The sequence below is a fragment of the Pinus tabuliformis genome, chromosome 7, assembly GCF_031772625.1.
Source record: "Pinus tabuliformis cultivar Carrire ecotype Pingquan chromosome 7, CPIR1, whole genome shotgun sequence".
NCBI lineage: Eukaryota > Viridiplantae > Streptophyta > Pinopsida > Pinales > Pinaceae > Pinus > Pinus tabuliformis.
The window spans coordinates 1,709,358,945-1,709,431,033 of NC_142293.1; the positions used below are offsets into that span (position 1 = coordinate 1,709,358,945).

General features: G+C 39.9%; 1 protein-coding gene across 1 annotated transcript; it reads right to left on the reverse strand.

The window, feature by feature from the left end:
• Positions 1-7,564: 7,564 nt before the first annotated feature.
• Positions 7,565-58,924, reverse strand: PPAN (PETER PAN-like protein). The gene is made up of 9 exons (XM_089460369.1): positions 58,655-58,924; positions 58,397-58,567; positions 21,983-22,213; positions 21,650-21,742; positions 21,306-21,493; positions 9,862-10,055; positions 9,082-9,190; positions 8,442-8,581; positions 7,565-8,329 (listed from the first exon to the last, which is right to left on the reverse strand). Exons 1-9 carry the CDS (start codon positions 58,670-58,672, stop codon positions 7,980-7,982), a joined length of 1,494 nt encoding a protein of 497 aa, XP_089316495.1. The 5' UTR covers positions 58,673-58,924; the 3' UTR covers positions 7,565-7,979.
• Between the last annotated feature and the right edge of the window lie 13,165 nt (positions 58,925-72,089).

The window sequence follows — 72,089 nt, forward strand, 5'->3', positions numbered from 1 at the left end:
AAGTACTTGAAAAATAAAGTATTGATACAGAGGACTTTAAATTTGCATGGGACAGGGCTCATTGTCATTTGCAAATGAAATTGGAGGCAAAGAGAAGGAGACAATTTTATGAGAGAAAGTTGATTGATGTGTGGTCCCAATATGGAGATAATTATGAAGAATCAAATGTATTGCTAATAGATATAGAAAATCATACTTCTCAATTCATCAGATATCGATCAAACCACATCTTGATAAAATCATATACAAGAAAAGAGCAAGATACATGGCATATGCAAGTTTTATTCCACTTTTTTAAGACACCTCATCGTGTCAAACAAAAACATGAGTACATTCGAATGTTCAATAGAACATGTACTTCATTGTAGTTCATGAAGATAATTTCTTTTATAAATTTGTTGAAAACTACATTCCAATTTTTCAATACATTTTGGACATAGTTTTTGTTGAATCAATTTGTATGATTTTATATTTTTTGAAATATATGGGAATTGCCAATTATATTAATATGTATATTTCTTATTATTTATAAATGTTTTTTCAATGACTTTGTTGTATCGATAGTTTTTCTAAGATGTGTGTGCACGCTCATGTGTTCTTAAATGAACTGTTTGTCATTTAAATTATCTTACGTGAACCATCGAGGCATGTTATTTTTAATGACTTATGTTTATTTATTTGTATCAATAATCATATATAAATGTGCATAGTAGAGAGACTTGTGAGACTTGGCTTGCATCTATTTCAGTCATGTATTATCATTAATAAGCCATGTACTGTCACATTGTTTATCATTGGTCATGGGTCTTCGTGAGTCCTTGGTCTAGTTTGTGTAACCTCTTGCATGCAGCAAGGAGGCATGGGCTCAAGAAGACATGTGAAGCAACAACAAATCCTTTTGGAAAACAGCATGAAGTTATTTGCAGCCTTTGTACATGTTCAGGGGGAGCATGTTCGGCGAGAGGATGGCCGCAGATTGAGCAACAGATTTCTTGGTTCTTAATGATTAACTTGCAGGTGTAGTAGCTTATCAAATTTGATTAGAAAACAATTGGTATCAATAGAGTTCAATCAGTGCCAGCATGGTGTATTCAGTGAGGCTTGGTCACCCTTTTCCATTGATGTCAAAGGGGAAGAGTGAATTAGCCACTAACTGAGGGTGAGACTAGCCAGCGAGAGAAGATTGCAGATCAATGAAGAAGATCATATTGGTGTTTGTGGTTGTAAGTTGACATCAATGCCAAAGGGGGAGATTGTTGCCAACGATGTCAATAGGATGAGTCAACCAACTGTGCATTGATGTCAATAGGCTTGCAAGCTTGTGTTGATGATCAAAAGGTTGAAGGAGGTGTTGTAGCATGATGGTTGTAGAGGGTGATGCAGGTGGAAGTAGTTTTGGATGGAGGAGATATAAGTTTTTCAAGTTTTACAAGATTGTTGCAAGCTTACTTCTTGATGCCTGCGACACTTGCAAAATTTCCGCAATCTTCTTATTGTGTGCTCATATATGCAAATGCAAGAAGACATAAAAATTCAATCTGGAAGATTCAGGACGGAAATGGGGGTTTCTTCCATACTAAGCAGGATATCTCGTTGGCGGCCACTAGATTTTTTCATGAGCAATACAAAAGGCGGGCTTCTGAGATTGATGATGTCTTCTGGATGATCGAACATGTCCCTGTTATGTTTGATGATGCTGCTAACACGGATTTCTTTAAACCTATCACGGAAATTGAACTTCATGATGCCATCAAGAAATTCAAGAAGGACAAAAGTCCTGGGCCGGATGGCTGGTCCATTGAATTTTTTTCTCATTTCTATGATTTATTCAAAGATGAACTGCTCGGGATGGTACATGCTTCTCGAATGTCGAGGAATATCAATAGTGCTCTTACAGCCACTTTTATAGCGCTCATTCCTAAAAAGGATTTGCCTGAATCTTTTACGGATTTCAGGCCCATTGCCCTGTGCAACATCCTCTTCAAAATTATATCTAAAATTATCGCGGAAAGAATGAAAATGGTCCTCAACTCATTCATAACTAGAGATCAGCATGCGTTTTTAAAGGATAGGAATATCCTCGATGCAGTCGCATCCACTCAGGAATGCTTGTTCTCAGTCTTAATGAAAAACACAGACGCTGCTATTCTAAAGATAGACTTGGAAAAAGCTTTTGACTGTGTAGATTGGGGGTTCCTCCGCATCCTCCTCGCAAAAATTGGTTTGAGAACTCAGGGAATCAACTCGGTGATGGCATCTGTTGAGAATGTCAATTATTCTGTCATCATTAATGGATCCCCAACCTCTTTCTTTCAGGCGGAGAGAGGGCTTCGTCAGGGCTGCCCGCTCTCTCCAATTCTCTTTATTTTGGTCATGAACGCTCTCAGCACTCAGATAAACAAAGCCGTTCATGACAAACACTGCGCTCCTGTCAAGATATGCAAGAATAATTTTCTGTCTCATAACTTGTTTGTCGACGATATCCTTATATTCGCTATGCTTTGCAAATCAAGCTGGTTGTGCCTCAATGAAATCTTTCATAAGTTTCAATCGGCAACAGGTCTTACCATTAACAGAGCAAAATCAACGCTATATCATAATGACACCAATGAGGACCTTGTTCAATGGATAGCGGTTCTTTTTGGTATTAATCTGGCTCCACTCAAAGACGGCTTTAAGTATTTGGGTTTTTACCTCAAGCCGAAGGGGAACCGCAAACAGGATTGGGCATGGTTGATCGATCGATTTTATAAAAAAGTTTCAAGGTGGGAGATGCGATTTCTTACTTTGGGTGGCAGATTTATCTTAGTTCAGTCCGTCTTGTCTCAACTTGCGGTGTTCTGGGCACATCTTTATTATCTACCTTCCTCCATTATCAAAAAAATGGTTTCTATATCTGCAAATTTTTTATGGAGCTGCAGATCACATCTCTCAAAGATTCACCTGGTAAAGATGGACTATATAGCAAGACCAAAGAGGTCTGGCGGATGGGGATTGTTACACATGAGAACTTTTGGCACAGCACTTCTCTGTAATTCTCTTAAAAGAGGTATTTTCGGTGTCCGCAAATGGAGTTTTATCATAAATCAAAAATATTTGAAAGGCAGGCCTGTCGTTTACTGGTTCAGGAAAAAGTCATTGGGATCATCAAGGGGATCCGCAATATGGCTTGGCTTCAGAAAGATACAGGGGCTTTTTTTCGAGTTCCTAAGATGGCGTATCAACTCTGGCTCCAGCATTCTTATCGGTCTGGACCCTACCATCCATGGGTTGGAAGATTCTCTCTCACCGGATCTCGTTTCATTCTTTCACTCTCGAGGCCTTTTCACTTGGAACAAATTGATTGAATCATGGACATCATCGACGCCCACCTGGAAATTTGCAGCGAATCTCACCCTGCCTCCCTCTCTGTGTCATCTATGGGATTCCGCGGTCAAGAGTTTTGAAGCAAAAGGCATAAAACAGTCAGGGAACAGCAATGTATTGGTATGGGCGCAGGCGCACTCCTCTCGGCCTGTCTCTGTAAGAGACCTGTACACTGCCGCTTTGTCATCTTCTCCGCCGCCTCTTATGCCCATCTTTCCCACAAAGCTATGGAAAACTTCATGCCCGCTCAAGACTGTTCTTTTTTCCTGGTTGGTCTTCTCCAATAAGAACCTCACATGGGAGGTCCTGCAAAGCAAAGGGTGGACGGGTCCTGGACGATGTGTTATGTGCTGCAATGCGCCAGAATCAAATTTCCATATCTTCTTTCAATGTCCGGCATCGGCTCATATCTGGTATGAACTCTCTTTAAATTATGGCTTTCCTCATCAAGTCTTCTCCTCTGTACAGGATGCATACAGGTGGTGGAACGAACAATGTCCAGCTTGGAGATCGCTCTTCATCCTCACCTGCTGGTTTCTTTGGAAGTGGAGAAATTCCCGCATCTTCCAGGAGTCAATGGCCCCCATCGATTCGGTGTTAATGCACATTTCTGCTCTGGCTGCTTCGGATTAAAATCTCTTCTTCTCTTTGGTTTTGTATTTCGACCTATATGGTCTTCCTCTCATGGAAGCATTTCTTTCTTCATCTCTCCTCCTTTTTTGGACAGCTATGGTGAACTTTCTTGAACATACTTTGGATTTTTGGTATGGTTCTCCGGAATTTTTCTGGAACAGCTTTTCCTTTTTTGCGGCTTTGTACAGCCCATCATTTATCTTTGGAACTGCAGGCTTGAATCTGGCTTCTCAATTGTATCAGCTCATTATCAGCTCATTATATTTCCTGAATATAATATACATCTTGATTTTCTCTCTGAAAAAACAATTTTTCCCAGCCTTCCCCTTATATGCCCGCAGCGCTGCCTATAGGGTGCGAAAGTAAATACCACGGGCTTAATCTAGTGAATTTTCCCAAGGGATTAATGTGATTGAATTGGTATTGGTGGTTGAAAAGAATGAAACACCTTTAATGAATTGATGTGGTCAATTGTCTAAGCTCTTAATACGTTGTTTGATTTGGTCTCGTGGTCCTATTGATCCAATCACATTTGGTTGTTTAATCTGGCCATGAAGTTAAACTATGAGTAGTTCATATGGTCTGAATTACCCATTGTGATTCGATCACCAAGGAATGATTTGTGTTTAATGCATGGATATGAGTGCTCTAATTGGGTTTGATTTGGCTCTAATTAGATTAATTTGCCAATCAATGGTTTGGTTAAGGGTTGGTTGGTGCCTAGAGCAACATGCTATATACATGGTGATGTGATATTGGATGCATTGCATAAACTTTGAGAGATTTGGGCCAAAAAGAATATACTTGTGCACATAGCTTGAGATGGAGTGCCACTGTGTTTATGGAGTGTGCACCTATAGGTGCCCTGTAGCAGTGTGTGAATTTACTAGTTCATGGAGTGATGATATGTCAATGAAGTGCACAAAGATTGCAGATGCTAATGCTAGTTGTGGATAAGGCATGTAGTTTAGTGGTAAAACATTGTCGCTGAGCATTAGTGCATATGAACAAAGGATTGCTAAGCTAGCATTGTTTTTGTTACACATTGTGATCAAACAGAGTATTGTTGACTGTGTTTTTGTAGAGGTATATTTCCAGTGTATTGATGCATTGATGTTTGTGGCTGAGTGTTATATGGATGAGTGAGTTTGTCAGTGAGCGAGTTGTATAGATGGGGTCATGTCATGACAGAATTTGTATAGCTGAGAATGTATGTTGTTGCCAATGAGATGTGTTGAGTGTTTGTGAGTCATAGGTTGTTGAGTTGTTTTTTTGTCAGAATACATGTTGATTTGTGTATGAGTTTGCTATCATTATGGTCTGACATTGAGGTGTTGAGCTCGATATTGTATGCTACTAAGGCTTGATAGCTTGATGATATGTATGATGAGTAGAGCGAGTATGTTGCTAGTGTTTGAGTTTGTCATGAGCAAAGTTATTGTTTTCTAGGGTTTGGTAGTGTGTTGTCGATTGTATGAGCAAATTTGATTGGTGATCAAAGAGTTATGTTGCAAAGGCTTGAGATAGTTGAGATTGTGTTGTCGATAAAAAGAGAGTCTTCATGAGTCCACTCTGAAAATTGTGAAAGTGGCCTGCAATTGATTGAGCGGAGCAGTGGGCCCAATTTGAAAATGCATGAAATGTGGTGCACAAGAGCTTGAAGGTTGGGGCATTTAGTGGGCAAGTGGTGGCTTGCTAATTTAGGGAATGATGGCTTCCTTTTAGTCATAGCTTGAAAACTTGGGAGTGGTGGTTTCCCTTTGATGGTGGCCAGAGAAACCATTGGAGGTAGAGGCCTCCGGCAGGTAATACTCTGCATAGTTGAGAAAGTGGTAGTGGCTTGGAACGAGTGGTTCCTCGCATGCATCACAAGTTGGGGTTCGTATACTGATGGTGGCCAATGAATGGTGATGTAAATAAGATTTTGCATAATAAGAAGAAGAGAAGCAAAGCATACAGTGGTTTTTCTCTTGGCAGGGTTTCCACCTAAAATCTAGTAACCCTATGTGTTTGATGATGTCTTATGTGCTTTGATATCTTATGTGTTGCTCTTATGTTTTTTTGTGCATACATTATATGTTGATTTGTTTATATTGTACTACAAATCATTGTATGATTCAATTATTGGTTTGTAAAAAAGGAAAAAAGTGATACAGATGATCCATTCTACATAATATCGATGCAACCACCTCCCTCCCCCTCTTTAGTATTGTCAAGCTCCCAATAGACCAAGCACATCCTTTCATATGACTCCTCACAACGAATAGTTTTGCAAGTATGAAAGGTATGATGGCAGTGATGTTTTCCTAGGAATTGACTCAATAGCCAAAATCATAAGACAAGGAAATGTCAAGTTGAAGCTCATGGGTGGAAGGATTATAACACTCCCCCGTGTCCTTCACATCCTAGGATTGTCCCGAAATTTGATTCCAGTAAGCGAGAAGAGTGATGCAAGTGCAAAAACAGTGTTTGAAAAGGATACCTACAATGGTTTGAGTAATGGTATTGTTGGGGGAATTTCAGATTCTAACTCTATAAAAGCTATTGGGATGTTTCTTGATAGTGGACCAGAAGAAGGAAAAAATCCTACAATCTTTGTCGAAAAGACGATGCTATGGTATCAAATATTATAAAATATCAAAGAGAAGGGTCTTCAAGTACTACACAGTAAAAATTTTGATTTTTGTGAATATTGTCTATATGGAAAGAAGAATATTTACGTTGGGCTCTGTGTGGTTAGAGGGAATATTACAGTTGGTGCATAGTGATGTGCTTGGACCTATGCTAGTTCCATCACTAGGTAAACCATGTACTTTGTCTCAATTATAGATGACTTCTCAAGTAATAAATGGATTTATTTCCTCAAGAATAAATTTTGAATTATTTGACAAATTCAAAAAGTTTTACGGCTCTTGTGAAAATACATACAGAGAAGAAAATTGTGTTGAAGACAAATAATGGTGGAAAATTATGTGGGAATGAATTCAAGACTTGACCTCATAGACTCTCTAAAAAGGAAGCGACTATGCTATCCAAAGAGTGCATCTACTTTTCGTGCTCCCAATATTGGCCTTCCACCACTTTTACCACGTTATGGCAATATTTCTGTAGTGCACAAAGAGAAGCATGGCCATTATTTTCCATCCATTTGTAAGCCGGTTCCTTCTAGTCTAGCCCATCCAGCATGAACTTGATATGGAGGCTTAAGACAGTTCCTACTACTGCAACCATTACAAACTTGAAATGGAGTTCGGTTATTTATAAATTATAAATTGATTTGGTATTTCAAAACTGACATCAAGATAGTTTATCCCCAATTAGTATTGTCATAAATAATCACCGCAAGAAAAACAAATTACAGGAGCAAAATCACAAACAAAATATTATCTTCTTCACTGCATCTGATAAATTTAAAATGCAAAATTTATTGCTCAAACTACAGCAAGCAGCAAAAGGCTTAAGACAACCCGGTGTTTGCAAGTGCTTAGAAGAAATTAAATACATTTTTTGCTTAAAAACTCATTACAGCCAATATAAACCTTAAGACGCAATCTTCAAGCTCAGGTGCCAAAACTAGCCTGCAGGCAACTTGGATTCTCAAAGAATGAATATTACATTAACATATCAGACCGTGGAACTGCTGCTCCATGCTATAAAATACACTTCAGTGCATGCTAACCATAACGTACATGAAGCATGAAAAAACTGAGTGTTGCTTTCAAAATCTTGATAGCGCCAAAATCAAATTTGACAACGTCAATCTTAATTATGGCTAACAATGGCATAAGTCCAAGAATGCATCAAAATATACTGCAAGCTTGATTTAATAGGGATTATAACACCCCTAGTACACTACCTTGTGACTTTAAAGTAAACTTTGGAGACGGCCAACAATGCACCTCCTAGTATTGTTTGACTACATAATCAAAAAAAATATTACATACTACTCTAACTTGGTTCACATCTGAAAGTGAACTGTTCTACTTGCTTGTTTTTCTCCTCTTATTAAAATGTTTAGCTCCTCCAGCACCCTTCCTCTTCTGAGATAAGATCTTATCTGCCATACTTTCACCATAATGCTCTTTAGAGACCCCCTGCTTTCTTTTTCTGAAATTTCCTTGTTTGTCACCATCTGTTTTAGTTGTGCTCTTTCCAAACTCATTTTGTTTATGTTTGTTACTGGGAATTTTCATTGTCAGCGAGGACTTCTTACCAAATGACTTACTCTCTACTTCCACCTGCGGACCCTGACCTTTTCCATCCTTTGTTGTCTTATTTTTAAAACCCATAGAATTTCTATCTTTGCTTCTATAAACACCAGCCATAAATTCTGCACAAAGGGAATATCAAAATATCATCAATGAAATACAAGTAAATTTTGCAGGTACTCAATACTAAATAGCATTAAACAAGTTCTAGAATTTGGAAATTAGAGAATAAACCTGAATCAGGTTCTTCACCCACTTCCTGTCGATACCAGTCTGCATCGTCTATATCATCATTATCATTTTGTTCCATGCCCTCAACTTCAGTGGGTGGATTCATCAAATTTGGCTTTCGCTTTAATGCTTGCTTGGCAAGTCTGCAATTTCACAACATTGTCTACTTAATCCAAAGAAATGAAAATTAATGTGACCAACAACATTCTTCCACAAAAAAAGCTAGCGGATGTGTTGACTGAAAGGCACATAAATTTCACCACCATTTCAGCCAAATGTTGTATATCTGCATAATTGTGGCCCTCTCACTAGGAATGCATTCTTTTACCTTCCAAAGTAGAAACTCAAAATACCTAGTGTTCTGAGTCCTGGCAACTTATAACTACTAATTTCAGGTGCCTAGAAGCCAACCAAATGCCTTTGACAGCTCCAAAAATATGCTTGCACCAGAAGGGCAAATACAAGATATCCAGACATCCTGATATAGACAGATGCCAAAAGAATACTACACCACACACTTGATAACTTTTATACGTAGACAGATGCCAGTAAGACTACTACACCAAACATTGAAAACTTTTATAGCATGAAATCCCCATGTTTGACCACTACAAGCCCATCTTCTGAAGGTTATGGTACTTACTCCTTCCGATGAACATTTGCTTCCTGCTCAGCTCTCCTCTGTTTCCGTAATGCCTCTCTCTGTTCTATGTTTTCTCTTAACATTTTGACCTCTTCAGGTGTTTTTTTAACTGCATCCAAGAAAAACAAGCAAGTTATTCACGATATTGACAATATGAAGCAGATGTACAGAAATGCTATTGAACTGCTCTTCACTATGTTTATAATAAAACAAGATCCCTATTTGTGATGCTGTCCAACATATAAAAGCTAATGATTAAACATGTACATAGTTATTTTCAATCACCATTCAACAGAATTCTTGCAAATTAAATAAAAAAGGTTTGGTCATCTAACATTACGCACAAACTAGAAGGGGGTCCTAGCACCTAGATGCTTATCCTGCAATAAATTTTCTTTGTAACAATCTTGTGTTAGAAATTTCTAAAATTTACAGAGGATTAATAATAGAAAATGTGTACTGTGGTCACTGACTGCACCCAAGCATACACTAAATAGGACAAATATTGACAAAAGCTGAGAGAAATAACTTGAGCCTAAAGATAAATTCAAAAAGCTATTTTCTCCATAGAACGAAACAAGTTCTTAAAAATAACCAGAATTTCTCATGGCTATGGATTGAACCATTGCCAGTTTATAGCCTAACCTGGTTTTACAGATAAAGGTCATTTCTTCTGGAAAACGAGAACAAGCATCCTTATTATTCATTCTAGTCTTTATTCATTCAACATCATATGGAATCACTAGATAAGAAAAAATGAAAGGGAAGCAAGCAACAAACCAAATTCATGGAAGATGATAGCTCCAGAACTTAGGCCTTCTTCAACTTTCACAAGTTGCAAAGTCATCCGTGGTCCTATTTCATGAAGCTTCACAGAACTTTGAGTAGATGCTCTATTTACTCGACCACAGTCATTCACAAGTTTCACTGTTGCTGCTTCATCTTCCATCTCACTTTCTGATCCATAATTTGGCCTGTCAACAATAGATATTCAGTCAAAATAATTTCACAAATGGAAGCACTGACCGTACTCAAACTTGTAACTCCTACTTTCTACATATTTTATTGATCATCACTATTAAAAAAAAACTTCAAACAAGTGTATAAAGGCACTTGATAGCTAAAAACTAACAAGAGGGGCTTATAGCTAAAAGATAACAAGAGTAAAAATGAGTGATTTTTTCATTTAAGATTGGAATAGACAGAATACGCTATGCAAGAGCGAAATTTTTCCTCCAAACACTGAAATAAAATGATTTTTCCCACACAAGGTTGCTAACTGCACTTTTCCAAGTGAAAAGATTGTTCCAGCGTGTGCTGTTAGAGGGCAAACTTATTGTGGGTTTAAGTTTTGATTCAATTGAAAAAATGAAATCGTATACATATTTGTAATGTTAGCAAAGTCTTTGCCAAGTCCGTCCACATTTTTCCCTCGTTCTTCCCCAAATCCAAAATTTTGATCATCCAAGTTACTCCCACTTCTCAGCTTTGAAGCATCACTTCACATCACCCTTCTGCCGTAGAAGGGCAGTGTCCACATGTATATGATACTCTGTTACCAGGTCTGCCTTGGAGGTAACCTGGATCTGCAGATTGAATCCAAATCTGGCAGAATATGCCTTGGAAGCAACCTGGATCCACCAATCATATCCAGATCTGGCAGGATCCACCCAGAACTGCATCCCAAATTCGGAAACAGGCAGGATCCTCCTGGGAAACATATCCTGCAAGACTTTAAGTGCCCAGAACACGTGTATCCCACAAAATTACAAATACATCTGTTCGAAAAAAGATTCAACAACATTTGTGTTTGCTTGACAAAATAATAAAAAAGTTAATAGTTAATACACATTTATGCTTCCTTTCTGAAACAATAAAAAGTTGATGCACTAAACCCTTCTTCACAGTTTCATCACAGGCATGTCATTGTTCTGTCCATAAACATAACAAATATCATTCTCCTCTCAACTAGTTTGTGGAATCTTATAGATGTTATTGCGTGTGCAGATAATTTTTCCTGTTATATAATCTCATTCTCCACTTAGCAGGTTTACAGACTGATTCTCAAGCATAGTTTTAACACTCAGAACCAGTCTTTGGACCAGCCACCTATCAAAAGAGGTTTCAACTCGGCCTTGGATCGACTCACAGATCAAACCAGATTCAATGAAACAGTTTTAAAAAAAAATACATAAAAATATTATTTTTTCATTAAAAAAATATCATTAAGATTCTAAACCATTAGAGACAAAATATGCAAAAGTTTACTCATCCATGTACCATGTAAGGGTGAATATCTCAAAATGGCACCAAGTGTAATACATATCCACAACAAAAAACATAATCAATGAGGCTCTAAATGGCCTCTAGAGTCCAAAAACCATGCTACAATCTACTGAGCCACTGACCTACTATAAATCACTGATCAACATAATCAGTCATCAAACTCATCGCACCCCTACCAGAAATGGGATCATTAGCAGGGCACAATTTCAAGTCTTAAGGCACATCAGGGATAGAATTTTTCCTTTTTTAATAAAAATCAGCCTATAAACCCATCCCAAGTTCACGTGTGTAGGGTCCAGGGTCCATGCAGGCTGACCTGCTCGGCCAGTTCAAGATGAGACCAGCCGATTTGGGCCAGTTTGATACCTGGCCCTGTCCAACCAGCCAGTTTGACCAGTTCTGGTTTTCCAATATGGTACCAAACTGTTACAAATCAGTCCATCGGTCCAGGTTGCTGGCCAGTTTGATACTTGACCCTGTCCAACCGGCTGGTTTGACCAGCTCCAGTTCAGATCTGTTAAAATTGGCAACTAGGGCCAAATCCCACTTTGGACAGCTCCTTTGAGGAAGATAATTGTGGCATTGAATTCCTCTTTTCAAGAGGACCAAAATTGACCTAAAGAACACTAAATTTGGATAAGGAAAATTATTTATTTATTTAAAAGAAATTCTACAAATCATGACTTTATTGAGGTGAGAAAATTGAAAATTTGAAATTCAAATTTGCCTCCAAGTGTCAAGGTCGGCTTCACCTCCATGAGAAAAAATTGTTATAAAATTGATATCAATAGGCTTGGACTTGTCGGAACACAGGATTTTCTGCAAGTTGAATCCCACTCTTATTGTCATAGTAAATTCTTGTAGTATCCAATACTTGCTCAAAGAGTTCTCCAAAGAGCTTCCTTAGCCATACTGCCTCACAACTAGCCATGCTAGCAACAATGTATTCTGCTTCATTCGTGCTAAGGGCAACAGACTTTTGTTTTTTGTTCATCCAAGATATCATGGCAGATCCTAAGTTGAGGCAGCACCCTGATGTGCTCTTTCTGTCACTAGAGTTACCAACCCAATCAGCGTCAGAATATCCATGTAGCCTTACATCTTCGGCAATATATCTCAATCCAAGATTGATGGTCCCATGCAGGTACCTCAACACATGCTTTGCAGCAACCCAGTGTGCATGAGAAGACTTAATCATGTATTGACTACAAGGCATATATCTGGTCTATTGTTCACTAAAAACATCAGTGCCTCAATCAGTTGACAGTACTTAGAAGGATTAGCCAAATCAAGGCCTGCAACTTTACCACAAAGCTTCTTGAAATTCATTTCCATTGGAGTATTTATGGTCTTACACTCAGTCATGCCAAACCTTTCTAGTAGTTTGACAACATATTTTCCTTGAGAAAGGAAAATCTCACTAGATTTTTGCCATACCTCCAGGCTCGGAAAGTAGTGCATCAAACCAAAATCTTTCATTTCAAATTCAAAAGCTAATTCCCTCTTACACTGGAGAATAAGAAGCCAAATATCGGTCATAAATAAATCATCGACATACAATACCAAAATCAAAGGCATACCATGCACTGTCTTGAAGTAAATATTTGGATCAGCATTACTTTTAGTAAAACCAAGCTTCATCAAGAAGCTATCAATGCGGGCATACCAAACTCTTGGAGCTTGCTTCAAACAATAGAGGGTTTTCTTCAGTCTACATACATGAGTTTTCCAGTCATGTACTTCAAAGCTTTGTGGTTGCTCCACAGATACTTCCACCTTGAGGAAGCCATGCAGAAAAGCAATCTTCACAACCATTTGGTGAAGAGACCATCCTTGGCTAGCTGCTAGAGCTACAATAGATCAAATGGTGGTGTTGCAGGCAACAAGTGCAAAAATTTCATCATAGTTTATTCCCTCTTTCTGAGAGAAACCTCTAGCCACAAATCTATCTTTATAATTTTTAATACTGCCATCAGCACCATGTTTAATTTTATACAACTATTTAGAAGAAACAACCGATTTACCTTAAGGTCTTGGAACCACTTCCCATACATCAATATGAATAATAAATTCATATTCTTCAGCCATTGCGTCTTTCCACACTTGGGCCTTTACAACTTCTTCAAAAGTGCACAGTTCATCTTGAATAATGTTGCTCATTGTTGGAGAAAAGTGTGACTAGGTTCGATATCTGTAAATGTAATTTTGATCTTTGTACTTGTCAAAAAAAAGAGATATTATTTTTATAAAATTATATGAATGAGTTTCTTGCTCATTCCATAGGCCTAGGAAAATCAAAGAGTCAAGATTATGTTAGAGAGCTATTTATGAGCATTTACGTAATGTACATAGGTCAACCTAGTGTCAAGAAGCCCTCCAAGACAAGCACCATTCTTCAAAAAAGAAATCTGCAAGATAAACGATGTACAAACATAGTAATGTCGGCTTGCAAATTAAATATAAGTCATGTCGGCTTGCATCAACGGACACACCTCTTCACACTATCATGTCAGCTAATTATGGAGGACGAACCACTATAAATACCTAGCTAGGGTATCCGCAAAACAACAGTGCAAAAACTCGGACTTGTCTGAGATTTTTGGACATACCTCTGCAATTTTCGGGTGTAACAGTGAGTACAGGATCTCGGATATCAATGAATATTTCGGTGGACAATGTAACCTTCTCAATGGTATCAGTCTCGGCATAAATATGACAATAAAGCTCTCGATGCAAGGAGAACACAGTCACAAGGTATTAGTACAAGAAGAAGACACAGTCATGATCTCGGAGATGGAGATGATCTCAGGATCTCACAGTAGTATACACAGCCTCAACATAATTATGTTGAAATGATTTCATAGTGATGATATCATTGTCTTGGCATACTGAATGGAGTCACAGTCTTGACATATTGATAAGAAGGATCACAGTGATCCCACTGTGATACATTTTGTCTCTACATATTTGTGACAAGAAGAAGCTCGATGATCACACAGTGATGCACTCTCGGCATATTGAACACAATCATGATCTCGGTCTCAGTAAAGGAGCAGCAAGGATATAAGTGAAGAGGCAACAATGATGTAGTTGTAATAACCTTTGTGTTGCAACAATGATTACCTCGGTGAAGCAGCAGTGATGATGAAGAACTCAATAGTAACAAATAAGAGGATTGGTGTTTTGGTCTTGGAGTGGCATAATAGGTCAAGGGTCAAGGTCTTGGTGTTCGTCAATTGGAATCTCTAGAATTTTGTGCAGGTTTTCCTCTCCAAGAGGGAGAGGTTTTGGCCCTCGAAAAAAGCCAAACATTTTGTGTTCTTGTCTCTTTGTTTTGGTAGCAGTTTGATGAAGTAAACACACACACTAATAATAAGAAGACGATCAAGCTAAGAAAAATTGTAAAAGCACTTCACAAATTGTTATCAAGCCTAGAAGAATCCTACTAATACTAATTGCCCTAGATTCTTCAACGCTCATGGCTACAACATATCCTTGGAACCAGCGAGGTTTCTTGCTTTCTTTGAAAGTTCCTCTGGGGGCAACATGTTTATCAACATCTTGAAAGCCATAAAGGTTTTTTTTTTCAGCAAGAGGATCTAAAGGATCCATGGGCTCCATGGATTCATCATCAGGATCAATTTCAGGCCCTGGATTTTCGTGTTTCTCAAATTCATCATCTTGACTATCATCATTAGCAGGAGGAAGAGGAGTATCTCTTGCTTTTCCAAGAGCTACATCTTCATCAAATGTTACATCCCTACTAAACTCTATATTTCTTTGACCATGTACGTATATTTTGTAAGCTTTAGAATTCTCACAATAACCAACAAACGTACCTTTCTTACCTAAAGCTTCCAGCTTGTTCCTTTTCTCTTTCGGGACATGGAAGTAGACAAGATAGCCAAAGGTCCTCAAGTGCCCAACTTCGGGTTTTTCGCCAGTGAAGACTTCTTCAAGAGTCTTGTTGTTTAGGGCATGGGGAGGAGATCTATTTTGGACATAGACAATTGCATTAGCAGTTTCTCCCCATAGAAACTTTAGCAATTTCTGATCATGCAACATAGCTTTGACCGCTTCCATGATAGTTTTATTCTTTCTCTCGACCACACCATTTTGTTCTGGGTTATATGGTACAAGTGCTCTCTTTTCTGGTTCCAGCTTCTTTGCAGAAGTCAATGAAATCCTTGGAAGTGAACTCTCCTCCATTGTCAGAGCTAAAGATTTTGATCTGCTTTCCAGTTGTTTTCTACTAGAGATTTGTAATCTTTGAACATGTTAAAAGCTTGACTTTTATTTTCTGAAAATAAATCCATGTTTTGTGAGAAAATCATCCACCAAGGTAATATAATACAAGTAACCACCAAGAGAAGTTATAGGCATTGGTCCACATAAATCAAAATGTACAAGATGCAATACCTGACTGGTTATGTTTTTGCTTTAAGGGAATGTTCCCTTCAGTTGCTTTCGACTTGCACACCCTTGGCAAACGCCATCATGATCAAATCTGATTTCTAGCATTCTAGAAACCATTTTTCTCACATGAGGTAATGCTTTGTATTGCAAGTGAGCGAACCTTTGGTGCCAAAGTTCACTTTGATGATTGATGTCATGGATTAGTGCATGAATAGGTTTTATTGATTTTGTATAGACCTTCACATCTAGATCCCATAATGAGAGCATCTCTCATGTTGGATCTCGATGGCCAAGTGAGAACTTTACCATTTATGAAAGCAACTTTCATTCCTCTATCTTCTAAAGTTGATATGGACAGATTTTTCTTTAAACCAGGTACATATAAAACTTCTTGAAGAGTCAAAGTTTTACCTTGATCCAGATGGAAAGAAATAGAACCAAATCCCTTTATGGGATATGTACAGTTATCTCCAAGAATGATCTTCAAATCTGTCTCCCTCTCAACCAGATTAGAGTACTTCTTTGTAACCAGTGAAGTGCCTTGAAGCACCACTATCAACCAACCAGTTATCACAAGAATCTACAGGAAATGAACTCGAAAGAGTAAAAACAAGAAAGTACTCTGATTGAGTATCAGTTGCATTCTTATCATACCTTTGGTTCCTTAAGAAATGGTAGTTTCCTCTACGAGCAGAAGGAGTTTTTCTTCTTCTTCTGTAATCAAATTTGTTGGAACGATTGTTGAAGTTGGATTTTCATGGTCTTTTGTTTTTTGAGCAGTCACGAGCATAGTGGCCATGCTTGCAATAGTTGTAGCAGTGGACTTTTGATAAGTCTCTGTTCCATCAAGAGTTGTTGGGAGCAAGCTTTCTCGAATAGTGAATTTCTCTTCCTTTCTTCTTCTTGCCTTGTATAGCACAGGCAGTAGGTTCTCTCTCCTCGTGCTTGGGAATTCTTCCTCTAGAAATCATTTTGGCTTCTTATTGACCACACTTTCCCGAAAGCTCATCAAATATGGGAAACTTATCATTGTTGTTGATGGTAGTAATAAAAGTCTCCCAAGAAGAAGGAAGACCTCCAAGCGCAATCAACACCATTTCTTTGTCAAGAATAGCGTCGCCAGAAGTTGACCACTAATCTTTGATTTTTGATATCCTCATGAAGTATGCTTGAATGGTCTCTCCTCTGTTCATTTTAATATCCTTGAGTTGATTCTTTAAGGCAATAATTAAATTCAAGTTGTTCACTTAATACATTCCAATCAGTTTGTCATACATTTCTTTGGATTTCTTCAGGTTGACAACAAATGTGATGAGGTGGCCTCCAAGAGAATCGAGGATAATATTTTTAGCCTTGACTTTTCTTTTCTTGAATCTGACTTTCATAGCATCATTGGAGTTTTCAGCTGGTTCTGCTATCTCTCCCTCAACAGGCTCAAGAACAGCGTATTCCTCGAGAAATATAGAATCTGGTCTTCCAAGGGAAGAAATTTGAAGCATCAACCAACTTCTTTTCATTCTTAAAGTAAGAGGAAGACACCTTAATCTGCTCAAAATTTCAACAGCAAATAGAGGGGCATAGCAAGAAATATATTACCAAAAAATGGACTGCAAAAAAGAGTGGAAAACACTTGATATTTCAACAGATAAATGAGCTGCAAGTAGAGTGGACAGCAAGCAGAAAATAAGTTGCAACTGGAGTGGACAGCAAGCAGAAAATGAGTTGTAAATGGACAGCAAGCAAAAAATGAGTTGTAAATGGAGTGGACATCACAAAAAATAGGATGCAGAGAGAAGAAACAACAAAACATTTTCCAGCAACAAATGTGTTGGAGCAAGCACTAGTCTTCTTGATCCCGTCTTCACCAAAGCTTTGATACCATGTTGAAAATCAGATGTACTATGTTGTTACAATCACTTAAATCCAAAACTTCTTTATGTTGCAATATAAGTTAAGTAATTGTAGATAGAAAATAAACCATATGCACAATAGAAGACAGCCAAGAACTCAATGACCAGGGGAAAACCCAACCAGATTATTCTTCTATTATAAATCAATTGTTCAACAGAGATACAAAGTACAATGAAAGAATGAAGAAGTTCACCCAAATCTGAAGAAGATCTCTGATAGTAGTCATTGATGCAAACACTGAATCACTTTGGCTCTCAAAGATCTGTTATTGCTCTTCAAGACTCTCTTTCTCTCTCTCTCTAGACTCTCCAAATCTCTCAAGTTTGCATTCTCCTTTCACAAGCACAACTAAACGTGTCAAGTGAGGATGAGAAGCACAAATATATAGGAAGAGCAAATAGGTTGAATTCATGAGAGCGTAACTCCTATGCCCTGAGGAGTTACACATGTCAAAATAAGTGTAAGTTATGCCATAAAGGAGAGGAGTGTAACTTATGTGTTTAAGAGAGAAGTGTAACTTATGCATTAAAAAAGTGTAAGATGAATCTTTTTATGACGAGTCATTAAACTGTGTAAGATTGTAAGAGGTGCATAAGAGCATTAAGGAGAGAGATGAATGAATCCATTAAGAGAGAGAGAGTAACATATGCATTAATTGAGGGGAGTTACATATGACCTGATTGAATCACGATTGAGAGACTTGAATTTCTTTTTAATAATACTATAATAATATCATAAAGAGAATAATAGTAATAATAATAATAAATAATATTGATGATTAAATAAAAAATTAGACAATTGAGATTGATTAATGTTAAATTATGGTATGTTCTATGCTTAGAGCAGTTTACTTCTTTTCTTCTTATTAGCCACTGTTTAGCAATCACATAAACATAAAGTAAAGTGCAGATAGAACATTAAAAGATCGACAAAAAACAAGCCAAGACAAGAGACACCAGATGTGGCGGCTAGCCAGGGACAAACCCCAATGCGGGGAAACCCTTTGATCAAATCTTCTTTTATCTTCAATAATTCAGCAGAGAGAGAGAGATAGTACAATATCACTAATCAGTGATTTACAACAGCAGTAATGAAACCCTTGAACAGCAATAGCAAAAGGGATCAATCAGCTCCCAAAATGTCCTCAAGACAACCTAGGAGAACTCAGTCTCCAACAGAAGTAGTGGCAGCCCAAAACAGTCAAAGTAAGATGGTCAAAACAGCAGTGAATGCTACAGCATACTGCAACCAGCCCTAACCAGTCAACGTTGTCATAAATGTGCCCTCAAACAGTCAACGCAGACTTGTTCAGCTCTTCGGCTAGCCTAGGAGAGGCTGCCCACACAAGGCTGCAGTCAATGGAGGCAATATGCTGGTCAACGCAGGCCTAAACCACTTGCTACACCTTCCTACATCCTTGCTGCCCTAACTGCGTCCTCCTTCAATGCTGCCCTAGCTGCGTCCTCTTTCCCACGTGAGATCTGCATCCTCCTTCCTTTGTATACCCAAGAGACAAGGAAGAGATGAGAGGATGAGATGAGTTGAGATAATGACTCAACCTCTCCTCTATTTATATGCAACGCTGGGCAAGAGTGCCACACACTTAACTGCTGGCCGACCTTGACAATTTGTCAAGTAATTACAAATAAATTCATATCTCCATAAATACTTGTAGGAATCGGATGATCTTTAGATCAATCCTACACCTCTCGACAAGAGGAATCTAGGAAAAATATCAGCTGCCATAAATGAGGTGACCCACATGGAGATTGGCCCTAGTTGCCAATTTTAACAATTAAGGACAAGTTAAGTGATTTTCCATCATATATACTACTTTTGGAAAGTCATGGTTGCAAAGATAGACACGACCTTTTATTTTTTGAAAGTCAATCTAGAAAGGTCAGAAATGTAATATTATTCAAGGAAATTCATCCCATAGCTGCCAATTTTCAACATTGCCTTCATCAAGAAGACGTAGTACTTTAAGGATTTGAGTTCAAGCCTAGCATTCAAACACTCTAAAATAATTGATGGGGTTAGGGATGTTGTACTACAGAGTGCCTAAAACTGGAAAGATAGAATAACAAGGGAATCTTGTGTATCAGATTAGCTGTTGAGATTTATGCTCTCGACCATTGGATGTCTGTGTCAATTTTTTGGGAATGGAATCATGTTTCAGGGCTTCAGATGCTTGCACACGAGTTTGAATACCCTGAACTACATGGTATCACTAGAATCATTAGACCCCCCAGTTATAAGTCCTTCCATCCTTTCTAGTCCTTGTTGGATATGCTGTTTAAAAAAGAAAGGAGGATGATCAGAAATTTTCACGTCTAAATGGCATTTATTGAGGAATATTGGAACACAAGTCAAGCTCGTTTCTCCAGAGTCTAAATACAATGTGCTCAGATTTTTGAACATAATGAAGATGTATCTCTTTTCTAAATGCCAAATGGTATGTGCATCAAAAGGCTACTCAAGAGAATTATATTTATTTGACTTCTATCTATAATGCTGCCATTTTATCCAAGGGTATTTGTGCAGAAAGAAGAACAATGGAAACATATCACTGAATATGTAAGTATTATCTTTGGGACTGGCCCTTCAACGCCTTCCATAATTTGAGCTATCTTGAAAGAATTTTGTAGCTCTGTAAGGGCATATCAAAAAGCTTAAATGGAGATCCGAAGTGAGGATGATAAACTCGGCTTCAGGGTTGAATAAGGATGATAAACTCGGCTTCAGGGTTGTTTTAAATTCAGAATTTTGTCTGGTTTATAATTCTGTTGGCAGAAGGCTCTCCTGTCTCGTTCTGCACATAGCATTTATCTAAGGGGAGATTTTTCTCATTCCTCCTATCTACCTGCTTATCATATTCTTCCTAATTCCCTCTTTCCTTCCTGCCCTTGTGGAGCAGAATAGACGGTTGAAACAACAAAGTTCAAATATTCATGCCAAATTGTTTCAAATTTCACAACAAAGCTTCAGCTAACAGAGAGTTTAAAACTTTAAAATATCCTAACACTTATTTAGATGCCAAAATTGACCAGACTGGATATCTTGCTTGAAAATGGTGCCAAAGAAGCTGAACAGACAACAGATTGTGAACGAAATGAAGACACCTAACAAATTAGAATAGTTGTTGAAAATGTTTTTTTCCAAGGAATGTGGAGTTTTCAGCATTTGCATAAAACTGGAAACAAAACAGATACTGCATAAGAGTTTCCGCAAGAGCTTTTTGACCTGTATGATTGAGAGAGTCAATGGGTTTTATGATTTATCACATGCATAGAAGAGGGTTATATAAAAATTGGGGGGAAATCAGATTTTGAGGACATTCAACAAGCCCTGTGACAAAGCACATAACTGTATCTTTTCATAAGATTTTAGATTCAAATTATAGATAAACATTTCGTACAATTTTAAATTCAAATGTGTTCTTTTGCCTTCTTTGTTTTGCATCTTCCTAAATAAAACTACACTGCATACATAGATAGGCTCACGTTTCAAAATACAAATCCCTAGTGACAAGTACAACACTACCCTGAGCTCTATCTTGTTATTCTCTCTCTTCTACAAAGGTAAAAGTGCAGGGGAAAGAAAGATCTTACTTGGTAATAAATTCACTCACATCATTAAGACCCCTCAGATCTGGTACTTGGCGATTTTGCACAAACTTTCTAATTCTACGTGAAACACCCAGGGGCTGCAACGTGATAGAATAATGACGAAAGTCAATTTGTTTGGTGTCTTTATTATAACTGAGCAACACTACTCTTTGACATGAAGACAGCTTTACCTGTTGAGAAAATAATTAAGTGAAAACGATGTTAGATTGTTGTTCTTCAGTGCCAGATGTAAACAGCATTAACACAACTTATAAGGAGATTTTAGTGCTGCCAAAATGGAAAAGCACAAGAATATAAATTGGGCTGACTATGCCTTGAAAACTCACTGTATTCACATCAATGACTGGAAAAATATTCTGAAACATGACAGTTATGAGTTTTAGATGTTGCTCTTCAGATCCAAAGCCAGCTAATACCATCTGGAGGATTAGGAAAAAAACAACATTCTGTTAGATGCTAAGTTAATATATTAACTAGGAATTTCAATAAGGGCATTCCACAAAAGGCTCAATGTCCTTGAGACTAGCTATAAAGTGAAGAAACAATTCAAGCTAATTTCACAAGTATGCTCAATTAAGGACCTACAGAGAAATCCAGGTTGTATAACCACACAAATAAGGAGGTAAGAAATACAATTACAGATCTCCTGGAGAACTTACCAGTGGTGGGTTTTTAAAAATCCCTACTGTTGACCTCGGTCGAGGCTGAGAACGTGCTATATCAGCCATCAATGAATATTCATGTATTTTGAATGTCAGCGTTGGACCATGAGGGCACCTAGCCACTCTTAAATAAGGTGAATTTTCTGTACTCGATATGATCAATAAGTGTGTCACACCAAGAGGCCCAGCAACATGTACAAAGTCCTTCAGAGTATTCTTCTTCTTTTCCTGCTCTCAATCAAGTAAATATTTGGAATAATAAAAAAAATAAGCATAAACACTTGCAAAAGCACAACCGTGCAACCAATAAACAAACCACACTAGCAAAAGCACAAATGTGCAACCAATAAACAAACCCTTCAAGTGCTTCCCAATTGATACCAGACACATGCACAAGACAAACTACATATGGAGGTTAAAGGGGAAAATATACCTCCTTCGACAGTTGGGCCTCTTTGATACAAAATTGATTTGGGGTGAAAAGTAATCTTATTGTTTTATTCATGTCTCAGAAGCTTGCATGGCTTGAAATTTGATATTTCAAAGCCATTCAGTTGTGTCCACTTTGAGTGGCAATGCAAATCACATGTTTAGATTGAATAAAGATTTTAAGCTCTCTAAATATTACATATTCCAACAATATATATTTAGGTTGAACATACATCCCTGATAATGATTCACAAGAAGTTGTCAGTTAGAAATAACAAGAGATGATCGGTGGGATTCCCAAAATTAGCTTTGATATTTTTATGGAGAAATATCAGGATTTATCTGTCAATATTGAATACTGGATCAGTTTTGGCAGGATAATATCCTATTTTAGTTGTATTAATTATTTTAAAATTTGAACAACCCAATGCAAACTAAAAATTGTTGCACAATTACACCACAACATCATAATTTGACATAGATTGTGCAAATATGCCAGAAATGTGTTGGAAGAGACAGAAGGATTTGGGCAGAGATGTACAATGATAATATTTTTTAATTCTTATCATAGCATTCTTAGGAAGGAAGTAGCTAACAGAGTCCAATGTTCAATATTCAAAGAGGCAATCGCCTATGTTACAACAAAATTCTGCACAAGTCTCACCTGTTGTACAGTGAATCTTATATTTATTCATCTGGCAGTATCATCATAGTCGTAATTTCATGGTTAGACGAATGTTCTTAACATGTATTCATAAAATACTGGCAACATAGAATTTATCTTATATCCTTTAAAGCAATCATAAAATACTGGCAACATAGAATTTATCTTATATCCTTTAAAGCAAAAAAAAAAAAAAAAAAAAAAATCACATCTGCCAAATGGCATGCGGAGTCTAATTTACCAATTATTTTTTATATAGATAAAGGTAAGATAAAATAATTTTGTTAATGTCCAACAAATGACAACAAAGGTAGGTCAATAAAAGTATTACATCTAATGCAATACAAAAAGAGGACGTGCAGAAGCAAGTACAAATGTTCATAACATGTACTGTTAAAATATTGGAAATATAGAATTTAATTTATATTCTTGTAAGCTAAATTTTTCAAGATCTGAAAATGGCATGCAGAGTCTAATTTACCCATTATATTTATGTGGAGAAAATGAGATAAGATAAAATAATTTTGTAATGTCCAATGAATGACAACAAAGGAGGTCAATAAAATTATTACATCCAATGCAGTACAAAAAGATGGGGTGCAGAATTAAGTCCCATAGCTACGCTATCAACAATAAGAAAAAATATAGCATAGCTAAAAGACTAGCACAGAGAAAGAAAGGGACAGAAACAAAATGAGAAAATAACCGCATGATCAAAAAATCATTAAGAATGTGTCAAGAGATGGAAATAAAAGACGAGGCTGAAAGTAATGAGATAAGATAAAATAATTTTGCTAATGTCAAACAAATGACAAAAAAGGTAGGTCAAAAGTATTACATCCAATGCAGTACAAAAGGAGGGAGTGCAGAAGCAAGTCCCATAGCTACGCTATCAGCAATAAGAAAAAAAATAGCATAGCTAAAAGACTAGCTCAGAGAAAGAAAGGGACAGAAACAAAATGAGTACATAAACACATGATCAAAAAATCATTAAGTAATAAGAACATGTCGAGAGATGGAAATAAAAGACGAGGCTGAAAGTGGGGGTTTGAGGAAATTGAAGTCTCCACATCCAAGTCCTCAATCATTGTGAAGGGGTCAATACACTGCATGAGAAGATCATCCGCAAAGTGACCAGGGCTATGGGGGCCTAGCTGTGTAATGATTAATCTGTGGTGGGAAAAATGGAGTGGGCCCTAGATTGAGGAAGCCCATCACTGCTACCAATCAAGACCAAGAGGAAGAATCTCTAGATGGATAATTAGTTGCTCAACACATCCAGGAGAATAGTACATCATGCATAAGAAATCTATCTCTAGCTATGGGTCCTCACAAAATTGCCTTAATTACCGCTCCAATGAAATCTTGCTCGAGTTATGGGGCAGAAGCTCCTCAAAAAAATCATGGAGGTAGAGTGACCAAACAAGGGGGAGGGAGGGACAAGATGAGATTCAAGGTCTCGCTAATCTAATACCTGAAGCTTAAACTCTATCTGTTGCTTCCTCCCTCATGTTGGCTCGTGAATAGGGAAGAAAGTGATCCTCCTAGAAGGCTTTGGAGGAGAAGAACCACAAAGGAACTGTGATCTACAGCCAAGAACAATCAGCAGCTCTGATCAAGATAACAGAAAGGAGATAAGCAGCTCTGGTCAAGATAACAAAAAAAATGCAGAAAGGGAATCATTCAAGTCCTGATAAAGGTAATAATCTTGTAGTAAGTGAGACATATGAGGATAAGGTGATCCTTTGTCTCAATCTCCTGAAGATGGTAAAGCTAACAAAACCTATTTGGTCAAGGAAGGTGATGAAACATCTCAACTCAAAGATTAGGAGAGCCAACCGAAAACTGACCCAGGTGAATCCCACACGTGTTGACCCAGTGTTTGCATGTATATTCAGGTCTAACAATTAAGTTGTCTCTCATTTGCAAGAATTAATTGAATTACAAAGCGATCTTACGAGCAAGACACTCAAGAGACCTAATACAAGTAACCTTAGTGTGCTTTCTATATATGTATTCTCTGATTACCCTATTCAAGCATTGTTTAGATGACAAGAGGTGGCCAAAAGTCTCTAGAGAATCATTTTAAAGGGGTCGAGGTGCAATTTAAAGAGATGGCCACAAACTGGTGTGACTTGGAAGCCTTGAAAACCAGAAATAAACCCGCACAAAAGAGCCTGCAAAAGCAAGGAGCAAAGAGGTAGGTGAGGGTAACATGGCCTCCGCAAAGCAGAGTTACCAAGAGTACAAAGTCTATTGAGGAAAGAGATAAGTCTGAAGATGGCTTAAAGACGTAAAGGATGTGCCCCAAACTTTGCCTAGATGATGGTCTGAGGGATCATCCACATGTACTAAATGACGCATTGTAGGAGAAAGGTCTACACTGACTCTGTCCAAACCCAATTAGCCTGCACAAGACCTAGAGGACCAAAACCATAGAGGACCTAGTGCTTAATAATCGCATCCATGAGACACACCCTATACGTGATGCCTTAGAAGTGAGTATGGGAGCACCAACCCTCAAGAAGGGCATGGGAGCCATAAACCTTGCTAACTCAAGGCTAAAAGGCATGTATCAAGTTGAACCAAGGCCCAGAAAGAAAAACGCCCAAATAAACCATGGTGATCTCAAACCTCAAACTCGTCATTCAGAAGTGGAAGTGATAGAATGAGAGAGCCCACTTTGATATATTGAAGATCGTAACTATTGATTGGAGTGGAAAAGTAGGATTTTGTTTATCTAAGTGCTAAGTCTAGCAAAAGAACCCTGTTGTCACTCAAATTGTACAGGCACCGCGATAACGACTAGGGTCGAGGGCTGTCACCCTAATCCCCAACCTCTATGTTCTAGTTGTCTCCCAATAGCAGACTAATGGGGTAGACCCTATGGAAATGAGATGATGAAAGGCAAGTTGGGAACCAACGAGTCCAGGAGACACAGTTGAGTGGCCTAGCTACCTGGTTGAATTCAGCGAGATTTTAAGGATTAGATTGGAATTATGTTTGAGACCAGTGCCTTATGGAGTCAACACTCTTGCCTGTTATAAGATTGAAACCAAGTGTCGGATGGACAACCACTGCTTTAATGCTTTACTAACCTATATGGAATGCAAATCCTAAGACCTAGGTGTGATGCAAAGATCTTGGTTAGTTTTAATTAAATGCCTAATCTAAGTATGACCTTCCCTTAACTGTTTTGAAGCCAGGCTCCAAGGTAGGTTGTGGGAAGGAGGCCAACAGGAAGCAAGCAAGGCTTGATTAACAATACCTTTTGTTAGGTTCCTATAACCCGATGCCTTTGACACTACAGAGATTGTGGCTCTAACGACTGCAAAGTCACCGTATTAACCACTGAAGAGTTGTTAAGCCCCTCAAGTTAGATGAGAAGGGTGGCCCAAAAGGTCTATCAACCATGCTTATGCTTGGAGGTAAGTTATTAATGCGAATTAGCTTAAGATGCAATGCAAGGATGTTGAGTGAGTCTTAGGCTAAGATTCTCTTAATGATTGAGTACTTTAAGTTATAATAAATTTTTTGTTGAGAAATCTAGGGCATTAGGATTAGGAGATTTCTCTTGTAATGATAACTGCTTGTGAATGCTATTTACTTCTTTAGATTAGGATCTTCTCTTTACTTAAATTATTATAGTGTTCTTTTCCATCAAACAGCGACCAAAGCATAAACAATAAAGAGACAAGAGACTCAGAATGTAAGCGATCATCCAGGGCCAAAACCTCTCCAACTTAAGAGGAAAACCCAAACGAAATTTTCTTTTTATAGAGACTTCAATTGACAAATACCAAGACTATGACCCAGACCCTTGACACAACTACCTTTCCAAGACCAAGTCACAAGCATTCTTGATTCAATTTCTTCTTCCTTGAGTCAAGCTTCTTCCTTCTCCCACTAGCTCGGCTATCCTTCAGATTTCAGTCCCTTGGATAAGACCTACAACTTTTCGCCTCTTCAAAAACCCTAGTCGCAGCACATGAGAGAGACTTTGTTCCTCAATTTTCTTCGCTTTAGATGGAATCTCTTTCATCTTCAACTCGGCTTGAGTACAACTTATTTTTCTCCAAAATCTGCTCTCTCAATATGATTGTGGTATCTCAATCCTTCCTGCAGTAGATAGCACTAGATCCTCACACGCGTGGAGAGTATCAACCCAAAATAGATCAAAAAACTAAACTCGGTGATGATCCTTCTTTCTTCGCTTGGAGATAGGACTCTTCTTTTGATCTTCACACTTCTATTTCTCTCTTTCTTACTTGACCGAATTCTGACCTTAAGTGAGGCCGAGCTACCCTATATATAGTGCTCTGTCCATCAAAAATGAGTCAACTTCTCCTTGTGACAAGGCCGACATGCCTTTCTAGAATTATCTTTAAGCCGACTTCAAGGTGAGCTTGTGATATGGTCTTGGAGGGTTAACAAATTTTCTTTTACAATAAATTACATGCCCAAATGGGTCTTCAAACTTTGACATTGACTCGATAGACTTATGACATGATGACCAACCCTAAAGGCTCACAATGGGAGCCTTAACTATAAAAATAAAATTCCTTGAGCATGAAACCCATGACTCAAGTATTACAAAATAATTTTATTTTTTCTTCTTTACATCAATTACATAAAATAACAATTACAAATGTCATTATGAAGACTTAACCTAGTTACATTTTTCAACACTCCCTCTTAACTAGGGAGCTATTCATAATCCATACAAGGTACTTGGACATTCTCAATCTGAAGAATTCTCATAAGAAGAGTTGGATTGGTAGCCCATCTGTATAGCATCATATTATCCAACATTGTCACATAGCAATGCCTTGACTAACTGCTCTATCTCTCCACAAGATTAGAGCTCAATGCTGGCGAGACCAATGATGTATAGACACCCTTATCATTGTCTCTCTCGGAACATACCCTACCCAAGTTCTTAGAGTGTGTTCCACCAGGACTATTCTTATCCTGGATTCCCAATCGTCAAAGAATATCGGTCCTCTACAACTACTCTTATCTTGGATGCCCTGACTCATCCTCAAAGAGTATTAGATGCCAGATGTTTTACCCAATCCTCCATTATGTCTTCCCCAGTGAAGACAAGAATGATGTATCTATCTCTCCCTCTCAACTTAGGGAGGTCATATCCATTCCACTGAAGGAATGTACCCATTCCTATAAACAGGAATGTACCCAAGCTCCCTCTTAACTAGGGACTAAGGCCAAACTCCATGTGGATCACCTTATTTATGGCTTCTAATACTTTTCCTAGATTCCTCTCATTGAGAGGTGTAGAATTGATCTAAAGATCATCCGATTCTGATAAGTATTTATGGAGATATGAATTTATTTTGATTATAGACAAATTGTCAAGGTCGGCCAGCAAACTTATGTAGGCTCAGAAGCCCAACAGTCATGTCTATTCAACCTCAACGTTTGCATATAAATACAAGGAGCATTCTCCTCATTTGGACAATTCAATTCACTCATCTTCTCTCTCTCTCTCTCCTACGCATAAAAGGAGCCTCTCTCTCTCTCACACGTGTGGCTGAAAGGAAGATGTCCTAGGGCAAGGAAGACGCAGAAAGAAGGATGCTAGGACAACAGGTCATCTCTTTGACCAGCGTTGACCTTCCAGAAGTGCGGATTGGGTGTGGTTGCCTCTCCTAGGCAGGCCGCAATTTTTGGCACGAAAATCAAGGTGATCTGACCTCTGGTTTGACTGGTGTTGACTACCCTAGTTTAGGGCTGCAAGTTGACTTCAGAAATCTGCAAATTGACTGAACTTTTGGGGCTGTTCAAGGGTTGTTTCTTCAGGCTATTCAAGGAGTTGACCAGAAATTGACCAAGTATTTTAGAGGTCAATTTCAACTAGTTTGACCAAGTTTGACTTTGCTGATCTAGGGTTTGTTGCTGCTGATATAAAATTACAGAATTCAGATTTTGTACTATTTCTCTCTGCTGAACTATTGAAGATAAAAGAAGATTTGATCAAAGGGTTTCCCCACATTGGGGTTTGTCCCTGGCTAGCCGCCACATCTTGTGTCTCTTGTCTTGGCTTGTTTTCTATTGATCATTTAATGTTCTATCTGAACTTTACATAATGTATATGTGATTGCTAATATGTGGCTAATAAGAAGAAAAATAAGTAAACTGCTCTAAGCATAGAACATACCATAATTTAACATGGTATTGGAGTTGAGGTGAAGACAAAGCCCAAGCAAGAGCAAGAGCAAGAGCAATCACCGAAGAGAAGGTTGGCAAGGCTATCTTAAAAAGAAATCATGGGGTCCTCAACACACTTCCCTGCTGAAGACAAACTCCATGAGAAGTCTGACTATCACAGATGGAAGATGTCTCTCGATCTAACATTAGAAGAGCCGGAAGTGTTGGACCATGTGAGAGGTGGGATTGTTGAGCTTCCATCAAATGCATCCGCTACTGCTAGGAACAAATGGACCAAGGGAGAAGTCAAAGCAAGGAAGATCATCCGAGACTCTATCAACAAGCGCTTGGTGGCCTATGTTTCCAAGCTAAACACCTCCAAGGAAATCTATGATAGACTGGTGAGTTTATTTAAAGTTAATAATGCAAATCAAGTCTTGTTTCTTAGAAATAAGCTAAAGGAAATTAAGAAGGGAAAAGATGAGAGTATGCAAGCATATTTCTTAAGGATCACCGAGATCAAGAACGATCTCCTATCTATTGGGGAAGTAATTCCTGACAGGGAAATGACACTCATAACTCTTGCAGGACTGCCATATGAATGTTATATATTCAGGACTACTCTTCTCAACAATAACGTAATTCCTGGATTTGAGAAATTAATAGCCAGATGCATTCAAGAAGAAACGAGGATGGAAGAGCAAGGAATGCCCATACTTAAAGGTCATCCCTCTGCCTTTTCTTCTCATACTAAAAGAAGAAACAATTCTGGGGCTAAATTCAAAGGAAAGGTTGGACCAAAGGGTGGAAGAAAAGGACGATGTTACAATTGCAATAAAACGGGTCACTATGCAAGGGAGTGCCCTGATAAAAGGGACTCACACCAGGACGATGATCAAAACCCCTCTCAAGGCAATCAAAGGAATGGCAGGCCAAATGGCAAAGATAAAACAAGTGTCGGAAATCAAGGAAGAGGACAACCATTCAAGAAGGCAAGAAATTCCATATATGAATCTAACACTGTTAACAATAAGCAAGATGAATATTATCTACCAACAGCTCTATGTACTACTACTCCCCGGGACTCGCTGGGAAATTGGCTTATTGATAGTGGTGCCTCAAGGCACTTCACTAGCTACAAAGAAGCTCTCTATAATCTGATAGAGAAGGAGACCAACCTGGAAATTGTTCTTGTTGGACACCTAATCCTCAATGGGTTAGTGTGGAAGCTGAATAGACAAAGTAGTCCAAGAGACCTTGGGATGTGAAACCTAAGAGTCACATAATGTACTATAAATGTATATCTCTTGTTAATAAAAATTGTACTCTCCTGATTATCTTTCATATTGTCTTTGCTGTCCATGTGTGTTTAACATGGTATCAGAGCAGGCGAATTCTGGCCCTGCTCATATTTGAGTCATTGTTTGCTTTGTGGAGTTACTGTTTGCTCTCTCTATAGTTATGTCTGCCACACCTGCGCTACCCTGACATATTCTATTTATGATTTTTTGCATACGCTCAGACTTCAAAACCGTTTCATATTCTCTGCAAACTCATCCCTGTCCATAACGCGCTGCCTCTGCTGCAAACTCACTATTGAAACGTTGAATGATGGCCTGAAACGTTGAATGATGGCCTGACATGTTGCACAATACCCTGCTGGATATAAACCGGAGACCTTCTGCGTAATGGTGTGGCTGCTCTGCACAGTGGAAACGTGGTGACAGCGGACACGGAAAGGACAGTAACACACTCTCTTACTAGGTTGATGGCGAGTTTAACATTCGAGGATGGACAGCATCAGTGTTGAAATTTCGAATGGTTGTTGAGTAACGTCTGCTGCTGGCTTACTATTCAAACAACAAATAACTTCAAACGTTGTGGAATGGTATATTGAACTATGGTATAACGCTGTGGATTTATTTAATATTCCACGGCTCTCTTAATCTGCATATTAACGTTGTTTATATGGTATTAAACTACCATTTTATTGAATGGCATTAAATTGCGTTGAATGGATTTTTTAACATAGCGTTCCTTGCTCATAATCGAATGGAGGTCTCAAACATGGGAGCTTGAGAATAATATTACAGTTGTAATTGAAGGTCACTTTTCCTTGAAGTAGCCCAGCTCCAAATCTGTCACCACCACTACTTCCACCAATGGAAACCCCTTTCCATGAAGAGTTTCTGCCACTGTCTCCCATATCGGTTTGAGGATCTATGACATCGAGGCCAAGTCCTTGAGCCATAAACAACGGTGCCGTGGATATCTTCTCCTCTACACTTTTTGGTGTGTAAAGATTCGCATTATTTCTCCAGCTGCAATAAACTTGCCCCCATTGTGTGAATATGCCAGGCAAGTCAATGCGTTTGGGGTTCTAGAGGCCACAAGGAATCGGACTTGGTGATTTGCATCAACTTTGTACACGACAACGGCACACCCAGCAAGATAGGCAAAATCTCCATTTGAAAAATTGAAAGCAAAGCCACTACAGTTTCTTGTTGTCAAACCTATAACCTTCTCCAATTCAAGCTTCCCACAAGGATCAACTCTCCGAGCTTTCTTCTTTAAAAGCCTCATTCTAAACTGTGAGGGTCTTACTCAGAGACGTGACCTGCGTGAGCATCGGATTTTAAAGAATATGCAATATAAGCAGCCACTTGTCCGAAGAAAACATTTATTTGCGTGATACTAGCACGAGTTGGCCTGCAGAAAATGAAAGAACTATAAAAGGCGAAGACATTAAGGAGGACAGATTCAAAATAAATCTCTAGCAGAATCGAATGGACGGTTGTGGAGAGTGTCAACAGAAGAAATTCTAAGGCCTCTGCGTGATTTAAATTGCAGGTCCGACTTGCCAAATTGTTTAACAAGACTTGAGACCTGGGCTCCATCACTCCCAGAACACCGGCCACCATTATGACATCTATGTAATTTCTGGCCACTGTGCCACCGGCCAGAAGGTGAGTAGTTGCTCCCCGCAGTTTTCCATCATTGCCTACAGGGCTGTCAACTACTTCAGAGTTCATCAATTCTTTGCAACAGACGCATGCTTCGGCACTGCATTTTAGTGAATCGTCTACTGCGGCAGCTCCAATTCCTGTGGTTTCAATTTCATCAACAATTGCAGCTGGAACTCTGTCCAATGCTATGTCTATGTCTTTACCACTTAGCGAAACGTTGGCACCAATTGTTTCCTCAGATCATGATGTTAGTGCTATTGTAACAGCAGCAACCAGTAAACCTCGATCTGTGGCAGGATCAACTTCTTCCCTCCAGTCTATATCTCAAACTGTTTCAGTGTCTACTCCATTAAGTCTGTCAACTTCAACACCACCTACTCTAGTGACTCCAGGACAACTACTGCAACCTGGAGGGTCTGTATCTTCATTGAAAAGCCAATCGTCAACGCAGGAACCTAAAGTCACAGAAAATTCAAATTTGCTATCGTCCAGGAGCGTTTTCAAATCGATGGCGAGATTCGACCAAGAAATTTTGATATAAGTTTGGCCAGATGCTGTATAGTGGACCTAGATATTGTTTTGTTGGTGATATTAGGGGCGAAAACATTGCAGCAGACAGAGGATGTTGTCTTAAGGTTTCAGAAACAGTCCTGTGAATTTTGATGGAAATCGACTTTGGAACTTTAAAAGCAATCGTTTAGTACAAAACTTCGCGGATTTTTTATTCTTTTTGCATTCCTGAGCTTCCAGAAGGGATATAGAGGCAAGTTCTATAAAGTTTGAAGGAATCAGCTACGTAACTTAATTTAAAAGTATTTGAAAGTCTAGTCAGACGTGACATTTCTACAGAATTTAAAGGACAAAATCTCTGAAAGTCTGGTATTGGACAATGTATTTCTCAAACTGATATTCTTCATTTTTGAAATCTTCAATAGCTGGGGTTTGTCTAGACTTGCTATAGTCTCCACTAGGATTGTTGAGTGTTCATTTCTTTGTTGAGACAATGGCTAGAATTGATGTTACATTAGAGTTGTTAAATATCCTAATTCATTCCACTGTTGATGGAATGGTAAAAATTAGGTCCGATACACTTTCTGATATTAAAATTTGTTTGCAAAATGCACAAGATAAGATTGAATTTTTGCAGCTTGAATCTCAACTACAGCAGGAAGAATTACAGCAATGGAGTCATCATTTTGAACCTGTTTCTGTTCAAAAGATTGAAATAGACTCCCATAAACAACAAGACAATAATGTTACAGTTCATTCAGGTTTAGTACCCAATAAAGCAACAAGGTTACATGCAGATGCAGAAACTCAGTCAGCACTTCCCAAGCCCATCATCAGACCTCGGGAACAGCTTGTCCACAACAAACACAGAACTGGTCTTGGATATGACAAGGACTTGTCCTTTCATATTCCAGACTATGCCAAGCCCATTCAGTTTCAGAGTGTTGGATTCATTCATGACAGTTCACCTGCTCCTCATGACAGTTCACCTCCAGCTGTTCCAGATTCTGCCCCTCTTCCACAGCAACAACAACAACAACAGATCGTGAAATGCCAACACTATGACCGAGTTGGCCATTTGAAAGATCACTGTTTTGATCTTCATCCATGTAAGCATTGTCATAAAACCAGTCATTCTTCACACAGATGCTTCAAAAACAAACGTCCTGCAAGAACAAAGATTCATTTTGGATGGATCGCTTCTTGGCAATGGGCATCAACAGCCAAGAAGATATTCCAAACACATGTCAGAACTTGTTCCAGAGTATTGAACAGTCTTGCAGTTGAGTTTCCTCCATCATCTCACCTTGTATCTGACAAGGGGGGAAATGATGGTCATCTATAAGCCTCAAAGTCACATCAAGCGAGCCTGAGCCACAACCTGCCACACCAGTTTCAGAGTTGTAGCCAGAGACAAAGATGCCCCTGAACATGCCTTCAGTTGGCAATCTGGGACACTTCCTCTAGCAGAAGACTTCAGCTTCTTGCCAGTTTTGGAAGAATTCCAGAAACAAAATTGAGAACACTTCCTCTAGCAGAAGACTCCAGCTTCTTGCCAGTTTTTGGAAGAGTTCCAGGAATTGCATTAAGCATTTCAGAGTTGTTGGTCATCCTTAAACCATCACAGGTTGAGACTTCCCTTTTTAGGTTGAAGTTTTCCCTTTTATGCGGGGTGAGACCTCCCTTATTGGTTGAAGGTTTCCCTCTTTAAAACAATAGGATCACTTCCTCTAGCAGAAGACTTCAACTTCTTTCCAGTTTTGGAAGAGTTCCGGGAACTGCACTAAGCGTTCCAGTGTTGGTGGTCATCCTTAAACCACCGCCCTTTATACCAACATTTCATAGAGCACATTCAGCCTAGTGCTGCCATGCATATTTGCACATTTTGTATTACAGCTCTCTTCTTGGACTCATACATAACCCTTCGAATTAAGGGGGGGAATGTTGGACACCTAATCCTCAATGGGTTAGTGTGGAAGCTGAATAGACAAAGTAGTCCAAGAGACCTTGGGATGTGAAACCCAAGAGTCACATAATGTACTATAAATGTATATCTCTTGTTAATAAAAATTGTACTCTCCTGATTATCTTTCATATTGTCTTTGTTGTCCATGTGTGTTTAACAGTTCTTGGAGATTATTCAAAATATCCCGCGAAAGGTATAGGAAATGTCACTCTTCAATTGAATCAGGGTAATACCATCCACTTACAAGATGTATTATATGCACCTGATCTCAAAAAGAACCTGGTGTCCATTTCAGCAATGGAAGACAAAGGCTACAAGGTGGCCTTCAACGATGGCAAGGTATGTGTATGGAAAAATAACTTTAAAGATGCTTTTACTCTTGGGTTTCGAGTTGATTCATTATATCAGGTCGATGGAAGTCCGCTGGGTGTCATGTCTTGTGACACATCTCTTCAGTCCGAACTATGGCATTGGAGGTTTGCTCACCTTCATTATAAAGCTCTACCCGATGTAAGAAAAATGGTGATCGGGATGCCCGAGTTTAGATTAGAGCAAGATGTTGTATGTCCATGATGTTCCAAAGGGAAGCTCAAAGGGGGACCATTCCCCTCAAGCCCAAGCAAGACCTTCGATATATTGCAGTTGGTTCACCCAGACATATCTGGTATGATGCCTGTGAACTCCTTGGGAGGATATTTATATTACCTCACTTTTACAGATGATTATTCTCGCAAGACTTGGATATACTTCTTGAAAAAGAAGGATGAAGTGTTTTCCTAGTTTCGACACTTCAAAACCTTGATCGAGAATCAAACAGAAAAGAAGATCAAGATCTTAAGGACTGATAATGGGACTGAATATAAATCCAATGAGTTTCATGACTTTTGCAAAGAGGCTGGCATTAAGATGGAGACTACTACACCATATACTCCTAAACAGAATGGTGTGGCAGAAAGGAAGAATCGTACAATTGTGTAAGTTGTCTGTGCTATGCTCCATGATCAAAGACTTCCGAAGTTTCTATGGGCCAAAGCTACAAATACCGCCGTATATGTACAAAACCGATGCCCTTATCAAGCATTGGGTTCCAAGACTCCTGAAGAAATGTTCACTAGTAAGAAACCTGACGTATCTCATTTTAAAATTTTTGGAAGCCCTGTATATTTTCATGTGCCTAAAGAAAAAAGGAATAAATTGGTTGCATCTGGAAAGAAAGGAATCTTCGTGGACTATAGCGAAAATACTAAGGGCTATAGAATCTATGTAGCTGGTCAAAGGGAAATCAAGATTAGTCATGATGTCACCTTTGACGAAGATATGGCTCTTAGCAAGGTAGACAATCTTCCTACTTTAAGGGGATCTAAAGACGCTAACACCGGGGAACCGAAGGAAAGAGAAGACGAGACGATGCCTGATGTGAAAGAACCTATGGATCCTATTGATCCTCCTCCGCAAGAGCCTTCCTCTTTTAGGAAGAGGCCTTCATGACTTAGGGGGACACTTGATGACGCTGAAGGACACATTGCACCCCAAGGAACCTTCCGTGAAAGTAAGAAGCCGAACAGGTATCAGGGATACCTGACCATCATGAGCACGATCATCCAAAATAAGCCTTCATCATTCACAGATGCCGTCAAGCATCAAGTATGGAAGGATGCTATGATCGAGGAATATGAGTCCATTATGAAAAACGATGTTTGGGATGTAGTCCCCACACCCCAGGACAAAGCAGTTGTCACTTCAAAATGGCTTTACAAGATAAAGCATGCAATTGATGGAAGTGCGAAAAAGAATAAGGCTCGTTTTGTCGCTTGTGGCTTCTCCCAGAAGAAAGGTATAGACTATGACGAGATATTTGCACCTGTTGCCCGATATACCACCATCCGCTCGATCATAGCTTCTGCTGCTTCGCAAGGATGGAACCTACATCAGATGGATGTCAAGACTGCGTTCTTACATGGTTTGGTCAAAGAGGAGGTCTATGTGGAGCAACCTAAAGGATTTGAGATTTATGATCGAGAATCTCATGTGTGCAGGTTGAAGAAGGCCCTCTATGGACTAAAGCAAGCACCCCGAGCATGGTATGAGAGGATCGATAACTACTTGATGAAGCTGGGATTCACTAGGAGTGAAGCCGACCCTAACCTTTACTTTAAGGTTATAGATGACAAGCCTCTTATACTGGTGCTATATGTTGATGACCTCTTTCTAACAGGTGCAAACCCTCTCATTCACGAATGTAAGAGGGAGCTGGCTTCTGAGTTCGAGATGAAAGACCTAGGACTTATGCACTACTTCCTAGGACTGGAAGTCTAGCAGAAACTAGCAGAGATTTTCCTATCTCAAGGAAAATATGTGGTGAAGATATTGGAGAGATTCGGCATGGTGGACTGTAAGCCCGTAACTACCCTAATGGAGCTTGACTTCAAGAAGTTAAGCGGTAGTGCTACCGAACCTATTTTACGAAATGCATAGAGTATCGTCAACTCGTCGGAGCGTTAATGTTCTTGGTGAACTCCCGTCCGGATATATGCTTTGCAGTCAACACATTGAGTCAACATATGGTTGAGCCTCACCACTCACATTGGATTGGTGCCAAGAATCTGTTGAGATATCTTCGTGGCACAATCACTCATGGGTTGAGATACGCTGCCGGAGATGTCAGACTACTTGGGTATACTGATGTTGATTGGGCAGGCAGTGTGATGGACCGAAAGAGCACTTTCGGGTGCCGTTTCTCTTTGGGATCTGCCTCGATATCCTGGATGAGCAGGAAGCAGAAGTCGGTGGCTTTGAGCACCGCCGAGGCAAAGTACATTGCTGCTAGCATGGCCTCCTATGAGGCAGTCTGGTTGCGAAAGCTCTTCAGTGAGCTGTTTGGATTTACATTGGATACCACTGTGATTCTGTGTGACAACCAGAGCGGGATCCGTTTATCAGAGAATCCTGTATTTCATGATTGCTCCAAGCATATCGATATTAGGTACCACTATATTCGAGATATGGTGCAGCGAGGAGCAATAAGGCTCCAACATATCGATACAGATGCACAGGTTGCCGACATTTTGACAAAACCCCTAGGAAAGGTCAAATTCCCAACTTTCCGAGAACGACTTAGTGTCATTCAGAGACCCTTTTATGAGGGTCGAGTATGATGTATTGAGCTATGGGAGCTCCAGGGGGCCGTGGGGTACTTCTTGGAGCGACATGTGACCACAGGGCGACTCACCATCCCTTGGTGGTGCACTATGTACAGGGTAAAGGTTCAACCATCCCCTGTGACACCCCGTGGCGACTGTGGAACAGGATGATTAGTTCCCCTGTGGGCCAAGATGATTCGTTCTCCGTGGCAACTGTGGAGCAGGATGATTAGTTCTCCTGTAGGCCAGGATGATTAGTTCTTCGTGGCATCCACTAGACAGGATGATTCGTTCTCCTGTGGACAGGATGATTAGTTCTCCTGTCGAGGCATCCTACCCATGCAGTCTGGGACTCATGGGAAGTACCTCTCATCTGATCAATGAGCAGGGAAATGAGGATAGGGACCATGGTAGTATTATCGATGGACGCATCGCTGTATTTACCGTACTCCCTATGCTACGATGACCTCCATTGATCTGGGATCAATGATACTAATCTGGGATCAGTGAGAGTGGTTCACACTTTCAGACTAACTTCGTGTCAGTGGAGGATGGTATGATACATCCTCAATCATTTCTTCTTCTTCATAGTTCGAGCAGAGCAGAGCAGAGCAAAGCAGAATAGGGTCAAGTTGTACAAGACAGTGCATTTGATGGATGGATAGCAGCGATGGTCCGACGGATTGCGGATGAAGTTCTCCCTAGTTGAGAGGGAGTGTTAAAATTGGCAACTAGGGCCAAAATCCATGTGGATCACCTCATTTATGGCTTCTGATATTTTTCCTAGATTCCTCTCATTGAGAGGTGTAGGATTGATCTAAAGATCATCCAATTCCGATAAGTATTTATGGAGATATGAAGTTATTTTGATTATGGACAAATTGTCAAGGTTGGCCGGCAAACTTATGTAGGCTCAGAAGCCCAACAGTCATGTCTATTCAACCTCAACGTTTGCATATAAATACAAGGAGCATTCTCCTCATTTGGACAATTCAATTCACTCATCTTCTCTCTCTCTCCTACGCATAAAAGGAGCCTATCTCTCTCTCACACATGTGGCTGAAAGGAAGACGTCCTAGGGCAAATAAGACGCAGAAAGAAGGACGCTAGGACAGCAGATCATCTCTTTGACCAGCGTTGACCAAGTGTTGACCTTCCAGCAGTGCGGATTGGGTGTGGTTGCCTCTCCTAGGCAGGCCGCAATTTTTGGCACGAAAATCGAGGTGATCTGACCTCTGGGTTTGACCAGCGTTGACTGCCCTAGTTTAGGGCTGCAAGTTGACTTCAGAAATCTACAAATTGACTGAACTTTTGGGGCTGTTCAAGGGTTGTTTCTTTAGGTTGTTCGAGGACAAGTTGACCGGAAATTGACCAAGTATTTTAGAGGTCAATTTCAACTAGTTTGACCAAGTTTGACTTCGCTAATCTAGGGTTTGTTGCTGCTGATATAAAATTACAGAGTTCAGATTTTGTACTATTTCTCTCTACTGAACTATTGAAGATAAAAGAAGATTTGATCAAAGGGTTCCCCACATTGGGGTTTGTCCCTGGCTAGCTGCCACATCTTGTGTCTCTTGTCTTGGCTTGTTTTCTGTTGATCATTTAATGTTCTATCTGCACTTTACTTAATGTATATGTGATCGCTAATCTGTGGCTAATAAGAAGAAAAATAAGTAAACTGCTCTAAGCATAGAACATACCATAATTTAACATATATCCTTCCATAGGTGACTGCCGTAACTTTTATTCCAACTATCCTTCATGCTTCTCTATGATGATGTCACGAGCTCTTGTTTTTCAATGCTTCTATGATGTTATGATGCATCCTATCATACTCCTTGGAGACTTATGATGGTCATATCTTACAACAGAAAACTTGAAAAGGGCTAGGTGAAAAAAACTTTCTCAATCATAGTAGAGATCTTTTACTTCCTCTTTCTTGGACTTCTTTTTAGCTTTCTCCACTTCTCCGGTGATATGGGCTTCTTCTCTTCCTCTTTTGTTATTGTCCTTCTTGAGCTTAGGACAATCTCTCTTGTAATGCCCATATCCTTGACATCCATAGCATTGATCCTTGGCCATATTCTTCTTCTTTTTCTAAGGACCAAACTTTCCAAATGGGTCTTCAAACTTTGACATTGACTCAATAGACTTATGACATGATGACCAACCTTAAAGGCTCCCCTTAACTATAAAAATAAAATTCCTTGAGCATGAAACCCATGACTCAAGTATTACAAAATAATTTTATTTTTTCTTCTTTACATCAATTACATAAAATCACAATTACAAATGTCATTATGAAGACCGAACCTAGTTACATTTTTCAACAATTTTCAATTAAGGAAACAAGAACTTGACAATGATACTCAAGAGATAATCTTAACCATGAAAGACTCTGCCAAATTAACAAGATATGCCCAGCAAAATAAACGATTTATCAATATAGCAACAATATAAGCCAATAATAACAATTAGAGCACTTTTCTTCTTAGCCAATGATTTTTAGACAATATAATCAATGTTCCTTAGTTGAATTAGAAAATGCCAATGACCATCCAGTTTAAGATATGCTCAATTGAAACAATAAGACTTACAATCCCTTAAAGTGCCAATGTAAGGTTATCTTCAAATAAGATATACTAGCAAAGAAACCAAAATGAGAATTATACAAATGTTCTTGTATCAATTAGAATGACGAAAATCTTTTAAAGACAAATGATGTAAACAAGATGCCCAACAACAGATTCCCAATCCAAAGTGAACAATTTTATGAATCAATGAAAGTAATTAAAGCCACTTATGTATTCAGATTTTAAAAAACACAAATGGGCAACTTAGGATAGCAGTAAGTTACTTATGTTTCAGTCATAAAAGAGCAGCAAATGAATTTATGAGAGCAGTGAGCAATTGTTATGTAAAAATGTCAAAATATTCCAGATTGCTTGTCTCTTTTTCTTTGCTTAGCTTAGAGAGAAAACAGAGAAAGATGTATTTATACCACTGATGTAATTCAGATCTCTGTAATGCTTATGACAATTATCAACAAGACATGAAATGAGCCAAAGAACAACAAACCAACTGATGTAATGGATTGTTAATTTGCTGAGATGATTTCAGATTACTCTTATGATTGTTTTTCCACTGTTATCTAATGTTTATATACTGCAGACATGAATCAGTGAGGGTTTTGAGAGGCAAACCAGAGAGCCCCTTGGGCGTGGAGATGCTTGCCAAACTTGTCAACAAATTAAAATTGGCAACTAGGGCCAAACTCCATGTAGGTCATCTTATTTATGGCAGCTGATATTTTTCTTTGATTTCTCTCGTCAAGAGGTGTAGGATTGATCCAATGATGATCCGATTCCGACAAGTATTTATAGAGATATGAATTTATTCGTATCTACTTGACAAATTGTCAAGGTATGCCAGCAGCTAAATGTGTGGCACACATGCCCAGCATATCATATAAGTACAAGTGAGTTTGAGTCATTATTCACTCATCTCAACTCATCTTCTCTCTCCTCATCTCATTGGGCCAGCGAAGGAGCAGCTTCTCTCACACGTGCAAGAAGGACGCATTTTCTGTTTAGGGCAATGTTGACTTTCTGGGAAGCGTTGAGTTTTCTAGCGCTGCATTGACCAAGTGCTGGGCTGCTAAATGAAACGTTGACCAAGGGTTGACCTGCGCATGCTGTTTGGGGGCTGTGTTGACCAGCATTGACTGGTTAGGGCTGACCGCAGACTGCTAATCTTTGACTGCTGTTTTGACCATTGACCAAGGGCTGTTTTGGGCTGCCGAAGTTTGTTGTTGAAGACCGAGTTCTTCAAGGTTGACTAGAGGTCAATCCGGGGCTGTTTGACTAAATTTGACTTTGCTGATTTAGGGTTTGCTGCTGCTGTCATAAAATTACAGATTTCTGAATTTGTACTATTTCTCTCTGCTGAACTATTGAAGATTAAAGAAGAATTGATCAAAGGGTTTCCCCGCATTGGGGTTTGTCCCTGGCTAGCCGCCACATCTTGTGTCTCTTGTCTTGGCTTGTTTTGTGTCGATCTATTAATGTTCTATCAGCATTTTACTTTATGTTTATGTGATTGCTAAACAGTGGCTAATAAGAAGAAATCGAAGTAAACTGCACTAAGCATAGAACATACCATAAATTAACATGTTATCAGAGCTGAGGTGAAGACAAAGCCCAAGCAAGAGAAACAGCAAGAGCAAGGGGAATCACCGAAGGTTGTTGAAGCAATCTCAAAGACTTCATGGGGTCCTCATCACACTTCCCCACTAAAGACAAGATCCGTGAGAAGTCTGACTATCACGGATGGAAGATGTCTCTCGATCTGACATTAGAAGAGCAGGAAGTGTTGGACCATGTGAGAGGCAGAATCGTTGAGCCTCCATCAAATGCATTTGTTGCTGCTAGGAACAAGTGGACCAGAGGAGAAGTCAAAGCAAAGAAGATCATCCGAGACTCTATCGACAAGCACCTGGTGGCCTATGTTTCTGAGCTGACCACCTCCAAGGAAATCTACGATAGACTGGTTGGTTGCCTCCTCATAACTAGAAGGCTCGGAGTCAACAATGCTTGTTACCAATGCCATGTAACTACAAAACCGCTCCGGTGGTTTACTCTCTCTAAGTTGTCTCTTTGGCCCAGCAACTAATGTGGCCTCGCACAAGGTATCTTGAAGCCACTTGGGCTTCCTCTTCCCTGAGCACACTTCTCCCACCGGAGTGAAAGAATCCTCATCATCATCAGAAGCCTGAACTCCTGAAGGCCTATAAATTGACCTTATGCCTGAACTTATGCCTATAGATGTTGAAGTACCGTGCAAACTGTCCATTAGTGGACTACCCTGTGAACTGCTCTGCGGACTGCCCTGCATGCTGCCCAAAGAACCACCCACCTAACTCTGAGAGCCACTGCTCACTGATGGACCTGACACTGTAATCGATGTACCTCCTGATCCCTGACCACTGGATCCCTGTGACTGACTCAACTGCTCTTGAGGGTCTAGTGACTCTGGATACTCTAACTCCCATGACCTCCTGAAAGCTCTCTCCTCCTCGAACTTCACATCCCGCCTGACAACCACTTTCCTCTATGAAGGAATATAAATCTGATAAGCTTTCGAGGTCTCGCTACAACCCACAAAGAGGCCCTTGTCTGCAATGGGCTCTAGCTTGATCATGTTCTCCTTGGGGACATAGGAATATGTAAGGCACCCAAAGATACGAAAGTGCCCAACATCAAGCTTCTTCTGAGAAAAAGCCTCCTCCGGAGTCACATTCCTCGAGGCATGATGCAAACTCCTGTTCTGCAAGTACACAGCAGTGTTGCAGGCCTCTACCCACAAAAATAAAGGTAACCCCTGATCATGAAGCATGGCTTTGGCAGCCCCTGCAATGGATCTGTTCTTCCTCTCTGTAACCCCATTCTGTTGGGGGTAGTAAGGCACTGTGAACTCCCTCCTAATGCCTGCCTCAGCACAAAAATCAACAAACTCACCAAGGGTATACTCCCCTCCATTCTCTGACCCGAGGACCTTGATCTCCCTACCTGTCTAAGTCTCCATAAGAGCTTTGAACTCTTAAAACCGCTTGAAGACCTCAATCTTGGTCTTCAAGAAATAAATCCAGGTCTTCCTGGAGTGGTCATCAATGAACAAAACATAGTAATCATAGCCACTCAAGGATACATGAGACATCCGACCACTCACATCAGTATGAATCAAGTCAAGGATCCCGGTCGCTCTGCTGTCACTGCTGGGAAAAGGGGATGTAGCAAACTTTCCAATAGCACATCCTCTGCATACATCAAGGTGATCAAAACTGAAATCTGGCACACCAGTGGTGATCTCCCGCAATGTACTCAAGGCCCCATGATACATGTGCCCCATCCTGCGGTGTCAAATCTCACACAACTCTGAACTGCTAGATATGTTGTCGGTCATGTCTCGGGTGCTACTACTCAATGCCATCAGGGGCTGGAATGAGAACTTGTACACCTTGGCATGGCGCACACCAATCTCTCTAGCTGAAGAAGTTGGAGTTCCCTTAGAGGCTAGGATATATAAGCACCTGCCCTCTCCTGAACAACACATCATACCCTCTATCCTCAAGTGTTGAGACAAATATCAGGTTCTTCTTCATTCCAAGCACATATAGAACACCTGACACTTTCAAGGGAGGTTTGGGTCCCCTATCAAATGTCAATGTCCCCACATTGACTGCTCTAACAATGCTGTCATCACCAAGTACTACCTCCATATCAATATCACCCTCTGAAAGCTCTGAGAAGTGCTCTCTGACTCCTGTCATGTGGCGGGAAGCGCCACTATCAACATACCAAATGCTAGAAGATGCTCTGCTAGTAGCGGGGAATGCACACTCCCTCTGAACCTGTATGGCAGGTGATCCTGCACTAGTGGCCTCACAAGCTATGAACCCAAACTCCCGATCAAATCTCTCTGAGAAGCTCTCTATCTCTGCAAAAGTTGTCATGGGTTTGTCTTTCCCTTTCTTGTTCTTCTTCTCCGAACACACAACAGCATAATGTCCCAACTTTCGACAATTCCAACATTTGACTTTGGAATACTCTTTCTCCTTGTTCTGTTGTTTGCCTTTACCTTTGCCTTTGCCTCCATTGTTGGCAGTTTGCTTCTTTGCTCTGCCCTTCTTGCCTCTTGCTAACAATGCCACATTGTCATCCTCCTCCACCTGTTTGGCTAACCCAAGATGGTTCTTTCTAATCTCATTCTAAATGCAATCATCCCACAACCTCTCCCAATCGGAAAGGTTTTCCGGTGCAACAATGCCATCCACAAAATTCTCCCAAGTCTTGGGAAGACCATTCAAAGCAATCCTCACCAACTCAGTGGGTGGAATGATCTCACCTACGACTGCCAACTCATCTCTCACTGAAGTGATCTTTGTGAGGTATGTTGTGACATTGTCAGTCTTAGCCATGTTAATGGCCTTCAGTTTGTCCTTTAGGACCATTTTTCTATTTTCATTTGAACTCTGGTAAAGACTGGTCAAAGCTGTCCACACCTCATTTGCATAAATCTTTCATCTCACATGAAGAATGACATGATCTTTGATTCCTTCCAGAATCAATCTTTTTGCCTTAGCATTCTTTTTGTTAAACTCTGCCAACTGTACAGTGTCAGCAGATACTACCACTGAGTTTTGTGTGGTATTTACCACAATGCCCCAAACTTCTGCTTCATCAAAGATGCTTTGGATTCTCTCCTTCCATGCACTATAGTTGTTCTACCCATCCAACCTGTCTTCAACTCTCAAACCCAAAGACCTGTTTCACTGTCCTACCAAACTGAAATTTTCAAATCTGTGGTAAAAAATTTTTGTTTTCTGTGTAAAAATCAGCGTGCTGTATTTTTCACTTTGTTGTCCTAAACTACACTTTTCAGCCAACCAATCTCTGATGCCATGAAGAAATTTCAACCCCCACTCCGGTTATCAGTTTTCCTTATCACTCCATGCATTTAGTTTTAAATCCAAGCATGATAAAAATTCTAAAATCTGGAAATGACAATAATTTTCTGAAAACACAAATTTAGAAATTTCACAGCTACTGAAATTGCATAAATAAAACACAACAAAATTATGACAGCCACACACAGAAAATAACACAGTGATTTTTTGTTAATGTGACCCTGGAAAAACCCCCTACAACTCTTGGGAAAAACCAATTTGAGAGCTCTTCTTTATCTCTGAAAATGCTTTTACAGAGAAACTGAAATACACAGTAAAAATTCCAGCAACCACAAATTACAACTTATCTCGATTTTCGTGCTTGAACTCCACCTCGAAATTTGTGCCAATCAGCGAACAGCCAAAACAGAAATTTTTACAGCAATAAAACAGCATTAAATGTTGTACGGCCATCCTCGAAAAACATGCCCAGAACTTGTTGTCCCTCTTCTTCGATTTCTGTGCCTTTCTCTTGTTGTACGGTTTTTCCTTGGGATGCCTGCCAATAAATGTTGTTGCCCAGATTTGTTGAAATGTCTTTTTGTTGCTCTCCTTCACTTCCTCACTACTCAAAAATTTTCTCCTTGCTCTCTCCTTCTCTTTCTCTCAAATGCTCATGAAAGAATGAATTGATCTTTTCCTCTTCTCTTCTCCTTTTATTCTCTAAATGACATTTTGGTTACCCTAAGATATAATGGCTGAGATTCATTTAAATCTAGAGATGAGAATAAATTTGCATTTAATTTTCACTTTCTATTTTTTAACTCATCTACTTAAATAAAAACCCACTTCGCCTTTTATTTCCATAGTCACTTTTTCACTTTCTAATTCTTGATTGAGTTTAATAAAGTCACATTTAAATTAGAATGTAACTTTACCACTTATAAAGTCACTTTTAAATTAAATTGACTTTACCACTTATAAAGTCACTTTAGGAGAAAAGTACAAATAAATTTGGACACTTTTCACTAGGCCAAAGATCAAAGCCTTAGGGAACCACTTGTCCTCTGCTACCCAAATTTTAACATTAAATTGTGTGCTTCTAATCTAATACAGTCAATTCATGATAGCATGTTAATTTTAGGTATGTTCTATGCTAAGAACAATTTGTTTCAATTTTCACAGTTAGCTCAATATCTTTTCCAGATTGGCAATCACATCAGCATTAAAGTAAATTGCAGATAGAACATAAACATAGATCGTAGAAGACAAGCCAAGACAAGAGGACACAAGATGTGGCGCTAGCCAGGGACAAACCCCAATGTGGGGAAACCCTTGATCAATTCTTCTTATATGTTCTTCAATAGTTCAGCAAAGAGAGAGAGAGATCTAGTACATTGACAACAAAAGTCAACACTTTGACTTGTCTTCAATAAGACATGAACTCAGTTGAAGACATGCTGCTTCAACTGATTCACCCAGGTGACTCCATCACCCATCATAGTGCTGCACCTCGTCATCATGCTGCACCTCACTGTGCTGCATCGTGTTGCACCCATCATCATACTGCTGCACCATGATTGCTTGTTGTCCCATGCAAACACCATGTTCTTGCTGTCCTATCTACCATGCTCCACCATGATTGCATTTGCTGCTGTCCCACTATTTAGCATTGTTGTGCCATGTCATAGCTTGTTGTCTCAAGTACCAAGGTCCAACAAGCACCATGTCTTGTTGTATCACTTACCATGTTGCTGTCCCTTGTCCCATTACAGCTGCTGTCCCAATTGTGTTGCTGCTGTTCCATTACAGCTGTTGTCCCATCACATCATGCTACTTAGAGCAAGAGACTCTCGGCCTGTTCTTGAGAGAGTTAGCAATCATACTTATGCCCAGAATTTGATACTTTTACGCTGCCCTCAACTGGGGCTCAATCTCTGTCCTAGATACTTTAGGATCAGATCTTCATCCTTGCAGTGATCACACTTGAGAGGGATTCTGTGGCTGTTCTGAGCATGTTCCAGAACAGCTACAGGAGTACCTTATTTCAGACCTTCAAACCAGTCCTCATATCCTGCGTTATGCCTGTCTTGAGACCACCTCTTCAACGCTGATCCATAAACACTTTCAGCCTCCTTTCCTACAGCAGACTGCGGCCCTCCTAGATCTCTGCTAATGAGATCTCGGCTCTCTGATTAGGGCATCTGAAGCTGCTGCAACTATACCCTAAAATCAGCCTCAAACTCATCAAAATCTTTGCTTACCCTTCTCCTAACAGTCCTCCTTCCAGCGCTGCTTTTGAATGTTGTTCGAACCCTGTTCTCCCTTCCTTTTAGACCTTGCGGCCATCCTGAAGCTAGGGCACCATAGGCTAGGGCACCCTTGTTATATTTAGGACAGCATATATCTTCATCTTGACTGCGGCTAGGACAGCGTGGAGGATTAGGGCATCTCTTCATGACTGCGTCCTCTAGGTTGTGCGTAGAGCCGTCATAGGCTAGGGTGCTAGGACTGCGTTATGGCCTCCATGCTTAGGCTTTTTTCTTCCAAAGTTTAGGGCTCAATCATCGAGATTTCTCTTGCCACTAAAACCCAAAACAAGTGGAGAGAAATCAAGAGTGAGGTGTGTGTGAAATGACTCTCAAGTCATCTCCTTTTATACTAAAATGTTGAGAACATGTGGGTGTTATTTAATTGCTGGCCGACCTTGACGAATTGTCTTATAAGACAAATAAATTCATAACTCCATGAATACTTATCGGAATCAAATGATCTTTAGATCAATCCTACACCTCTCAATAAGAGGGATCCAAGAAAAATATCAGCTGCCATAAATAAGATGACGCACATGGAGTTTGGCCCTAGTTGCCAACTTTAACATAGCATGAAATCACTCTAGCTTATAATTGTGAAGTCGAGTAGTGCACAAGTTCATTCGTGACAGTATAGCTTCAATGTTATAGTATTGCACAAACATAACCTACCTAAGCAATCAGCATAGGTGTGAATGCCTAGATATAACCAATGTGCTATCTCACTATATCTCTTGGGTAATTGTTACAAATGGCTTATATGTAAGCTCAAATGTTATTATGTGGTAATTGTATGATGTCATGCTTGATTGTAAAAGCTGGTATTGTTAAAGACAGTTGATATATATATATTTACTATTTGCTGCACAGTCATTGGGCTTTCTCTCACACACACACATATATATATGGTAGTAAAGAGAAGGTCGATGCTGGAACAGTGTCTGCAAAATTGGCATTCTTGCATATACAGAAAAAATGATCAATTTGAAACATATGATGATTAACAATACAACAGGCTGCCATACGATGATGTACTGTGCATGACAATCCACCTCAGTTCATGTAAATTCTAGTTTGCTTAGAGTTTGCACTACCTGTTATCTCAATACACTTTGTCACATTGGTGAATATCCATTCTAGCCATCAAATCTACAATGATGAAAGTCTGGAGTTTAAATATAATCATAGTGACAGTAGGCATGTTTATAGTATATACTTCTCATAAGCTATGTGTGCTATTTGATTTTCCCGTAGTCAAGGCAGTGGATAATTTAAACCCAACCAGATTGTCTCAGTTTATGTACCTTGCCATGTTGACTGCAAGACTTTATTACTCCTGGGATCAAACTTGACCGTGAAAGTAGGCCATAATCAGCCCTGCCATAAACAATATCAGATGGCTATATAGGTTACTATTTGGGTGAAGTTTTGAAATTTCTTCCTCATTCCGTTCCAGAATATAATACACGGGAAGTCTCCCACAATAACCATTTAGTTGCTAATGTCCTTTGCCTAAGATGAAGCCAGATTCCAAGTCCAAATTCTCAAGTAAAGGGTTCCACAACCCTTGAATTTAACTATATAACAAGATAGGACTAGCATCATCTCCTCCCAACTGACAAATTGAGCATCTAGGTGGTAGTCTCCTTGTCTGAGTATCAGTTAACGCTGTTGTGGTCCTATAATTCAATCTGCATTGAAAATAATTCTCCTTTAGTCTCCCCATTCCTCACCAAATCCATTTGCAGCAGGTTTGGAATATTGGTTGTCTTATTAGATAAGATAAGATAAGATAATTATATTTATGTCCAACTAATGACCACAAAGTAGGTCAAAGGGACTGTTGAGCACAATGATGTCCATAAAATGCAGGAGAACCAAACAGTCTCCTATAAAAATGCAATGCATTAATATAAAAGGTACAATGCAGCAACATAAAGATACAATGTATGGAATACCCTGACAGAGAAGATCCAGGGGCAAATGGGTCTGAGGATCAGACCCATCTCTCCTAACATCTGAGGCTGGCTAAAGAACACTGAAAAAAATTCCACAAAGTTTGTTGGCCTGATGAAGGGCTAGTGGGAGGTGCAAACTGTCCACTAACTCGTTGTCTGGGGGAGTTTGTGCACTGCTAAGGTCTAGAGGACCTAGTCCATCTCCCAGGGACAGATCTGAAACAGTTCCGCTGCTAAGGTCTCGTGTGGCGAGGTGAGGTCCCACGGATCCTCACTGGTCTAGAGTCTGGATATGAAACGGTATCAATCATTCTCTTTGTGCCCTTGTCTAAAGGTAGTACCCTAAAAAATGTTGTGATCCTCTATGTGGGGTTTGGTCTGATGGGAGGCTGAAGAATATGCGCTTGAAACCTGAGAGCCTTTTGCATCTATAGGGCCAGACATCTCTGATCGGGATACCTGAAAAAGTCTGCGAGGGTCTGAGAGTCTAAACAAACAATGGAACCTTCCTCTGATCTCGTAATAGATAGGGCATCCAAAAATGAAGTGCACCTCGGTCTCTACTTCCTGTAAATGACATACCTAGCAGATTCTGTCTAGTCTATCAATCTGGTGGTCCGTCTCTACCCGAAGTCTATGAGAACCTACTCTGAACTGGCCTAGAGGAATGTGAAGAGCATGCATCCAGTGGTGAAACGTACACTGGGGTCGAATAATGAGCCCGTCTCTCAACTCCAAGAAGTGCTCAACGTAGAAGGCCATCTTTAGGCGCAACCCTCCCGGAGGATTGACCCAGGTGACCTGGACGAATTGCCTGTAGATGTCCTCCCTGATGATCTTGTTCAACTCTTGTCTAGTAGGTAGAAGGTGACCAGGAGCATCCAAGGAATATTGGAAAGGAGGGAGACGATCCAACTGAATGCCCACTGACTCTAAGAGATCTGAAACTCCTGTAAACCAACATCTAGCCCGACCCGAGGGAGTAGAACGAGCAATAGTCTCAGAAGAGCAATATGCCAAGTAAGGTTAACAATCCCTACTCTTTATCGAGTCTGCAAATCCACGGACACGATGCAAGAATGAGACCAAATAGAAGACTGTCTCAAGCCAAAATGGCTGAGCTCCAAACTCTGCAAGGATGATGTGTTGAGGTATTGTCTGTTTGCATCTAATGATGCAGCAGAGAAGAAGAGTCTGGACTCTCTCAACTGAAGGCCAATCCGACTCAAGTAAAGGCAGTCCCCAAATCACTGAGCCATATAGAATACTGGGACAGATCAAGGTGTCCATGTGGCTCATCTTGGACGAGATGTCCTAGAAGTGATGTCGAAAGCACTGTCTCTCGAGAAGGGCTAAGGATCCATATCCTTTTTTGATCCGAGGTTGAAGCGTTGGTTGCAAACTAAAGCGGGACCTGAGAATTGCACCCCCAAGTACGTATATGTGTTAGTGATCTCAACCTCCTCCCCTCAAAATAGGAAGTGAAGGTCCAAAGTTTTCTTCGCCCCATTGAAGATCATAACCTTAGTTTTACCCAAGTTGACCGTCAACTGTCGAAGATCGCAAAACAGAGCTAAGGCATCCAACTGCCTCTGTAATCCTTCTGGAGATGAGGAGAGGAGGACCAAGTCGTCAGCAAAGAGTAGAATAGATATCATGACCTGGTGAAGAAGGCAACCATCAATGTCCTAGATATGCTCGTGTAGAAAAGCCTCCAACTCATCAATATAGATCCCAAATAGGGTAGGGGCAATGGACAACCTTGTTTAACCCCAATAGTGCTTCGGATGAAATCAGACATCCCATGAGCCATGTGAAGATGACCAAGGACAGACTCATATAGGCACGTAATAGCTGTCAATAGGGTCGTCAAGATGCCAATATCTCTAAGTCTCTGGAGTAAGGCTTCCGTTGGAACAGAGTCAAAAGCTTTCCGAAAATCTACGAAACAACAATAGACTTTCGAAAAATGATGTCGTGCCTCCTCAATCACAACGTGGAGGGTGAAGATGTGGTCAATGGTCTAATGAGCTGGTCGAAAACCTGCCCATCCCCTAGCTCTGATTTGTCTCTGCTCAAGGTCACTGGAGAGCTTCCTATGTAGAACAGTAGCATACAACTTCGAGAACGTGTGGCCCACCATGATCGTTCTATAGTTATTGGGATTTGAGCTAGGGCCTGATTTGTGCATCGGATGGATGATGTGGTGTGACCATGCCGGTGGAAAACCTTCACAAACTACATGGTTGAAGATTTCAGCCAAATAACTAACCAAAGCATGGAAACAGTGTTTAAAGAACTCTGCTTGGTAGCCTTCCTCATCGGCTGCTTTGTTGTTGCTCATCACCCAAATGGCCTCTCTAATATCTTTGTCTGAGAATAGGTAACATGAAGAGGGTGGGGAGGTAACATGAATTTGGCCCTGCCCCGGAATATCATAAAGGTTGGAAGTGTGAGAGAAAATGGATGTACGGTCGAGGTCCGATGAAAGAGGGGAGCGTCAGGGGAGGATGGAATGCCAGAATTGTTTAGGGGAGTGGGCAAGGAGAGCAGAAAGTTCCCGTCTTCTGTGAGAGACAAATGGTCGTTTCTTGCAACGAAGGAGACGATGGTAAGAAGCTTTGAGGTCAGGGTAGAAGGGTTGAGAGTGGGTAAAAGCACATCGAAGTGTTGGCATTATGATTCAGGTGTTGTCCTTGATGGCAACCCATTCAGGTGGTAGATCACTATTCTTGATGATCAGCTCTCTATTTTTAAGAAGGACGCAGGCAATCTGTTCAGAAAGTGCGTCCCCGCAGGTATACCATGCAGAACCCGCGTCCAGGGACGCAGGCCAGCCGTTCAGGGGGTGCGTCCACCCAGTGCACACATTTCAAGACAGAGAAAAGCACGAGGGGGTTTCTTGTGTGGTATCTAGCCGACGGTTTTGTGTTTCTATGGTGTCGGCTCGTGGTATTGTTCCATGTTTTGGGGAGGAGCTTGCTTATATAAAGCAAAGGAGTTCATTTGGATTAATCATCATCTTTGGTTGAATATCTTTTGGTGTGATCTAGTCCAGATCTATGAGGGCGAATCTTCTAATGGACTGTGATCTCTATGTCGCATGATCAAATCTGCAGATCTGACTGTTTGGGCTAGTTCTGAAGTCTTCATATCTTTTATATCTGAAGGGACGCAGGTTCAGTGAAGTGCAAGTGCGCCGAGACGCAGTACAGTAAGGGCTCAGGTGCGTCTCTGAAGCGAAAGACGCGGCGCGATAGTATTATTGGGTGCGTCTCTGAAGCAAAAGACGCGGCGCGATAGTATTGTTGGGTGCGCCGGTACGCAGAGCAGTTTAAAGGAACAGTGCGTCGGTACGCAGAGCAGCAGAAGGTAAAACAACGTCCAGTCGCAGGCCACAGAAAGAAAAGTTGCGTCCCTGTGTTAAGATGATCTGTTGACTGTATTTTTCTGTTCATAAGGTGTTCTGGGTTAGTTCTGTGATTACTGATCTGATAACTGTAGTGGACTGTAACTGTTGTATACTTGTTGATCATTTGATTCTTCATGAAAAGAAGTAGGGGGTTGTAGCTCCCTTCCAGGAGAGACTGGAGAACGAGAGAGAGTTGTAGCTCTCTGCAGGTTGCAGCCTGCGTACTGGTAAAGGACTGCACCAGTACAAAATCATTGTAAAAGAATTTCTAAATTGAAAGAAGATAGAGACATATTGCAGCAGGTGGTTTTCTCCCACATTGGGTTTCCACCTTACATCTTGTGTTCTTTGGTGTGACTGTCTATTTTCTTTGTTCATGCTCATTATTTTATGGTACTGATATGCAAGAATAATTCAAAAGATCAAATAAGGAAGATTTGTTAAATTGCTAGATAATACTGATTCACCCCCCCTCTCAGTATTATTTCCAACACGAAGTTCTCGATGTAGAGTCTTGAATTCGTCATCATACCATTTGTTCATGGGGCGAGATCCAACTTTTCAGGAGGTGGAAGTGGAACAAGTGGAGTGAGGGAAGGATTTGAGTGTTGCTTCCCAAATGGCAGATGAAAGACAAGTGTATTTAGTGGAAGCAGAATCAAGCAAGGAGAACTAGGTCTCTGATGGGAGAATCTTGCGCAGGGTAGAGGAGAAGATGTCAAGGTTGCCTTCGTCAAATCGAAAGGTGGTTTGGGGTGGGCCCTTAGGGAAGGATGGGGTGGAAGGGGAGGGTCAAACCGGAGAGAGAAGGAAAGAAGTGCATGATCAGTGAGGGGGATGGGGGAGACTGAGAGATGGCGAATAAAAGGGAGCAAGTTCTGGCTAGTGAGGATATAATCAACTACACTTGCACCCCCGCCATATGGCCGACACATGAAAAAGCGGGAGTCTAGGAAAACGGGAAGACCATTTAGAATTAACAACTCTTGTGATTCCCCCAACTGCAATAGATGCTTACCATAAATTGTTGTGGGCCTCAAAGCATCATCTGACATCCGATGAAGCCCAACTGAATCTGGATCTATCCCAAGGGTACAGAACACATCCTCTGATCGATCGTGAAGAGGGATCTAGAGATCTCTAGTACAAGCATTGAAGTCACCTAGGAGGATGACTTCCCCAACAGCAGAGTATTAGGTGATGTCGATGTACAAGTCTATAAAGGGGTCCCCATTTGAGCCATTATGGATGGCAAATGGTGAAGAGGTTGGGGGAAAGTAACAGACTGCAATGTAGATGTCCCTCGGACGAGAGACTCTGACGCTAATCTAAATCCACATAAAACTGGAAAACTCGTCTTCAGCGAACACAGATACCCTATTCCGGAGTGAGTCACTAGCCAAACAAGCAACTCCACCTGATCCTCTGACCCCTCCCGAGCTCCTCGTCTCCTTCCTAGAAACTAAGAACCAATGGTAACCTACGATATCCGGGAGAGGTTGAACAGGGCTTGCATGAGTCTCGGTCATGAAGAGGATGTCTGTTGATTCGAGAGCGCCATACAAAAGTCCCGACGATGACCAGAAATATCCATTGACATTCAAACAGCAAATAGAGATGCCTATACCTGTCATCTCCCCAAGCGGGCCCGTCATTTGGAACCTCCAGTTCGAGGTTCCCACCCAGGTGGGAAGGAGTCCCGAATGACTGCTCGAAGATTCATGATAACTGCCCATTTCCCTGCCTGTCGCGCTGCCATAAATTGTTCTCTAGATAGTTTAAGTTCTGCAACTTGTGCTCGAGTGAGGTCCTCATCCAAGAAAATCTTGTTGGGGAGAGAAAACAACTTCCGCTTAGCCTTGAGGGCGCGGAGTCAATCGGATGCAGTCTAAAACCTGAGGAAGAGAGTGGAGTCGTAATCCAACCGGGCTTTGTCTAGAGCTATATCAGGGACGCTAAGGGTACCCTGAAGGAACCTAGCCCCCACTTCCATAGGATCCAGAGAGGAGTGAGGTAAGGGGAGACCTCTCACTTTGAGATTCAATTCTCTCGCTCGTCTAGCGTGTTCTTCCACAAGTTTTGCTTGCACCACCTCCTCAACTGCTGCAAGAGGGCTAGGAGTTTTATCCTTTGCCCGAACCACCTGTGCCCAAGAATTGATGTGTGTCTCAGTTTCTTGTTTGAAGGTGGGCCTATTGGGATTGGATTTCTTCCAGCTTGCTTTTAAGGTCGAGAATTTCTACATGCAACGTATCATTTGGAGGATGGAGATTTTCCTGCTCTTTGCTTTCATGTAATATCTTCTTAAGGGATAAATTATCCCCTTCCACCTCCGAAACTCTGATAGAAAGGGTGTGTATTTTAGAACGGAGCTTGTTGTTTTCAGTTTCTAGGAATTCCATTTTCTGCAAAATTTGTTTTACTTGGGCTGTCCAGAATATAAGTGCTTTCCATAGCTTGATGATCTCTAACAATTTCAAAAATCATTTAAGGCCTATGGGCAAACTCCCTTTCAATATGGGGAGTTGGTTGATATTTAACCAAATCCACAATCCACACACTAGAGACCTAATCGAGCAGGTTGCTCTACCATACACAGATAAGGTCATCATCACTTGATGGGTAGTTAAATATGGTAGGAGAAAATCCATTAATAAAGCAAAGTATGAGGATAATAGAGTCATGGTGTGGGTAACCCTTCTCTGAGCTATGCATGTAGGTCATGGCTCATGCAACGAGGGACCACTACACTGCTATAAATATCAGCAAAGGCTTTAGCCTACAGAGGCAAGTCCTAAGGTGTGTATACACCCCATAAGACAAATCATAATTCATATAAGTTTCAGAGCAGCCCATGGAATCAATTTACTTGCACAAAACCTAAAGAACAGCCCCATGAAGTGGACATATTACTTGCACAAGAACAGCCCCATGAAGTCGACAAATTACTTGCACAAAACCTAAAGAACAGCCCCATGAAGTCGACAAATTACTTGCACTAGTGTATGTATGTGGGTAAAAGGAGTGCCGAGAGTATGCAACACAACCTCCACATGGTCATCACCATTTGATACTCTCCACCATTATATATGGGGTAGAAAGTCAACCATGGTTCTTCAAGGGATGGAGTTATAGGGTGAACACCCCAAGTACAAAAGAGACCCACTCAAAAGGGAGGACTACGCCTTTAAGACACATAAATTTAACCAAAAGAAATATATATATATATATATATATAGAAGAAGAAGAAGAAAAAAAAAAAATATATATATATATATAAGGGGGATTGTTACAAAGGACAAAGCAAAAGTATTTCTACAAGAAGAATGCAGGCAATTTAATAGTATATATTGAAGATAGTCAACTGAATGGCAGCATGGAAGGAAGAAGTACACTTACCTTATACGAAAAAGGGAGTCAGTTATCTAAAAAGGGACTCGTGGATTACAGACTTTACCTTCAAAGGGAGTTGGAGGAAGAACATGATACATATAGATCAGATATACACTTGGGCAGAAAGTCAAAGGATGCTCATTAACAAGATTCTCCTTATAGGTTGGTTGCCAGTTTACAGATATATGGCTATAACACTAAAAAGTCTTGATCTAGCAGCAGATTGGTTCGAACTTTGAACACATTATTGGCAAAACTAATGTTGACACTATTGTTGGTCACTATTCAATGTTGAAAGAATGTGAAGCTAGATAATGCAAAGGAAGCAATATCGACTTCAGAGGGAGTTGGAAGCAGAAATTGACATGAAGGATCTTACAACTTGGAATTTGTAACATCGATTGATTTGGCAATGCTAATAAGAAAGAACACTATTAACGATTGAGATATTGTATGGATCCCTAGAATGATACACGGCAGATTCCTTAGCACTATAGAGGCAAAAGATGTGGTGATTGGTATAGTCAGTTGCGAAGCAAAATGAACTGCTTAATGACATGTTGGATTCGATTTTGATATTGATCAAGGCAACGTGAAGATTGACAGAGAACCAAGAAGGTCGAAGTTCCTTATGATTCGTGACATGATGTAGGATGCAATCGTGAAGCAGCAACATGTCTCCATTGACGAAGCAGGTAGCCGATGTATTGATGATATTCCTTTTTATGAAAAAGGATGGGTATTATTGAGACAAGCTTAGGCTTGTGAATGTCTCATCCTTGGTTGAGAGGGAGTGAGGGTGGACACCGTATTGTGTCTGTGTCATGTACTATGGCCAAGACAACAATCATAAGCCTAGTAAAGAACACGGGTAGGGAAAATGGTGGATTGGGTAAGCATCTAGGGCTGATATTCTTTGGGGATTTGTGCTTTAACCAAAACTAACCATATGTGAAGTACATTAATCCTCGATAATAATAGTCCTAAGGACTGACATTTCCTGGAGTCAAGTGTAGAAAATAAATGATCTGCACCCTTAACCCAGTTTACAAGTTTGCATGTGTTTGTTTAGGCCCAACCCACGTGTTTTGTCATGCTCATATAAATTTTAGAATGCATTTATTGTAAACATTAAAGAGTGTTTCTACCAATTTTTCACTTTCCTAGCAACTGATAATTAATGCAAAAATTATGCAAGCATTCAACACATTTGAGACACTAGTTTTTTGTCAAGCTGACCCCAGAAAAACCCCACAGCCTCTTGATTGCAAGGTTTTACTATAGAATGATATCCTTGTGAGTGGATTTTGTTCCACGATGTACTTATTAATTCCTCTCTTATGCGGCTATGGAAGAAGATATAATTAATACAATTTTTTCTGCCAACCAAAAATCTTACATTCTACACCACCACAACGAAGGAAAGGAATGGGAAATGGCACGAGAAACAGGGGCTAAAGGGTTTCGATATACAGTTCCTACTGCAATTCGCATATAATGCGCATAACCGCTGTAGTTTTGTTTTCTTTCTTTTTAACTTTATAGCTGTTTGGAGTTGGAGAAAAGCCCAACAAATAGTGTCTCCCTACAGTTTCCGTTTCTTGAATAAATAAGATGCCAACGTCAGCTTTATGATAACAATGTAGCTTATATTTTGAATCGCGTTTACGGCAGCGTTGTGACTGAAACTAGTAATAGAAGCACTTTGACCGCCAAGCTCGGAAATAAAATTTCAGGCATGGAAGCAATCTGTGAACCCAATAATTCACGCTAGAAGACAGCTTAGAATTTTTACTGGACGTTCACTCGTGGGATTTTACCATTCACTGCCCACTCCTCCTCATCGGGAACCTTTTAGAGAGAAGTGATTTGGTTAATGCCCAAGACAACCTGTACAAGTGAATACTCGGTGATAATTGCAATTCGTAAGTGACCGGTGCAGGCTCGCGAATGTGAGTGCCTTATAGGTATAGAGTTTCCTCTTCTCTGGCAAGTTACAGTCAAAACTTAATGACAACGAGAGTAAAACAGTGAAGGGGAAAGAACTACCTTCAAATTAAGAGCCGTGTGAGGAAGCATTAACTTTCGTAGGTCGAGTTGAAGCTGCCTCACTGGTGGTGGCAACTTGCCTCTTGAGATGACAAAACTCTTTGGCACCTTATCCCCTGTTATGTGCTGCACGTCTGACTGCACAACTTTCCCTTGTGTATGCTTCTTCTTCTGCAACGCCAAAACTTAAAACATAAATAAAATACCCTGAAGGAAGAATTTTGAAAATATCAAACACATGCGGATTTGTACTCTTACCCTTCCGGTACGTCCCATTGCTGCTATTCACCAATATGGCCGCAAATCCCAGGGATCCGAACAGCAAAACTTCGGACCTTGACCGGTATCTGTCTAGGGTTTAGGGTTTACGCAATCAGCCCTGTCGTCAGACAATACAAAGACACGAATAGGTTCTCTGGTAACCTGTGAGAAAAGGTAATATGTCGCGTACTGGTAAGCGGAAGATCTTCAAGTATGGTCCAATTTTAGGTAAATATTTTGAAGTGATTTCAAAAACCTTAATATGTCTTATTATAATTTAAAGGGTTTTAACAGTGGACATGGGAGCGAGCTGTCTAGGTTCAATTATATAGTCGGTGACTTGTTGGGTAGATAGTTTGGGGGATCGGAAGGTAAGTTTGAAACTCTTAGGTAGGTCTATTAATTCTCTTCTCATACAAAAGAAAATAAAAACTAAAATAAATATAACTTACATTATTGCATTTAGCTTAAATTTATAATAGCAGCATAGTTCCACTTGAACATAAATTTATTGATTCATGGAACCTTAAGCAGGTTTATTAATTCTCCTCTCATACAAATAACATAAAAACTAAAATAAATATAAGTTACATTATTGCATTTAGCTTAAATTTATAATAACATAAAAACTAAAATAAATATAAGTTACATTATTGCATTTAGCTTAAATTTATAATAGCAGCGTAGTTCCACTTGAACATAAATTTATTGATTCATGGAATTTAAAGAAACATAAATTGTCAATTCAAAATAATATTTTTTTTGGAAAAATATTTATATATATTTTTATTAAACTTTAATTGTTAAAAATATCAATTTGTGTTTATTTGTATATATTCTAAATGGATATTTTTGACAAATCATTGTTTGAATTGGTTAAATGTGTTAGTTGGTATGTTTTCTCTTTTGAATTTAGTCTCGGAGTATCCACACTAGAAACCATATTTTTCTCAACATTTCAAATCCCAACAGGGATCCATCATCAGGACCAATTTGAATGATGATAGAAGAAGAGCTTTGAATGATGATAGAAGAAGAGCTTTGTGGTAGGATAAATAGTTAAAGAAATGCTTTCTCTTATTTACTTTATAATTTGTAGTTCTTTTTAACTTTGTTTTTAAAATAAGTTTGAAATAATTTATATTGTTTTTTATTAGACTTGTAAATGTGATGCTTATTAATGGATGAAGCATTATTTAAGTGGCAATGAAGTGATATTATGAGTGTTGAATGTTTATAAAGGATACAGTATTCACAAAACCATGTAAGATTTGTGTATGGCTATTGTAAGTCATTTGCATTTTCTTGTGCATTAATCAAGGTTGGGTGTGAATTCCTTTTTGTTCTTCTTTGTTTTGATTTTGTATTGATTTTTTTTATTTTTATTATTACTGCTTCACCTCTTTGTCAATTAGGGATGTTTTGTGGTTCTAAAGTTTAGTGGAGGTGTGTTTATAAGGTTCTCAACATGGCTTGAAGGGTAATGTGTATAGCCTACTCTAGTTGGCTTGTATTGTTTCCATGCACATATCAAGGATTGCTTGGCTATGTGTTATTGTTGGCATGTATGTCTATCAATTAGAAAATTCATTATGGTTTGAGAGCTTAGCGGAAGCTCGGTTCTTATATTCTCAACATGCGTTGAAGAGTGATATGCTTCCCTTTCTCTAGCTAGTTTATATTGCCTCCTTATACAATTGAGGATAGTATCTGAAATAATCGTATGCTCTCCATTGTTCTCAACCTATAACTCAATAATTTATAAGTTGTTTATGTCTTTGCAACTATGGTATGGTTCTCTATTGGTTGAAACTATATTTGTGGCTTAAGAGCTTTGTAGAGAAACCCTAGACAAATCATGGCCTTATGAATCTTAGTTCTTATCTAAAGGGACAGCTCGTCATAGGAGTTCGAGGTGGAGAAGCCTTGGAAAATTCATGGTATTACGAGGCTCGATTATGGTCCAAGTTTGAGGTTCTAAACTTCTTCATTCTAGGGTTCCTCATATTCCAACCTTGTGGATGGCCTTTCAAGCTATACGATATGTGATTTAATGGGGTGCTTAAGCTTTATGTTGTGTTATCCATACTATAAATGTCAGTTCACATTATGAAGGTTTGACTAGGAGACAACAATTATGGTCAATCTCATGTGGAATTTTGAGAACCCTCTATTCTTCATTGTTCTCGGCTTGTGATTGCTTTGTTTAGAGTTTGTTTGGTTGTGTTTGACTCTCTAGCATGCATTGAGGAATTTTTCATGCTTTAAAATATTAGCAATGAAGGATTGGATGCATTGTGACCATTGGGAACCCTCATCCAATATTTACGCATTGATTTTACATTTAGCATGTGTTGTAGCGGCTACAAACACCCTCCAAAATTTTGCCTTCGCTTCATTTTGGAACCTCCCTCCTCGAAATCATAACAGTCATCTTGTACTGATCAGGTACTTGTGTTTATTTGATTTTATTTTTCACTTAACAGCTTGTGTTCACTTACTTGTTCCGTTGACCAACCACAAGTTGACCCAGCAATTGGTTCACATCAGGTCTTTGTGTTGTCTAGGAAAATTGCGTAATCATGGAGGGTAGTCTGTCTTCTCCTTAGGAATTGCGCAAAGCAGCCTAGCAATTTCCCTGCACTCACAAATTGTGCAGAGCAGGCCAGCAGCCTTGCTTTGGAAAACTATGTAGAGCAGGCCAACTGCCTTGCTCCTAGAAATTGCGTAGAGCAAGCAGCCTGGCCTTGCTCTGGAAAATTGCGCAGATCCACCCAGTAGTGAGATGAGGCCCAAAACAGTGCTAATCCAGCAAGCAACCAGCCTTGCTCTAGGAAACTGCGCAGAACTGAGAAACAACCTCATCCACTCATCCCAGAAACAGTGAAAAAGCTTTTCCCTCAGTGATTGTCCACTACATGTGTCGGTAGGTTGCCCGGTCCCCTCCATAACTACGCAATCCTTCCTTGCATGTCGGGCATATTTTCCCAAAAAAAACAAAAAGTGAAAAAACATCCCTAGATTTTAGGGATCTATTTTTAGCAGTGGGAGTTACATGCAAATTCAATTTTAGAAACTTCCTGCCAAGTGTCGCTTTTTCCTAGATTTGTGGCATACACATCATAAACCCTAAGTCCTTCGGTGCAACGTTTCCAGGTAAGTTTTGTTTTTCATGTCTTTTGTCAATTTTTCTGTCGCTTTTTATTTCTTGGCTTGTGTGAGTGTTGTTTTCCTTGTTTTATTGAATGACTGTTGGTGTTTTAATGTATTTTAACTTGTAGAAGTGTTGTTTCGATTTTTGCATTGCATTTCCATAGTGTCGCACTAATAGTCGTCGTTGTGGCGCCCCTCTTCATGAGCTTCTTTGTATTTCCGTTTGATTGATTTCTACACTTGCTTGAATTGCATCCAAGTCTATTCACTGATATTTGCACCATCTTTCCACACACATTCCATCCTCCTCGTTTTCAGGTTTCCCTTGGGTAGATCTAGGCTGTCTTGGCCCAGATCTTGCTTCTCCCAACATGCACTGCGCATTCCTGGTAGTGAAGGTTCTGCCTTGCCTCTTGGAATTACGTAGAGGTTGCTCACATTGGCCCCTAGTTGTGCTATGCGCAATCTTGGGAGGTAGTTCCCAAGTCTTGCCAACCGGGACTACGCAATGTGCAGTTCCAGTCAGCAGTCAACCTCTCTGGACTGTGCTCTACGTAGTTCCAGTCAGCAGTGAGTCTCACTGGCAGTTTAGATTGCGTAATGTGCAGTTCTAGCTGACAATCTCCCAGCCTCCCAGAGTCAATGTTGCATAATCTTGCCCGGTTGTCGACCAATTTGTTTCACGATTGATTCTTGAATTACTTTATGTTTTTTTAGCTAACATTGCTTTGTCATGAGTGCCTTCTCTGTCTCTAGGTACCACAGGTTTTTGAGCAACTTCTCAATAGTATGGGTATCATGGCCTTCAAGTGAGCTGGATCAAAAGACACAGTTGAAATCATTACTGGAGATGTGGTTGAGTAGGTGTCTATGAGCTTACTCATGTACACAAACACACACATGTTCATTGAGAAAAACATCAAGATCACATGGCAAGACATCAACACTATTTTCGCACGCAGATTTGAGGAGAATCTAGAGGACCGACAAATCTGTGTAAACATCCATAAGTCAGGATTGTACAAAGCTGCATGCAGATATCCCATATTCCTGTGCACATACATGATCCACTGGATTGTCTCACGTTGATCCAGAGACGATGATAATGAGTAGTGTCAAAGGAGTAGAGCTTTCTACCTTTAGGATGAAAGATTATTAGCAAATGTATCATTTATCGCAGTCGGTGAACATGATGATGCACCATTCTACACTCCTAACAACAACGCAAACAGAAGAGATGTCTTGAAGCGTTAGGTAAGGAAGCCATCAAAGTTCAGGACAACACCCAACCAAATCTACAAGATAAAGACACTCAGCGAGTATTACCAACTCTTGGTCATATTTGTGTGTCGCTTGTATGGCCAAAAGAGTACGGAGACCTTCCAGTAGAGTTGGGTTGTTATGTTGGATCAACTGGCAAGTGAAGGAAAACCTTTGAACTGGTTCGACATGTTGGCTCTCCAGCCGAAAGTGCATGTATCAAATGTGTGGAGTTCGCCCAAGGATTAGCAAGCAAGATTCTTCATGTTTGCCTACCTGCTCAATGCAATCTGTGCCCATCAATAGTTTCCTAGCATGGGTTGGGCATGGACACCTTTAGAGAATGTTGTGAACGTATATTGCAAGTTTCTCTCATAATGGAGCTACCGAGGAGTCATGGCTAGACTTTATGACCACTTTATTTCCCCTCTGTACACGATGATATTTGAATAAGATCTTCCTTGCATGTCCCAGGCAGCAATGGAGGCGTTGTTGAACATTGCAGATTGTATGCCTCACTCGATGACACCTTCATTAGGATGTAAAGCATGGAGAAGGCTCTGCATTTGTTGCCGAAGTTTTCCACGGACAAGCTGGTCATGCAGGAGGCTGCATACCACATCTTGACAAGGTTATCAACTAGATTGCATAGGAAGAAGAAGGCACCATGGCCTATCCTCCCTTTGCAGATTAGGTTGTACGTGATCCAGAGTTTGAAAGAAGCGGATGCCAAGGTCGAGGACTTCAAGAAGTTTCATTTTGGCACCAAGATTTTCAATCCGTACGATCCACATGGCTTATGTAGGGACCACTATTTGAGATTGTACTATCCTTGAATCCACGGGGCGTGTCATTGGCCAGAGGAAGACCCCTGGAGATATTGCTATAACTCCTCTAGGCTCAATGAACCAGTCAACATCGCAGTAGAGTGGCTAGCAACACCATAGGGAGCAATAACAACAACAACAACAAGCAACAAACCTAGGCAAGACAAAGGCAAGTGGAAGATTGTTGAAAGCGTAGAGGCAGAGCAAAGCTACAAGTTTAAGGAAGATCCACTTATTGAGAGAGTAGCTTTGGAGATATAAGCAAAGAGGAGACAGTGCGATAGGAGAGGAGCGCAGGAAAGGAGAGATAAGTAAAGACTGGAAGAGATGGAAAGGAAGTTGCAGGAAGTAGAGTAGAAGCTCAAACAAGAACAAGAGTTGTGCATAAGAGAGAAGGACAACATGAACATGAATAGGAACATTAGGAAGTGCAAGGTGCACAAACAGCGCAAATTGCGCCGAAACAGGTTGAAGACTCAGATCCACCAATAGAGGAGGAATAGGGTGTTGGGTCCCTATAATACTAGTGATTACCCAATTACTATTGTAGTTGTATCCCTTATTAATATTGTTGTGCCCCTATTGCCCCCATATTGTTATTACTGTGCCCCATAGAATCCCTCTATTGTTATTTTTGTGGCTTTATATTATTATTGTTAGGTCGGCCGGGTTATATTGTGACTCCTTAGACTCCTATATAGAAAGGAGGTTTTGTCATTTGAATCATCCAAGAATTGTTCATTTATGTAATGTAAAGGAGGTTGCCCCCTCGAAGAGGCTGAATTCTAAGGCGTGGATCTATCTTTTCTATCTTTTGCTTGAGCTGGTTCATAACATTTGGGATCAGAGCTTTGGATTTTAGGGTTTCGCTGCTCCAAATAGGTCATCGTGGCATTTTCGCTACAACCTTTTTTTCTGCGACGTTTCAGAAGCTAAAAAAAAAACCATTTGAGAAGACATCGCGCTGAATCTCGGGTCCGAATTTCAGATCTTTTCGCGCTATATTACGGAGATATGATCTGAGGAAGTTGGTCTTTTTGCAGACTCCTGAATTACATTCCAAACAGGTGACCTGGGGAAAAAACATCATAACTTTCTCTCTGAGCATCGGATTGAAAATTCGTTAGAAGGTATAGAAAGAGGACGGACTGTAGTTTCTTGTATATCTTTTAAGAGCCAAAGGTCGAAACAGGGACACGTGGCACGTCGTACAAGTTCACTCTACTGAACTAGTCTGTAATTAGGTCACTGTGGGAGATTTGACATAACTCTTCCTTGGAGAATCCAATTAGGATCAGACTGGTGGCATTGGAAAGAGGAGACAGAGGGCTACTATAGGTTGCAATTTTAGAATTGGATGATCCGAAATTACAGAGAGCCATCAGAGGCAATATCGAGCTCCTACAAAGTGAAAAAAAGGTGTGTAGATTTTTTTAAATTTTTGCTTAAGCTTGGTTTGAAAAATAATTTTGAAGGAATTCAAAGGGCATAGTAGAACATTGTTATCGGTAACTGATACCCCGAGGAAAGAAAATGCAAACACCTAGTAAGCAACTTGAAAGCCCTAGCATGACTCATGAAGAAGAGGAAGAAATGCTACATGATATATCAAAATTACAAGACCAAGTGCAACAAATTTCACTCTCACAAAAGCTAACAGAAGCTAAGATAAATGGCGTGGAATCTAAGATAAAGGGCGTGGAAGCTAAGATTGATGATTTGAAGACAGATTTGAAGAGAGACATGGAAGATTTGACAAATTTTCTAAAAGAAATACTTACAGGAAACTCATGATGCTAACAAAAGAAATGTTAATCATGATTTCATAGACTCTAATGTGGGATCGAAGACCCACCATATTCCAAAAATTGATATGAGGAAGTTTGATGGCAAGGATCCCGCAACATGGATATTACAGATGGAGCAATTTTATCTCAATAATGTGCAAAACACACAAAAGGTACGTATTGCAACTTTATATTTGGAACCAAATCAGTTTGTATGGTATCAATGGCTTTTCTCTCGTAAACAAATTATCACTTGGGCAATTTTTACAGAAGAATTGACAGCACATTATGAGGATACAAAAAGCAACACTTTTTTTAGCCAATTGATAAGTCTCAAACAAAAGGGTTCAATAATGGAGCACATTGAGGAGTTCCAAAATTGAACATAAGGGTAAAAAATATTCCAGAGGAGCATAGGATTGATGTGTTCATAGGGACTTTAAAGGATAATATCCAACATGATGTTCGCCTTTGGGAACCTAATTCATTAGAGAAGGCATTCAGGTTAGCAAGAAAAATGGAAAGCAAAATTATGGCAACCAAGAAGCATACCACTCACAACTATAAAAATGGAAGTGTTGTTGCCCCTAATCTTCCACAACCTATAAGGTTGACACCACAACAATTGGAAGAAAAAAGAGAAAAAGGGCTTTGTTATAGTTGTGATAGCAAATGCACTAAAGGTCATAAGTGTGATGAGAAGAAATTATTCTACATAGATTGTGAAGAGGAAGAAGAAAAGGAGCAAGAAAGGTCAAAAGAAGAGGATATACTCCAAGAACAAAGCCTAGATAAAGAAGAAATGAATCCAACCATATCTTGTAATGTGTTGGCGGGAATTACCACTCCTCAAACCATCAAGATAGAAGGACAAATCAAGAAGAAAAAGGTAATAGTGTTGATTGATTCAGGAAGTACCCACAATTTTATTCATTGTAAGGTAGCAAAAGAATTGAATTGCTTCTTATATCCAGCACCAGAGTGTCAAGTGATGGTTGCAAATGGAGGAACAATAAATTGCTCAGGAAAGTGCCATAATATCAAGCTATCCATGGGAGAATATGTATTGAATAGCCCAATGCTTTCCATTCCACTGGGAGGTGTTGATGTTGTACTAGGAGTCCAATGGCTACAATCCTTGGGTACAATAGCTTTTAATTTTCAAGAACTTTTCATGAAATTTTTTGTGGCAGGAAAGGAAGTTGAATTAAGGGGTATTGCAGGGAAACGGGAAAGATAATCAGCTATAACGGTATGACAAAGCTTCTAAAAAAGGAACAAAGAGGTGTAATTGCACAATTATGTTCACTAGATGTTTCCACATTGGAATCATCTATTTCTCCAGATCTCCAAAAAGTCTTGGACAATCATTCCAAGGTATTTGAGACTCCCAAAGGTCTCCCACCTATTTGTGATCATGATCATGCTATTCATCTGATTCCAGGAAGTGTTCCTCCAAACATCAGGCCGTACATATATCCCTATGCCCAAAAGAGTGAAATTGAACGTATGGTTGCAGAAATGCTAGAGGCTGGTATAATTCAACCGAGTCAAAGTTCTTTCTCTGCTCCAGTAGTATTGGTGCACAAGAAGGATGGATCATGGCGCATGTGTCTGGATTATAGGGAGCTCAACAAGCTCACTATTAAAGATAAGTTTCCCATTCCTGTCATTTATGAATTACTTGATGAATTGCATGGATCAATTTACTTCACCAAGTTGGATCTTCGTTCAGGATATCATCAAATCAAAATGAAGACTGAAGACATTCCGAAAACAACATTTAGAACTCATGAGGGTCATTATGAATTTTTGGTCATGCCTTTTGGCCTTACCAATGCACCTTCAACATTTCAAGGTTTGATGAATTCCATTTTCAAACCATTCCTTAGAAAATTTGTGTTAGTATTTTTTATGATATACTAATCTACAGAAAGTCTTGGAAGGATCACGTTGAACATGTTGACAGGGTGCTACAACTATTGGAAGAGAAACAATTATATGCAAAAATATCCAAATGTTTCTTTGGAGTACAAGAGGTGGAATATCTCGGTCATATTGTATCTCATGAAGGAGTTAAGGTAGACCCTAGCAAAATTAAAGCCATTAAGGAATGGAAAATCCCCACATCCAGAAAGCATCTGCGAGGATTTCTCGGGTTGACAGAGTATTATCACAAGTTTGTTAAGAATTATGGGAGAATAGCAGCACCTCTAACAACATTATTGAAGAAAGATGCATTTTCATGGACTCCAGCAGCAACAAAGGCCTTCGAACATCTTAAAGAGGCAATGTGCCAAGCACCAGTCTTAGCTACACCGGACTTCACAAAAACCTTTATTGTGGAATGTGATGCTTCAGGGAATGGAATTGGTGTTGTTTTAATGCAAGATGAAAGACCCATTGCTTTTGAAAGTCGTCCAATCAAGGCAAAGTTTTTACACAAAGCTATTTATGAGAAGGAAATGTTGGGAATACTCCATGCACTTAAGAAATGGCGACCCTACCTAATGTGAAGACACTTCAAGGTAAAAACGGATCATGATAGCCTTAAATACTTTTTATAACAAATGTTATCCTCTAAAGAGCAACAAAAGTGGGTCACAAAGATGTTGGGTTATGACTTTGAAATCATCTACAAAAAGGGAAGCAAAATGTGGTGGCAGATGCACTCTCAAGAAAGGATGAGGATGTGGAAGCATTTTTGTGCGCCATTTCTATTATCCAACTAGATTGGATAAACGAAGCAAGGGAGTGATGGAAGAATGACGAAGAAGTGTGGGCACTTATTCGAAAGCTACAACAAGATTCTAGTACGTCTAATACATTTAGCTGGCAAAATGATTCGTTATGGTACAAAGATCGCTTATACCTCTGTAAGAATTCCCAGCTAACACAAAAGATTCTTATGGAATTGCACACTTCTCCCTTAGGAGGGCACTCAGGATTTTTAAAAACTTACCACAGGGTTAAGAAGCAATTTTTTTTGGGATGGCCTTAAATCAGATATTCAAAAGTTTGTGGCGGAATGTTTGGTTTGCCAACAAAATAAAGTTGAAACAATTAAGACACCGGGTCTATTACAACCTTTATCCATTCCAAGCCAACGTTGGGAGGAGGTTTCAATGGATTTTATCACAGGTTTACCCAAGTATGAGGGAAAGAGTGTCATCATGGTGGTAGTTGACAGACTTAACAAGTATGCACACTTTTGTGCATTATCACATCCATTTAAAGCTAGTACAGTTTCTTCTGCATTTATGGAAACAATTCAAAAGATACATGGAAACCCAAAGATTATTGTAAGTGACAAAGATCCCATTTTCACTGGAAATTTTTGGATAGAATTATTTTCTTGTCTTGGTACTCAGTTAGCTCATAGCTCATCCTATCATCCTCAATCTGATGGGCAAACTGAGATAGTAAACAAATGTTTGGAAGGATATCTTCGTTGCTTTGTATCTGATAAACATACACAATGGGTCAAATGGTTGCCTCTGGCTAAATGGTGGTATAACACTTCCTTCCATACAACAACAAAAATGACCCCATTTATGGCACTTTATGGATATCAACCACCATCCATCACATCATATTTAAGAGAAAATTCTAAGGTTCAAGCAGTGGAACATCACATCGAACATCAACAACAAGTCCTCCAACTCTTAAAGGATAACCTCGTGTTGGCACAGAATAGAATGAAACAACAGGCAGATCAACATCGCAGCGAAAGGAGTTTTGATGTAGGTGATTGGGTATTCCTACGGCTACAACCATATAATCAAATGTCCCTCAAGCAAGTTAAGAAGGATAATAAATTATCACCAAAGTATTATGGTCCGTACAAGGTGTTGCAAAAGATTGGTACTATGGCATACAAATTGGAGCTTCCTGCAGCTTCTCGATTGCACCCAGTTTTCCATGTTTCATGTTTAAAGAAGGTTATAGGCGACAAGCTCCCAGTTCAAACAATATTGCCAGAACTTGACGAGGAAGGAAAAATTATATTGGAACCAGAAGCAGTCACAGAAACAAGAACTCGACAGCTACGAAATCGATCAATTTCAGAGTATCTTATCAAGTGGAAGAACTTATCTGCTGAAGATTCCACATGGGAGGATGAGAAATTTATACATAAGCATCCAGAACTACTCAAGCGTTGAGGACAACACTTTTTTGAAGGAGAGGGGCATGTTGGGTCCCTATAATACTAGTGATTACCCATTACTATTGTAGTTGTATCCCTTATTAATATTATTGTGCCCCTATTGCCCCCATATTGTTATTAATGTGCCCAATAGAATCCCTCTACTGTTATTTTTGTGGCTTTATATTATTATTGTTAGGTCGGTTGGGTTATATTGTGACTCCTTAGACTCCTATATATAGAAAGGAGGTTTTGTCATTCGAATCATCCAAGAATTGTTCATTTATGTAATGTAAAGGAGGTTGCCCCCTCGAAGAGGCTGAATTCTAAGGCGTGGATCTATCTTTTCTATCTTTTTCTTGAGCTGGTTCATAACATAGGGTGAGCAGCCGCAGGAACACGAATTTTCTCAGCAGGATGAACAGATAGTAGAACAGATGGACACAATGATGGAGAAGCCGGAACAGGATCAGGACACCGACCTCATGCCAAAAGAAACCGAGGTCACCCCACAGGCTTCACCAGCTCCAACAATAGAGAAAGTCCCAAGTGAACAAGGGGATATTGTTCTCCTCGAGGATGATCCGGGAGTATATGTGTACAACATAGCCTTTGACGCATCACAACACATGGTTGTACAGGTACATAGAGTGCACATCTTGAATGAGCATGCATCACCTATGCACTTTGAAGAACGGGTGATTGTGTCAGATGTGCGAAGAAATCCAGTTGCCTTAGTCGATGCTACAAAGTCTTATGCCAAAGCCACGAGCTCAAGTGCGAAGTTCTTGATAGCAGAAAACGAGTGAATGGCTAAGGAATTGAAAGTAGCCAGGTAGAGAGAGGAACAATCAACAAGATCTGCCAAAGTAGAGATGAAGAAAGCGATACTTGTTGAAGTATCGGCTCTTGAGATAGTCATGCGAATACTGTGTGTCAGGTTCATCACCATGCACAAGGCAGTTGTCCATCTACATGGTCATCATCAACACTACACCAAGATAGCGCGAACACTCACAGATATACATGCAGTTGTTGATCATGTACAGACATGGAAAATGAGGTAGAAGGGAGCCCTGCTTCACTTGCAGAATATGATGAAGCCGCAAGTAGAGTTGGAAAAAGCACACATCTGGAGTCTGGTTCGGAACTATGAGGAACTCCCACCGCTCATCACCAATGTTGAGGCTTCGTACACACGGTTGTACAAGAGTTTGGATGTCGTGGTGAGAAAGTATGGCACCTCGTTAAATGGAACACTCACCGAGGCCAAAGAGAAGAACCAATTCTGACTAGAGTTTGACACGTACTTTGATCAGTTGATGCTCATGGCCACCAACGCAGATTTGCAAGTTAGCGCAGATAACATGCGAATGTGTATTATCAGTCTGGCCTTGCTTAGGACTAAGTTGCACATGCTACAAGATGAGTTGGACAAAGGTTCCAAATCAATATACTCGGAAGCAATGGAGGCAAGAGTTCGTTTCCAGGAAGACATCGTTAAAGAGTATGCGGACACCATTGCGCACTACCAAGCTTGGCATCAGTTCATCATTAATGATCACAGAGAGGATGTTGTTGAGTTGGTCTTTCCACAACTGTCTGAGTCTTAATGTTGTCTTATCTAGCTAACTCAAGCCTAATTTTGTCCCACATGGATATATGTGGAAAATGTATTTGTAAACATGATGTAAAGTGAAATTCCAATTGTCGTTTGTGGAATGCAAACAATTGTATGTAATGTAAAGAGTTATATGTAATGAAGTTGAAGAGTCATGAGGGTAGTCCAAGAGTCAAAGGGGAATGTCAAGGGTCACCCCACCCTTTGCTATATATAGAACCTCATAACTCATAGAATAGGATTTTGGGAACCAAGATTTTGATACGCATTGCTTAGAGAGGGCTTGGAGAGTATTGTGACGAGCCTTGGCTTCTCCATAGTGCAGAGCGAGTACATCTCTTTGGAGGAGCAGGCAATGTTGACTATAATGTTCCACTACTGGGGCTAATGGTTGTCATGGTGTATGTATGGATGGAACTTTCACTTTATAATATAATAGAACTAACATGTTTCATGCATATGTTGTTATTGTAGTTCGACTATTTTGGTTACTTTAGCAATGTATGTTGTTTTAACTTATGCATTTGTGTATGAACTATTTTGTATTTGATTGTATTAATTTTGTTGAAGTGTGTTGTTGGTTTAACCCATCACCCTGGATTGTAGACTATTATGCTTCCAACCCGTGATGTCATTT

Coding starts and splice junctions, on each gene's coding strand:
- PPAN (XM_089460369.1), bottom strand. Junction 22,214..58,396: donor ACACGGCTCTTAATTTGAAG/GTAGTTCTTTCC, acceptor GATTGAGAGCAG/GAAAAGAAGAAGAATACTCT. Junction 9,191..9,861: donor TATCATCTTCCATGAATTTG/GTTTGTTGCTTG, acceptor TCTTGGATGCAG/TTAAAAAAACACCTGAAGAG.